This window comes from Taudactylus pleione, unplaced genomic scaffold (genome assembly GCF_031769625.1).
Source record: "Taudactylus pleione unplaced genomic scaffold, aTauple2 ptg000201l, whole genome shotgun sequence".
Classification (NCBI taxonomy): Eukaryota; Metazoa; Chordata; class Amphibia; order Anura; family Myobatrachidae; genus Taudactylus; species Taudactylus pleione.
Window position 1 is genome coordinate 25,749,100 of NW_028284603.1, and position 72,089 is coordinate 25,821,188.

At 39.9% G+C, this 72,089-nt stretch overlaps 1 protein-coding gene across 1 annotated transcript; it reads right to left on the reverse strand.

The window, feature by feature from the left end:
• Positions 1 to 2,782: 2,782 nt before the first annotated feature.
• Positions 2,783 to 57,776, reverse strand: PKDCC (protein kinase domain containing, cytoplasmic). The gene is made up of 7 exons (XM_088477290.1): positions 56,598 to 57,776; positions 29,416 to 29,538; positions 27,085 to 27,356; positions 24,774 to 24,853; positions 23,108 to 23,215; positions 10,747 to 10,920; positions 2,783 to 5,845 (listed from the first exon to the last, which is right to left on the reverse strand). The coding sequence occupies exons 1-7, from the start codon at positions 57,381 to 57,383 to the stop codon at positions 5,760 to 5,762; spliced, it is 1,629 nt and encodes a 542-aa protein (XP_088333416.1). The 5' UTR covers positions 57,384 to 57,776; the 3' UTR covers positions 2,783 to 5,759.
• Positions 57,777 to 72,089: the final 14,313 nt, after the last annotated feature.

Sequence of the window (72,089 nt, forward strand, 5' to 3'; positions counted from 1 at the left end):
TAAAAACGATAGTCCGCGGGAGATATCTTCAATATTGCCTATCTCCGATGTTCCCTGTACATAGATTCAGGGAATACTTAATATTTGTAGGATATCCGCAAATATGAATTGAAAAATTGACCCCTGTGTCTCAGCAGCCCCTATCCATGAAGTTTTGAAGTTTATCTGCGAGCTAGCGCCATTGTAGAATTCACCCCCAATATAAACAAGAATGGTTTATCTGGAAAAGAGGAGTCACTTTGGCGAGAACTTCTCCCATCTGCCGCCAGGTGATTTCACTAAGGTATCAAAAATATAACAATATGGAAGGTCACGCTACGCTTTTTCTCATAAATTTCTTCAGGCATGTAAAGGTTTATAGCAGAGTTTCCCAAACTTTGTCATTACAGTCCAGGTTTTAAGGATATCCATACTGGATTCCAGATGGTTAAATGAAATTGACTGAGGTATAATTAAGTCACCAGTGCTCAAGCATGGGTATCCTTAAAACCTGGACTGTAATGGTGGAGTTTAGGAAACTCTGGCCTATAGTATAATAGTATAGGTCTGTAGTATAGTATAATATTGATTTATATCACATAATTTAGTATTAGAGATGTGCGCTAACCCCCGTTTTTTGGATCTGGTTTTGGATCTGGATTAACTTTCGTGTTTTGGTTCTGGATTTGCAAAACCACCCTCAACGTGTTTTGGATCTGTATTTTCTTTTTGTTTTAATCACAACAGCTAAAATCACATAATGCGGGCCTGTTTTTGTTCCTACACGATTATTTACCTCAATAACATTCATTTCCAGTCATTTTTGACCTCCTCACAATATTGTTTTCATCCAGTTTAGGCCAAATGGTTGCTCCAAGCTAGCTGGTTGACTAAGCTAATAGAAAGCAGTAGGCAGCACAAATACGTGGCAGCTCAACTACAAACACAGCACATCCAGGAAACAGAGTGGCACTGCAGTGACAAACAGGATGACTTTTTAATATAAACTATATAATGCTATAGAATGTTTTAATTAATCAATAAGTAGATCAGAGGCCCGAGGGCAGTGCAGGAAAATGGAGGTGGAGTATGTAGTGAAAGTGAGATTGATTGATTGATTAATTAATCAATATTTTATTACTACTATTAAAAAAACAAATTTGAGAAGTGAAAAATGCTATTAATAAACAAGCACCTAAAATGTATTATAGTGGTGTATTAATGGAATCATTGAGTAATTAATTATAATTGATCAATTGATTGATTTAGTAAGAAAATAAAATTTAAGGCCACAAAAAAAACAATGTTAATACTAGCCAAGAAATAAAGGCCAAGGCCTGAGCCTTTCTTTGCTACTAAGTGTGGTGAATGTCATTTTGACAATTTTATGTTTTTCTGCAGTGAACTTTCCCTTTATTAAAGGTGTTTATATTTTCTTTAACAATGTTAAATATTGTTTTCATTTCAGATGCCCTGACTTAAACCCTCTATGCCCTTGAGGACTGGCTTTAGTAGATGATGTTGAAGGACTAGTATCATACTCATGACAGGTGGCAGCAGCTGCAGCACTAGTACTTGGTTGCTGCTCCTGCTGTTCTATTGATTGATCTTCCTGATCCATATTGACACACTCTGCAGATATTATTAACACGGTGACCATGAAGCTGCTGTGCATTAGTCTTGTATCATGGGCCTGCCTGGCATTCACTTGTCTGAAATACACAAATTATTTTAAACAAGAAAAATATGATTTGATTTTTTATAACGTCACACAAACCTGTCTGTGACACACTGTGCAGATAACACAGTAACCCTGAGCTACTGTGCATTAGTCTTGTATTACGGGCCTGCCTAACATCCACTAGTCTGTAAGACACAAATTAATTACAAGAAAAATATGATTTGAATTATTATAACTCTGCACAAACTGTCTGCAATACAGTACAGTTTTTGGAAAACTGAACCCACTCATCTCTAAATAGTACAGGTAATATGTAAAGATACATTTCCAGGTAAAGTGTAGTTTTACAGGTGCTATGCATATACATTTTACAGAAGTGGAACTTAAAGTAATATTCGTATGGCAGTTATTGGTGAGTAAATCTTGCCACCCCTTTCCCAAAACTGCAAAATACCTTTAATGTTCTCCAACTAACTTTAGTTTAGGGAGTGTGCCTTTTATCTGATCATAAGATGCAATGCAAAACATATCAATCTGTATCTGTGAAAGAGTAGCTGGAACAGGATAATGCTGAGGATCTATAGTACTATATGTCCTATTAGGATACCTTGAGTGGAGCATAATCACAGCCACAAACGTGTATTTGGAATTGGTTTTTGTAAAATAAAATAAATGTATAGAAGCTGGGTCTAACCCTCTTACCTTGTCAAATTAAATATTTACATTTGATAAACAACTTTTTAACAATGTTTTTCAAATAAACGATAGCAATCAAATGACAGGGTATCAGAGGGCCAGTAATCTAAAAATATGCTCTGTGCAGCAAACAAATGCAAAAAATATTTTCTAACTTTGGATAATGAAACTTTTCAGCACAAATAAAAAGATGGAATATCTTATCTGGAAAATAAAAAGAATAATGGGGGTGATTCAAACTTCATACCAGTGATATGGTACAATATATACATCACTCCATCAAATGAGTCATATATCCTATGAACAGATTATAATGGGGTCAGTTACCTTAGTATATCTCACTTTCTGATCTTTTTGAGTACTAAATGATATGCTTTAGGCACATAAATACATCGCAATGTAAAAGCAAGACCAAATAACCATAAATGATTTTGACGCTTTATTTTTTAGAAAAATAAACATTTTTAGAAACAGAAGTACAAAAACAATCTGTTCGTACAAATTACAAAATAGTGTAGCAATTTTCAGTGGCAGCTTTCACTGAAAGCAAATAAATTAGATACCATCTGTACCTTTTAAATATTACTATTTTGAGCACCAGTAACGACTGAGTAGTTTTAGTTAAATAAGTCTGATAATTAAAATTTGGTTTTATTTAATGATGTATAAAATTAAATATAATTGACCACTGTAATGAAAATGACAGTAGTTTGTATCTAGTGATTTGCTATAATGCATTTCCTGTTGATATCTATAAAGGTTAATTAGACACAGACTTTATTTACTAAGTGTCGGGTTGTAAAACCTAAGACTTCTGTTCATGTACATGCCCGATAGCAAGACACAGCTAGTGAAAGCACTGCCCTTTTAAATATCGGGCATGAACACGAACAGAAGAGTTGGATTTTACACACTAATACCCCTTTGCCACTGATGATGTCATCTCCAAGTGCCGTCACTGCACCCATGTGCAGTGTGAACGGTGCCGTTCCGGGAATAACCCAGATCGGGACCGCGGTGCAAAAGGGGTCTGTCCCGGGTCTGACCCAGTTTGGAGCCATGTTCCAAATCCCGGGTCAGACCAGGGACTTTGGTGGAAATTCAGTATTAGTAAAGAAACTCCTGAATCTCGACAGCAGTTGCCACCGTGATACCTATAGGTAATAAATCAGAATAACCAAAATGCTAAAAAGATTGGCAACAAAACAATATATATAATAAATCACACATCAATGTAATTTGTAAACTAAATAATTTACGGAATTCAATTATAGTTAATTTTAAACAACATACTAAGAACATACTATTTTCACGGCATCTTTCTTTTGAACTACTTGATCATATTGTAACACAGAAATATTTCATTGTGGGGTTGACAATATTATTATTTTTTCTTTCTACATGAAATAGGTAGCAATCAAATAAGTTATTTACACAGGGTAGCTAAAGCATTCAGATTAACACATGCCTATCACACATAAGTAACCCACTATTTCTGCTGAAACAATACTTAGCCTATCAAGTCACTAGTAAGTAGTAAAAACTGAGGCATCACTGAGGCATGAGGCAGAGATATTAATTCAGTTCATACAGGTACTATCTTTCTCGCCCTATGGTATGTAGGCGACTGGCATAATTTAAAGCCTCAAACCTCTTCCAGATTGCAAATATTAAATAGAAAATCTCACTGTAAACCTATCCTGGAGAGTTATCTGTCAGGTAATAGCCTTGGCAAGATGCAAAGAGAAGCCATTTGTCTAGTTTTCAAGGACTGTTAAATAAGATTCAGCAGTAGGACAAGTGTACTGTATCTTGACCACCAGTATGAATCAAATACATGGTTTGGGTACACAGGGGGAGATGTACTAAAGCCGCATATCCACTACACGATGAATGAACGATTGAACGATAACGACATAGTTATCGTTCAATCGTTCATTGTACTGTGCAGTGGATTTTGTGGTCACACCGAACGATATGTCGTTCAGTGCAGGCACCCTCCCTCATCCCCAAACATGCACGTTCAATTGTCCATTTATATTGTGTAGTGGATATGCGCCTTAAGCCTTGGAGAGCGATAAAGTGGAAATAAAGTACCATTCAATCAGCTCCTAACTGCCATTTTTCAAAACCAGCCTGTAAAGTGACAGGAGCTGATTGGTTGGTACTTTATCTCTCTCCACCTTACCTCTCTCCAAGGTAAATCCCCCCTCAGCATTGAATAAAATTTTAAAGCATATTTTTGATGTATGATTTTCTATTGATTTGTTGGGTGTTGAATGATGACAAACACATTTATGGAAGTACATATCCCTGTAAATGCTGTCAGTGTATTTTATATGAAGTCTAATAACTCTTAATCTAAGTAACAACAGTTAGAAGGCCAACATTTGCAGATTCCTCACACAAGTGTGAGATATTTAGTTACACATGATTTTTGGTTTTTGAGCAGGTAGAAAAACAGTTACTTTTGATAAAACTTGCACCTAAAAGAGGGTGGAAAATATTTGGTTTAATATAGCGCTTTGTGGGAAATATTTATGGTTCAAAGCACCATACAATATAATACATCTGTTAAAAAATAAAAACGTGAACGATGTAAACACACAGTTGCACAAGAATTCACATGTACAAAAGACTGGTACATACACCCCCAATTGTGCCTTGGTAAATATGGTAATTATATTTTCTACTTCTTTTGAGCTCATATTTTGCAAAAAAAATCATGAGACGTATATTCTACTTTCTGTCTTTGGCAATTCTGATGTCTCATTGTACAGTGGCCATGGATTTGCAACTGTCATGATATTTGCACTAATGGGTCATTTCTGTCTCTTGATTCTTCCTATACATTTTACCTGGTTTAAGAACTGTGTACAGCTCTTCGAGTTAACTGAGGTTTGACATTGGTTTGCTAGCATCACCCTGGATCAACATCTTGGTTAAGATGTTTTATAGTTAAAATCTTATAATTTACGATAACAAATATTTATAACATAACACATTACCACTTTCTTCCTCATCCCTGTAAAAATGAAACACTGGATAAAAACCGCCAGTGCATCAGTCCTTGCGATTGTAAAGGCGGCAGTCGACTGACATTGGTATGCTTGAACCAATCCAAGAGTCATTCATCTAAACTGCAGAGCTAGCTCGAAATACAATTTAAAGATAATCACCATATATTCATTATATTAATTTCTAACAGTGTATCACATTATCTTTGTTTTTTCTTCCTTTTAAATCACATTAATTGTTGATTTATTGCACATCCACCCTGGTAATTCAGGTAAATACAAATACCACTCTAGAAATTAGAATGAATATTAGTGCATTTTTTTCCCCAAATAATTCCATGCCGCATCTGAACGACGTTGTCTTATTGTAAATAAAAAAGTCTCCGTCAATCTGTCATTTTCAGATATGTTATTTTATTTTGATCGGACACAAGATTTTTGGAGCTAGCTTTGAAGAGGACGAGCTGTCGACCTAAAGACAAACGAAACAAACAAAAAATAACTAAACGTTACACAAAAAGAGTTACACAAAAATGCAAGATTATTATTGATTATTGAATATGTCAATAATTTAATTTTTTTATTTTGAAAATAACCACAAATTTACCAGTGTTTTGAAATACACATAAGGAAACACACAGAACTGTAATGATAAACTCCTTTGCCAATTAATAAATAATTTGTAGCATGGCACTCACTACTTAAGAAAGCAATATGAGCAGGAAGTGAAAAGGGCGGGACTTCACTGAAAAGTGGGAGGGACTTAGCAGGAGAAACAGCACAAATATTTTTGACAAAAATTAAAATGCAAATACAACAAAAAGACTCCAGCAGAGAACCATCTGAGGAAAATGTATTTAAAATGGTGACCACAATTTTTATAAATGCAGGGTATTTTTGATCAGTAACTTTAGTCTGTTTCTGCATTTTAAAAATTCTTCCTCGTCAACCCGAATGCTTATTGCTATGTTTACTGCATGTAATAGTAACACAGATTGTATATGATGTATGGTATTCATCAATCCAGCCTCTGTTCTACAATGTATACCATATATAATTACTTTCTTGTATTAAGGTGCTGAGAATGGCTGGCTGTCTGCTTAGTTTCAATTACACAATCAGTCCTTCCTCACATCCACATTCATTTCAACCTATCTTTCACTAAAGTCTTGTATGTTTTTCTTCCCCAGATACTTCTGTCTGATCTAAGGACTGTTGAACTGGGCACCGGCTTCATATGCAGGATCCAAGTGAGTGACTTATGTAGTGACATGTAGGAATTCTCACCTTTATTCTGCAGATGCTGTGTTTTTTATGTAAAATAGTTTTCATTTTCCACAGCAAATCTGTAATATTCTAGAGCATGAATGCTCAAGAGTAATAAAATATACTTCAGAGGGGAAGGTGGGCATCTGTATTTTTTCTGCTATACCAAATTATTAGAATTATAACTATCTTTGATAAATCAAATTAACAGAATTAAATATATAAAGGTGAACTTTGGGGTGTGGTATGAAAAGTCAATAATCGGGATCTCGACATTCAAATTATCAACACCAGCATACCGACATGGCCTGAATGTCAACATAGACAGGGAGGATGACTTGTCAAGCGTTGACATTCACAATGTTGACTTTGACATTATTATTAACATTTATGTATATAGCAAATACATATTCTGTTATATATATAGCGCATACATATTCTGTTATTTATATAGCGCATACATATTCTGTTATATATATAGCGAATACATATTCTGTTATTTATATAGCGCATACAATTTCTGTAATTTATATAGTGCATACATATTCTGTTATATATATAGCGCATACATATTCTTTTATTTATATAGCACATACATATTGTTTTACAGTATATCTCGAAAGTATTCACAACGCTTCACTTTTTCCACATTTTGTTATGTTACAGCCTTATTCCCTAATGGAATAAATTAATTTTTCTCCTCAAAATTCTACACACAATACCCCATAATGACAACGTGTATAAAGTTTTTTTGAGATTTTTGCAAATTTAATAAAAAAACCCACTAAGAAATCACATGTACATAAGTATTCACGGCCTTTACCATGAAGCTCAAAATTGAGCTCAGGTGCATCCTGTTTCCACTGATCATACTTGAGATGTTCCTACAGCTTAATTGGAGTCCACCTGTGGTAAATTCAGTTGAACGGACATGATTTTGAAAGGCATACACCTGTCTATATAAGGACCCACACTTGACAGTGCATGTCAGAGCACAAACCAAGCATGAAGTCCAAGGAATTGTCTGTAGACCTCCGAGACAAGATTGTCTCGAGGCACAAATCTGGGGAAGGGTACAGAAAAATATCTGCTGCTTTGAAGGTCCCAATGAGCACAGTGGCTTCCTCATTTATAAATGGAAGAAGTTCGGAACCACCAGGACTCTTCCTAGAGTTGGCCGGCCGTCTAAACTGAGCGATCCTGGGAGAAGGGCCTTAGGGAGGTGACCAAGAACCCGATGGTCACTCTGTCAGAACTACAGCATTCCTATGTGGACAGAGGAGAACCTTCCAGAAGGACAACCATCTCTGCAGCAATCTATCAATCAGGCCTGTATTTTAGAGTGGCCAGACGGAAGCCATTTAGTAAAAAGCACATGGCAACCCACCTGGAGTTTGCCAAATGCACCTGAAGGACTCTCTGGTCTGATGAGACAAAGATTGAACTCTTTGGCGTGAATGCCAGGCGTTATGTTTGGAGGAAACCAGCACCGCTCATCACCAGGCCAATACTATCCCTACAGTGAAGCATGCTGATAGCAGCATCATGCTATGGGGATGTTTTTCAGCAGCAGGAACTGGGAGACTAGTCAAGATAGAGGGAAAGATGAATGCAGAAATGTACAGAGACATCCTGGATGAAAACCGCTCCAGAGCACTCGACCTCAGACTGGTGGCGACGGTTCATCTTTCAGCAGGACAACGAACCTAAGCACACAGCCAAGATATCAAAGTAGTGGCTTCAGGACAACTCTGTGAATGTCCTTGAGTGGCCCAGCCAGAGCCCAGACTTGAATCCGATTGAACATCTCTGGAGATCTGAAAATGGCTGTGCACCCACATGATGGAGCTTGAGAGGTGCTGTAAAGAGGAATGGGCGAAACTGCCCAAAGATAGGTGTGCCAAGCTTGTGGCATCATATTCAAAAAGATTTGAGGCTGTAATTGCTGCCAAAGGTGCATCAACAAAGTATTGAGCAAAGGCTGTGAATACTTATGTACATGTGATTTCTTAGCTTTTTTTTTTTTTTTTAATTAAATTTGCAAAAATCTCAAAAAAACTTTTTACACCTTGTCATTAATGTGGTATTGTGTGTAAAATTTTGAGGACAAAAATTAATTTATTCCATTTTGGAATAAGGCTGTAACATAACAAAATGTGGAAAAAGTGAAGCGATGTGAATACTTTCCGGATGCACTGTATAGCGCATACATAATCTGTTATTTATATAGCGCATACATATTCTGTTAATTATATAGTGCATACATATTGTGTTATTTATATAGCGCATACATATTGTGATATTTATATAGCGCATTCATATTGTGTTATTTATAGAGCGCATACATATTGTGTTATTTATATAGTATATGCATATTCTGTTATTTATATAGCGCATACATATTGTGTTATTTATAGAGCGCATACATATTGTGTTATTTATATAGTATATGCATATTCTGTTATTTATATAGCGCATACATATTGTGTTAATTAAATAGCACATACGTATTCTGTTATTTATATAGCGTATACCTATTCTTTTTAGAGATGTGCAGGTTCGGTTTTATTCGGTTCTTTTCGCCAAAATTATCGCAAGTTCGGATTTATTTTATTGGCTATCCAAAACACGTGATAACCGATAGCCAATAAGATGCCGTTTTTGAGATCCGAACATATCAGAGTAAAACCGAGTAAAACTGAACCCGCACATCTATTGCTTTTATTTATATAGCGCATACATATTCTGTTACTTATATAGCACATACATATTCTGTTACTTATATAGCACATACATATTCTGTTACTTATATAGCACATACATATTCTGTTACTTATATAGCGCATACATATTCTGTTATATATATAGTGCATACATATTCTGTTACTTATATAGCGCATACATATTCTATTACTTATATAGCACATACATATTCTGTTACTTATATAGCGCATACATATTCTGTTACTTATATAGCGCATACATATTCTGTTACTTATATTGCGCATACATATTCTGTTACTTATATAGCGCATACATATTCTGTTACTTATATAGTGCATACATATTCTGTTACTTATATAGCGCATACATATTCTATTACTTATATAGCACATACATATTCTGTTACTTATATAGCGCATACATATTCTGTTACTTATATAGCACATACATATTCTGTTACTTATATAGCGCATACATATTCTGTTACTTATATTGCGCATACATATTCTGTTACTTATATAGCGCATACATATTTTTAAATTATATTGCGCATACATATTCTGTTACTTATATAGCGCATACATATTTTTTTTATTTATATAGCGCATACATATTCTGTTACTTATATAGCGCATACATATTCTTTTTATTTATATAGCGCATACATATTCTGTTACTTATATAGCGCATACATATTTTTAAATTTATATAGTGCATACATATTCTGCTACTTATATAGCGCATACATATTCTGTTACTTATATAGCGCATACATATTTTTTTTATTTATATAGCGCATACATATTCTCTTACTTATATAGCGCATATTCTCTTACTTATATAGCGCATACATATTTTTTATTTATATAGCACATACATATTCTGCTAATTACATAGCACATTCAGACCATGCCGATCTTCATATACCAAACTTTGAGTTCAGAAACTTCTGTTGTATAGGCAAATTGGATTACTACCCTATCCAATGCACATACTGTACCTGATCTTATCTATTGTTGTATATAAGTATAATGAAGATTAATAATTCAGCATTTTTACTTTTAACAGGGATTACTGAATGTGGAATCCCAGTTAAAAGTAAATTAGTTGTAAAAAGGGTCACAAATCATACTTAGAAGAACTGTGATTTACATTCCTACACCATGAGAAATTGTGGGCACCGGCAGGGGAGGGATATTGCCCTGTGCATGGGCACATGGTAACCCCATGCTGGAAATTATGGGTCCTGTCGGTAGATCTTGTTCTGCAACACGGCAGAAGGAGTCATGGCCATAACAATTTTAGTACCTAGTTTTACTGCGTTGGCAGCCCCATTACTCTATACTGTGCCCACTTCAAGAATAACTTCATAAAATGAATTACCTGTCCAGGTTGTCTGATTACTCCAAACAAAAGCCTTGCACTGTGAATGGTTTTCACAAACTTCTATTGCTTCATTTATATCAAACACTGAGAGGAGGCACCCGTCATGATGGTAAGATGGCCAACATCTGTAGTCTTCATCGACTATGGAGACATCTTTCTCTTGCCTGTAGTCTGGAGACAAAATTAAACCATGTTATAAATGGTATTTACTTGATTGTATCTACATCTGACATGTCCTCAGCGATATATCACACCACTCCCAATGATGTCAGACCTTCCACTGTCACTAGGATACACTCACAAGATGTTCTACTGTGGGGGGATTGTTGCAAGTGAATAAGATTCAGAGGATAATTATGAGAGATTACAAAATTATGCGCTGGGGAAAAACAAAACTCTGCAATCTCATATCACCATACACAAGACGATCTATTAGATTTAGGATAACATCTTTACAAAGGGTTAGAACATATCTGCAGCATTAATATTTATATACATTGAAGTCTACATATTAGACAAATATAAAGGGAATGCAAAAATAGGATTCAAAACACTGAACATATACTAAGACACGATATACAGTATTAATAATGAAACATTTTATAGTTAGCACCATTGAATTACATCAACCGATGTTTACAGTGAATAATTCCACTGCAACACTAACAGTAAGCTGTGTAATTACCAGTGTGAATGTCGACAAAGGCTAACGGGGTGCGGTTGTCTCATAGAAGCCAAAGAATCACTATGAGTAACGATCACATTTATTTATAAAACCACCATCATATTTGCAATTCACTATACAAAAAAAATTATTATTATTATTATTATTATTATTATTATTATTATTGTAGGTGTTTCATTGTGTTATCCAGGAATCTATATTACAACAAACTGAGAATTATATTTTTTAAAAACCCCAGATTATTTGTGAGATTTTGTTTGTAAAATGATCACTCTAGTCACCACCATTCCATATAAACTGGCTGGTGGTCAGAAGTTCGCCCTCTGTCTGAGACCTAATAATGCCTTAGACATGCATAACAAATTAACACATGCTGCAAATTAGCCGGCGTGCTGACATTTGCTCCAGATATCCTAAAGCTTGATAAAACAGCCCATGGGCAAGTAATGTTGCCGTTTGTTTTCACTAGTCAATAAGTATATTCCCTGCAACACTTGATAAAAGGAGAATGAATGAATGAATGAAGCAGCCCCCGCATGAATTGATCGTAAGGTCTATGATGCCCTTTCCATCAAACAATCCGTCTTCATTTTTGCTGTAAGGGGGGAGAATTCAACAGGCTTCTTAATGAGCTGAAACATCCTAGCACTCTTTTTAATAGATCAGGAGAAAGTACATGGAATATCTCACATTATTTTCTCACCCATTTCTGTACTGATTAATATATTACCAAGCTGCCTTGGCTGCCGTTCAGTCTCAGATGGTTTTAAAAGCCACCCTCTTGTTCACTGTTCACAGCTACACCAAGCTCCCTGGCCATCACTGAGCTCCCTTTATGGTTGAAATCATCAGTGAATTAATCACTTTTAAATATTACAACTTAGCCTATTTATAAACACACCGTTTAGATGTAATAACTCAGCAGATTCACATTTCGCCGTTACATGTAACACGCGAGATGTAAACCACATTGCGATGCTTGTACTAAGCCTAAGTAAACAATTATATCTTCAAGCTATGCTGCGCTTATGTTTGTAAAGGGCAAAACGTAAATCCAGTAAATGGTATCACTCTCTCAGACCATTTTAATGAGGGTATAGTGGCTCTAGAAACTACTACAAGTTTCCAGGGCAACATTTCGTTTTGCAACCCGCAATAAAATACTTATCTGTACCCAACTTTTCATAAATGTCAAAGTTTGTGGTGGAGAGATAACGTGAAGTATTTTTTTATGTCACATCCTTTACAAGCTTTGCATTGAATAGATTGGTCTTACAGTTTGTCAAAAATACCTCACTGAATATTTACATTGACCTTACTCTACGTCTTCTATTCTGTAATTAAGAATTTTTATGTGGTCCTATAATGCTTTAACAATCTAAAAGTGTAACTAGCTGGTTTGTTAGGTCAATGAAAAAAAAAAATCTGTTGCCGTCTTTGACTTCCTCACCTGTTCAGTCTGTCTTAAGGATGGCCATCTACAATCAATGATTAGCAAACATTGATGGTTTGCCACTAATGGTCAATGGCTTTGTCATCAATGGTGGAGGTCCGATGGTTCTGCGTCATCAATGGCAGAGAGTGCATCAATGTTTTTCTTCCTGGGACACACAACGTAAGGCGCATACCTCCGCCCACTGACATGCCCCTTAGCAGTTGCATCCCCTTCCCTGACTGCGGGCCATGCCTAACAAGCAGTGATGGTCATCAATGATGTAAACCATCAATAACTTCCCGTCAATGGCTTATTGCCATCATTGTACAGCACTGATGGTAGCATGATTAGCATTAATGCTGAACCATTCGATAGCCACCTCTAGCCTGTTTGTAAGTACTCTCAAACATTCTTATTTGCTAACAGAATAATAACAGCACAGTTAAAAGCAACACAGTATATACAGAGATAGACAGCCCCCTACACTTCAGGGACCCCATGGGTGGCCCTCTGACCTTCAGAAGGGCCACACATTACTGATATTCTCAGTAATAAGTTAAAATAGTTAATTTAATGAAGAAAAGGCATCTGTCTGTAGAAACATATCAGCTGGCATTTTAACATGCTATAAAAAACTATTTTAACAATAAAAGAGGAAGCAGAGTTGGGTTCGCAGGTGAAGGCTCGGAAGGCAACATGAAACCCCAGGGTCGTCTGTTGTCCATCACTGCAAATAATGTATAGTAGAATAATGTAAACCAAAACACATCTACCTATAATAATAATTGCATGAAACAACCCGTTCCAAAATGGCTCGATAGAGAAAAGTCTGTACATCATTGGTTCTTCTTGTTCTTATTCCTTTCATCATTTGTAATATTGTAGATCAGTTTAACAATTAAATGTTGTGCTTCTACATGAACTAATTATAGTAGTAAAACACCAGAGGATACAATTATTTGGCAAGCTCCACAAAACGATGGCTCTGGATCAAGGTTCACTGCTACCTTTATTTCTGCCTTAAATAGTGAACCTGTGGGATGTCTGTTTCTGCTTCTTATGTTCTGGAAGCGGAGCTGCATCTAGGAAATGGCTGTAGATTAGAACAATATTTACCTTTAAATTTTGCCCGAAGGCTTTCCAAATACCGTATAATTGTTTGATGCCAATTGAAAACTAATTGAAAACAAAAGTCGACCTATGAGTTTAAGCATCATTTGCATGCAAGTTTGACTTATATTCTTGTCTATAATATATACAGTATATACTGTATATATATTTTTTTCTTAATGTCTCCAGATATTTTATATTATTATGAATAATAAAATATTTGACAGGTTCACTGAAATATTTAAAAATGTTAAGATTTACAACTTTATACTCTAAGGGGCTGCTTTAGAATTGGCTGCATGCCCATTCGCGAAGCGTACAGTATCTTACGTGAGTTTGCACTACATATGCTCATAAAATGAGTGTACACATATATGATAATGCAGAGACAAGTACACTCTGATTACATCTACACTAATGACCAGCATAGAGAGGCAGTACGGGGGTATGAAAGGGTGTTCTTGCGTAGACAATGTTCAGTAAGGGATAATTCTTTGCATGCAGACCAGTACGTACGCATATATATGCCTGTTACAAGGCGTACCTATTGCACCTAGTCAGGCTAACTATACGCTGGGGGTGATAGCTTGTAGTAAATCAGGCGCATCTTGAGATATGTACAGCAGCTCTACATATATGATGGAAATATGCAATTTTTCTGTACACTTTACAGTAATGTACTTTTAGTTTACTTCCAATTCTGCATCTGCCCCTAAATCTCTGGATCATTAATCCTTGATGAGTTTTCATAGCAAATGCAGGAAGAATAATGGATGCAGTCTGCAATGTTTTATTGTGTCCATGGTCCACATTGCGTTCACTATGAATGCCATGTGCAGCACCAGGTTATAAAACATGAGCACTCACATACTAAATGCCTCCACACCACAAATGGCCAACTATAGTTAGCTACAAAATACAAGGGGTACCAGCCCAGAATATTTTGAAAAAACTGTGTCAGGGGTCCCCAACAGTTACTCAACTTGAAACTTCAAAAAATATTAATCCAGCTCTACAGTGGTCCCATTTGTCACATGGATCAATGATTTTCATTATTAGGTATCTCCTAAGAGCGACACATCTGAAGCTTCAAGAGTATTTTGTCTAGTTACTTCAGCTGTATATTCTTGTGTGGAACTATATAAAGCTGGGCAGTATGGTTGGCATAATGCTTAGCATTATATCCTCACAACACTGAGGTCCTGAGTTCAATTCCCGGTCATGGTTTACAGTATCTGTGTAGAGCTTGTATGTGTGGGTTTCCTCAGGGTACTTTGGTTTCCTCCCACACTCCAAAAACATAGTGATAGGGTTATTTCGTTACTGACAAAAAAAATAATCCTTGTGTGTGTGTCCATATGATAGGGAATATAGATTAAGAACTCTACTGGGGCAGGGACTGATGTAAATGATTGAAATATTCTCTGTAAAGTGCTGAGTAATGTGTGCGCAACCGTATATAAATAAAAATAATAATTCTAATAATAGTTTAGGTAAGTGGAATGTTTATTTTATTTATTTATTACCAGTTATTTATATAGTGAACACATATTCCGCAGCACTTTACAGAGAATATATGGCCATTCACATCTGTCCCTGCCCCAGTGGAGCTTACAATCTATATTCCCTACCACATGCTCACACACATACACACTATGGTCAATTTTGTGGGAACCCAATTAACCTACCAGTATATTTTTGGAGTGTGGGAGGAAATCGGAGTACCCGGAGGAAACCCACGCAAGCACAGGGAGAATATACAAACTCCACACAGTTAGGGCCGTAGTGGGAATTGAATGTTAGAGAGTTATCTTATTTTTGTTGAAACACATACAAATGCAACACTATATAGTCTGACAATCTAAACTAGCTGTTTGCAGCCCACTGGAAAAATACATACATATTTATATTTAGTATATTTGTAGTATATTTGTAGTATTTTTTTATATGAATAACTCAGTACATTTAAATTTAATTTTAACTGCCAAGAACTGTTTAATAAACACGTTTAAGGTTTGTTTGTTTTTTTACATACAGTACCTCATGTTGTCAAAAACATATTTTCTCATAAACTAATTGCACACAAGGTTCAATTTAACAAAATACCCTTACTTTCTGGCTTACACCAAACCCCACACTATCTTACTAGTAATGATCAAGGAGGCTTCAGCTCTCAAGAAAGGAAGCTTATTTAAATGAAGTCAATGGAATTTGAAGTCTCTCAGCAGTAAATCACATCATCAAAAGGTCAAAGTTCTGGTCAATTTCCAGACTAATGATGTTTAAAACAAATAAATACTTGCCTAATACAAGAAACGCAGTCATAAATTTAAAATTGGCATGCATCACACTGAGAGGAGCATTGAACTGGCAAAGAAAAACAATATGGTGAAAATTGAGATTTGAATATTCTTAAACCTAATTTATGTCAGAACATTAAAGTAGAGTAATGAAGAAGAAACTTAGAGACAATTTTTTTTCAGATCAGATGTGCAGATGCAGCAGCAATGATTTGTATAAGGAGAGCGACTGAGCACCTGTCACGCGGCGAGTGATCACCATCTTCACCTATGACCATTCCACACATAAACAGTATTACTATAGGGCGCCTGGGGCTAGTATGAAGTCTCCAGGTATGTCACCCACAGCATGGATGTGTCCAGGGTCGGACTGGCCCACCAGGGTACAAGGGAAACCCCCGGTGGGTCCCACTGCCTGAGGGCCCACCCCCTCCTCTATGGATCAGGTTCCAGACTATCCACTGGATGTGTCCAATTGTGCTGTTTATGCAAACTAATCATCCTACATCCCAATTGTAAAGCGCAACGCACTATGCGGGTTGGTGCTTTACATGTAAATATTGACATGTGACATGAACGGGTAAAGTCGGCATGAGATATGAGTATGAGTGCATTGATTTGTAGCTCATACCTACTTTTTCTCCCGGGAGATCATGAGGAGTAGGTTCAGAGAGGAGGGCAAGTGGTGTTGTGACGATAATTGCAACATCGTCACCCCATCCCCCGTGACATAATACTGTACAGAAGTAGTTGAAGTGTTCCGGGAGGATTGACTACTCTCTTGAGATCTGGCAGAATCCACCCAAAGGGCGGTATTCAATTGGCAGCGAAAACGGACATTTTTTTCGCCATTGGCGAAAATGGCCATTTTTCAGAAAAAAAACGGTGACATTTTCGACAAAAAAACAGGCAAAAATGGCAACAGGCAAAGAAAAAACTGGAGAAAAGTTTTCTCCAACCCAGACTAGGAGAAAAAAATGCAAAATCCCTATTTTTGGCAAAAAATGTGGGGATTTCTTTGACAACCCTTTGGACACCCTCCCCCTAATGATACAAGGAGGTGAATTACAATTGCATGTAAGCGTCCATACAAATATGCAAGACAAATATGACTGTTTAGGCAGAGCCGTAACTAGACTTTTTGGTGCCCTGTGCCAGAGAGAGCATTGGTGCCCCCACCTTCCCCTCCATTTTTTAAATAGGGACATAAGATAGTGCACCTGAAAAAGGGCCATGGCCTCATGGGGAAGGGCCAGTGAAGAGATAGGTTTACTCCTGGGGCAGCCAGGAGATGCTGGGGATAAAAGAAGAGGAAGCTACAAGTAAGACTGATAATAAACAGGAAAAGTGACAGGTCCAAACAGCGTCCCCTGCCCTGTGGTGCCCTGTGCCATAGCACAGGTCGCACTACCCTAGTAACGGCCCTGTGTTTAGATGCATTTTACTCTAAAAGCAAAAAGCAACCGAAATGCAAGATAAGTACTTGTAAAGTGCAGAACTTAAGCCGCGTATCCACTATGCGATGTTACTGAGCAATTGCATGATTACAACATTGTAATCGCACAATCGCTAAGTAATCGTGTACAAATTGGCCATTATTATGTCGGAACAGCCAGCGATGCGCGCTCCTGCTGGTCGTTGCCGACATCAATTATCTACTGAACATACTGGTCAATCTGCTGATAACGACAGATTGCCCATGTTCAGAGATGATCAATCGTTCAGTGTAGGCACTGCAAGGGGAAGGGGAACGACGGTACGATTACGATGTCGTACGATTACGGTATCTGCTAGTGGATATGCGGCTTTACAGCTACTTTGTGTAAGCTCCAAAAATACACCTACAAAACACACATTTCAGATGAACCTCTATGTGCTCAGTGTTACTGGAAGTTGTACAACAATTTTTATGTAACATGCAAATGCACTTGTGTCCAAATATCAATCAAGTCCTAAATGTTTACTGGGTGTTTCTCTAGTTTATGTATAAAGCTGTTTATTTATACTGTACTTCCTTTGAGTACTAACCCATTACATATTGGATTTGAACCATTGTTCTTCAGACACCATTTAACAATTTTTTAGTAAAACTACTTTAACAGGTCTTCGCTTTCTTTATTTCTCTTTTTCTTGGTTGGAATACAGCATTTTCTCTAATAAGGATTTGTCTCTCGACAAAAAAGCCTTGTGACCAGATTTTCATTGTTTTAAATAGCTGGAATTGCCTTCAATCTGATTTTAATCACTCTTAATGACCAGTTATTTCAGCCTCTGCAAACCTGACTGCATTTACTACCAACTTTAGCTACCAAATGAAAACATGGCCAAGCTATAACCTGCCAGTACATTCTGGGTCTGAGCCCCCAAAGCCACACTGTTTACCTTTAATAAACCTTTCAAATATATAAGAAAGAAAACAGCTCCTATTGCTCTAACATATATCTTTAATTAGGTATTAGAATTTTAAATCTGTGGCACAGAATTATTTATATAGCTGATGTCTGATGATCACCACTTATACCCCTTTTACACCAGAGCTAAAACCCGGGTTATTGCAGGGTTAACCCGGGTAGCTCCTTGGTGTAAAAGGGGACAGGGTTGGATTCCTAGGTCGAGTGACCCAGCAATCCAACCCAGGTAACTAGCAGGATTTAATATGGGAATAACCCGTGAAACCATGCAGTGTAAACGGCACGATCCGGATCACAGTTACCTGGATCGCGCCGCATGGCTGCCGATTGGCCGGCCTCAGTGGCGCTTGGAGATGACATCATCTTCAAGCGTCCACTTCCACGCCGGAAAAGCCGGGTCTATGCAGACCCGGCTCCGGTGTGAACGGCGCCGGCTCGGGAAAATCGTCGGTCTGGGTCTGATCCGGATAGGAAAACTGTTCCAACCTCCGGGTCAGACCCGGAATTTTGGTGTAAAAGTGGTATTATTCATCATCACAATACAACTAGAGTGTAGGAGTGGATCACTAAAAAATGGAACGAAGATGTTTTACTGATATTATATTCATTTTGATCAAACAATGAAAATAAAAAGTGCTCTGTGTCAATAATAAATGAGCTCTAATGAACTACATTCAGGTAACTAATGTTTGATATTTGATATCCACTATGCTGCTTAACCACACAAGGTGGGGACAGACACTTATTGTAAATTGGCAGTAGACTAATACACAGTCTCTGCATCACTGCTTTATTATACTGTACATATTAAAACAATGTTCCTGCCTGGTCCTGAAAAGGCTATTGGTGATTGAACACTAAGAGGGGAGTTTACTCCGCAGCTAATTCAACGCGCTACCAAATTTAATTAACTGCGGGGAAATCCATAGATTTTAGCACTTTGCGTGGAATCTAGGGATTAGCGCGCATTAACCCATGGTTTACTGAACGGGGAAAATGCAATTCTTTGAATAGCTCCAGGGCGTGAAATCCAGAGCTATTCCCCATGCAGCAAACCCCAGGCCTAATTGAATTCGCCCTAGGGGACTAAAGCAGGGTTAGTCGCAAAAAAATGGCAGCACAGACGGTGTAATGGTTAGCGTTACTGCCTCACAAAACTGAGGTCGTGGGTTTGATTCCCACCATGGCCCTAACTGTATGGAGTTTGTATATTCTCCCTGTGCTTGCGTGGGTTTCCTTCGGGTGTTCCGGTTTCCTCCCACACTCCAAAAATATGCTGGTAGGTTAATTGGCTCCTACCAAAAATTAACCTTAGTGTGTATGTGTGTGCGTGTGCAATGTGGTAGGGAATATAGATTGTAAGCTCCACTGGGGCACTGATGTAAATGGCCAAATATTCTTCTCTGTAAAGCGCTGCGGAATATGTGTGCGCTATATAAATAACTGGTAATAAATAAATAAATAAAATAATTACTTTTAAAACACACTGAAACACAGTATATTTTCTAGAGATGAGCGGGTTCAGATTAGTTCGGATTTCCACGCCAAATTCGGATTTTTCCAGCCAAAAATAGGGACTCAGAAAGAGGCAAAATGTAATTTTTCATGGACAAACATCATCATTCCTGCACTTTGGTCTAGGAATGATAATGTTTAGCAATGAAAGATGACGTTTTGCCTCTTTCTGAGTCCCGATTTTTTTGCAGCAAAAATCCGAAATTGGTGTGGAAATCCGAACTAATCCGAACCCGCTCATCTCTAATATATTCACACATATGCAGCAGAGAAATACACATTGCAAGATGCGGTAGCAAATTCGCCTGGTTTATCATAGCGATTCTGTGTCTGTGCCTCTTAACATGGTCTGCATCAGACGCATTGGCCTCTACCCTTCCCCGTTCTGTCTCTACAGTCATATGGATGCACATAATGACAGATACGTGCAAGTTTGCACTGTCGGTTATGTGTGTGATTTCTGTGTTTGGTGCAAATTTGAGCAATTTATGCTACGCAAAGAATTACTGAGACCTTGGATGGGGAGGGGGTGGCGGCATCTTTTTGTGTACATATCCAAGGTGGGATATATACATAAAAGGTGGGATGACTCCATGACCCTTATAATGACCCAGGGTAAATTGGCGCTTCAGATTACCCAAGCATCATAAGTTCAATTCAGCATCAGGCTCTAGGTTCCCATTCCCCAATTTACTAAACAATTTATACAATTTCTCTATCAGTGAACCACCAACGCATCAGCTGCTGCCTAGAAAATATCGCCCTGTATTAAGGGTGCATACATACAGTAAGTCCTCCTCTTATAGTAGAGGTTTGCTGCCCACACTTCCAGAGGCTTGGAGCTTATGGGCTTTTGCATAGTTCTCTTTCTGTCCTAGTCATTTTATTGAAATAGATACATACATATTTCTCATTTTCCCCAAAATTGCGATGTCACATGCAAGCGTAAAGCTATTTATTGAATTCTAAATGATTGTGCAATGTGACATGCCACAAGAAAACAAACACTGATTCTCTGAATATCAAACAAAGAGACGTTAGCTGTTCTTGGCAATAAAATGTCTACATTACAAAGGAAAATGTCTAGTTAGTTACCCATAACAATAACCGTCCAAATCCTGCCCTGGTCGTTCCTATCTCAGTTCCACACAGGAATAGCTTTCAAAGTCTCTCTGTACAGTGTGCCCGGTTTGCAGAAACAACGTTAGGAGTACATTATAATTTAAAGCACTATAAATGTTTTACAGCTCTAACATTTTTAAAGCTTAAGACCTACATTTTTTTGTAACCTGATCAGGGTTCACCTTGTTAAACCTTGTTTTATGGGAACGTTGGGCTTCACATGCTGTTTCACTGGATTTTCAGAGTAATTGTTAATATCACTTTTCACACTTGGTGTTGTTCAAAGGAATGGTTTTTCCTCTATCGAAAACAGTGGGGTGACGTGTGAAAGGGCAACTGCTCCATATGTTACAACGCTCGCTGTCTTTTTTTCCTCTTGGTATAACAAGCATTTTATTAAGGATTTGAAACACCGGAGGGAGGATAAATCAGCAAATTAAAGGCATGTGCTCTGCTTTGCTGCTACAAACACTTTCATTTCCTAGTTTTACAATTATTGCGTAACATTGATACATTGTGATTTATATACAGTTATTTACAGTAAATGATTTCCTCTTCCTGTTGTAACCAAAACTTTCTCTTGGCATGAAAATTTCTAGTACGGACTGAAAAGAAACATACTGTACACTGACAGCAGTAGAAAATATCTTGAATTTATAAACAGATTGAGTTTTTCATTTTTAAAGGAAATAAAATAATTTATAATTTTAACAAATCAATGCTTTTCATCGCTAATACAAGTATGATGGGTAAAGATGAACTCCACCCAAAACCTAAAATTTTATTTGAGTAGAGCCAAATAAGTTATGATGTAATGCATTGGGGTGGGGCGTTACATTTATCTGGACAGTGTGGTTGCACAGTCGTTACCACTGCAGCCTTTCCCATTACACCATCTTGGCCAACAAAATAGCTTCTTTACTGTGTGTATGAGTATGAAATACCGGCAGTCGGGATCCTGGAGGTCAGAATCCCAACGCCAGGATCCAGAGAGGGTTAACATACCGACACTTGTTGGTCGGTATGCTAACCCTCCCCCTATCTCTACCCTAACCCTCCCTGCTTAGTGCCTAACCCTAACCTCCCCCTCCCCTCCCCCTAAGCCTGACCCTCCCCTCTTAGTGCCTAACCCTAAAATTTCCCCTAGTGCCTAACCCTAAACCTAACCCTCTCCCCAACCCTGTTACTTACCTTCGGCATCCCGGCGGCCAGAATGCCGGCGCCGGGAATCTGACCGGCGTCGGAATTCTGGCGCCGGTAATGTAAGTGTCTGCATCCCAACCGACCGGGATACCAAACACATACCGTATAGGAAAGTGTTCTTTAATACAGTTCACATGGACAGCCTTGTAATAATTCACTGCAAGCATTAACACTAATATATTCATGACTGAAATATTATTATATTTGCAAATTACAAAATGATGACTGATGGTTTTTCAAAGTTTGTACAATACAACAAAATGTTTACATGACATTTGTGTGATCTTATGTGAAAGTGGTTTTGCTATGACAAGACAGGACCAAAGTTCTGATAGAGATGAGTGGATTCCAGTTTTAGAATGTTTTGTTGTTAGTTTTACTATTTAACATTCCTTTATTGAAAGTTCCAAAGAAAGGGCCTGTAACAGTGTGTGTTTGTGCTTCTGGCCAGTACTATCTTCACTCTCAACAATGCAATGTTTGTATTATTTATTGCCATCTAAGACCTAATTAGACTGTGATGACAGTTATCACTCAACAGACAATGAAATGAGTATCAGTTAAAGTGAATGCTTACCAGCTTTAGGTACATGTGTAGCATTTGACAGGTACGAACCACTCTTGTATAAGTAAAGGACCTTCTCAAATTGCGCGGCTGTTTCCTCAATACTCCAACGCAGTTCACCTGAACAATAAAATATGTTTATAAAGTGTATAAATCAAAATAGCCATTCCTGGTTTATTACAATACAAAATAGCCATTTTAAGTTAAATGCTAATAAAAGATCTTCATTATTTTTTGAGCTGTGCTAAAATGACAAAGTTACATAATTTACAGTATTTTCCAGATTAAGCTGTATAAAGAGGCCAATGCTTCTCTTTAAAGAGCTCCCCCACCACGCCACTGAATAGCATTGCTACTCAAAGCCAGGTAGGAATTGTAGCCAAAGGCCCTCATTCAGAGCCGTACGCTCTGAGCAGAGCGCACGCTCTGAATGAGGGCCGGGCTCCATTTTCATGGAGCGTCCTCCTGGACGCTCGTATAGCTGTGGGTCACCACCCACAGGCTATACGAGCGTGCTTTTTGATGGCCGCGATGGTCGAGACCATCGCGACCATCGAAATTGCGAGCCGGAGCCTGCGGTTGATGTTTTCAACCGCAAGCTCCGGAGTGATTTTGGCTCTATCAGAGCCAAAATCACTCCCACTGACATCACTAGTGATGTCAGTGGGCCGGCTTCTGACGGGAGGCGTTCCCGTGGGAACGCCCCCGTCAGGGAGGCACGCCCCCGGCACGCCCACCAAAGGGGGCGTGCTGTCAATCAACATTGACAGCACGCCCCCTTTGATCGGACACAACGAGCGAAGGACTTTCCTTCGCTCGTCGCGTCTGGCGCATGCGCACAACGGAGCTCCCTCCGTCGTGCGCATGCTCAGTGCATAACATCGACCCACTTGCGAGCGGACAGCCGCTCGCGAGTGGGTCTGAATCAGGCCCAAAGTCTTCTTAGTACCATGTCATTGAGAATGTAAATACTACAATACTTCCAGAGATCATTCATAGATTTATGGTGGGGCTATGGACAGATTGAGCCCAATAATCCCATGAGCCATGGTGCAAGATTATCTCTACACCTTTCCTCAGCACCTGATCACTGTTCACTTCTCGTGCTGGAGTCGGTAAGAGATGTCTGAAGTCCACTGACGTATCTTGCAGAGAGCACTGATTAGACAGCAGCTCCATCATCCATTCAAATCACACAATAAAGCTCTGAGTCTCAACAAACTTACATTTTCCCATCTCCTGCTTCTTCTAGGAAGTGTGACATTCTCATCTGTTCCAGACCCCAAATTCAAAATAAATCTATCTATCTATCTATCTATCTATCTATCTATCTATCTATCTATCTATCAATCAATCTATCTATCTATCTCATATCTATCTATCTATCTCATATCTATCTATCTATCTTTAAATATTTATTTATTTTTACAGGTAGTACTGAAAGCCCTAGCAAGGTTTCCAGTTCCAATGTGCATGTATGAGTCGACCAGCTGGATCACAAATGTGTGCATCTACTCTTAAAGCTCTCAGCCAGTATTGCAGAGTGGCAGAGTTATACTCTGCAGCACCACTGATATTTTATTAGTAAATCATGGCGATAATTACTTTTTTAATAAATAACTCCATAGTTATTTTTGTTAAAGTGTTGTATTTTTTTATTATTATTTTTGGTACATACCTGTGGCATTCACTATGGCATCCAGCAGTGGTCTAAGGGAATGCGGTGCACTGTGAGGCAGGAGGTACGTAAAAAAGAACCTACAGAAAAATAGAAACCCATTTTTAACAAATAATTTTATTTTTTTAAAGTGCATTTGTGGGTAAAACTAGACTATATAAAATAATATTCCAGTGAGTAATATAATTACTACACCACTCAGGAAATATAGCCATATATCCTGATAAAAATGTCATAAATGACCCAACCCCAACTGTCTGGTTACCAAAAACAAGGCTCGTTAGACACAAGGCTGCCTTGTAATCACCTGTAAATGCTCCATTAACACAGCAGCTTGCTCTGGAGCTTAGCAGATTGTGGCTATTTGTAAGGATGTCTGGTACTTGGGTAAACTGAACGTCTATAACCAATGGAAGAACTTTATAAATTTGGGTGTGTTCCATCAGTAATTTAGGCTGATAGCACCAGAGAGTAAGCAAAGGTACATGGAAATTATAAGAAACAAGTTAAACTGTAAAAGCAAGAGTGATAAATCTAAGTGTGATAAAACTGCTTTCTCCATAAATTTCATACAACTTTGGTTTCTTCTTTTTTCAAGTTAATTTGCAGTAAAATAAAATGCTAAAAGCTGTAACCCACAGCAACCAATCAAAGAATGAATGCAAATATCTGACTGGTTTCTATGGGTAACAATATTAGCTGTTATTTGAGGAAAATATACAGTAAGGACTTGTTTCTTCTCCCTTTTTATGTAAATATTCCCTAAAATATATAGCCATAAATGTTGTATTATTATTATTATTTCATTAATCTTATGGTGCGTACACACGGTGCGATTTAAATGAACGATATGAACGATAACAATATCGTTTATCGTTAAATCATTCATATCGTTCATTTTTATGCTGCCAACAATCTACCAATGATGGACGATAACAAAATCGTTAATCGTCCATGCATGCAGGCCAATGGTCGTTGGTCCGGAGTGATATTGTTGGTGTGTGCTTGAATGATATAATTCAACCAACACACCGGGAATTTCAAGGGAGATCGTTCAGCGATTTCAATCGCTGAACAGATCGTCCCGTGTGTACGCACTATTACACCAGTATATTTAAATCAGATATTCATAATTCATAATGAAAGGAGTGGATGTCTGCATAACTTAGATGCCACCAGTTACTGTAGTGTCACTAGTATTAATTTATTATTATATTATATTATTATTATAAGCTAAGAGTTTGCTTACTTATGTGAGGTAAATTACATTATAACCATAAATCTAAATGTAATATAATGTAATAATATTCCTTGTTGCTTAATTGTCAGAAAAAAAATCTGTTTGTAATTTGCACTAGTAGGAACACTTGTGCAGGGATAAATGTACAAACGATTTCCTGTTACCTTCTTGCAGAGTTTAGATAAATGAATCCTTATATCTGATTGGTTGCTGTTGATTACGGAACCATTCGTGCATAGTTTTGTATGCAAAAAATATTTTTACTATGAGAATTTCTAATTTGCTAGAATATTATTATTATTATTATTATTATTATTATTATTATTATTATTATTATTATATTATATTATTTCCTGAAGTCCTCTTTTTCTTTCAAACAGCTTTATCTGTTGGCCAGACGTTTTGATATGCCATGACTTGCCAAGTACCCCTATAATCTATTTACTAGTGGTTGGGTTGAGATGAATAGAGTTTCCACAAGACGTCCATTCGCTGCAGTTCATTTTCATCAGGGCCTTTTAGTTTGTTGAAATCATCAACCTTTGGCTTAATGCGAAGTGTCATAAATCAGCACACGCTCACTGTCCGCTGAAAGGAAGAAAGCGTATTCTCCCCTACAACACTCTGCTGGTGTGCCTTTGTGAAACACAGATTTAAGGCAACAAGGAAAGCTTCTGTTAGTTCAAAGGGGATTAGGAAACCAAGGCAGATTAAGAGGACAAGAAAAGTTCATTAGGTCGTGTGTAAATCATGAGGCAAAAAAAATACACAAGGTCAACAACGGATTTCTAAAGGGACACAAAATCGAAATAAAAGCTGATTAAAAAAATCAAAAAGAGTCTTGTATAATTGACAAATATACGTGTAAATGTTCTAATACATGACAATGGTTGTGACATTCTGTGTACTATAACGCTAAAGCTATACTGTAACTAAAAACTACTACCCAAAACACTATATATATATATATATATATATATATTCATAAATTACATAAAAAAAAAATAATAATTAATATCACTTTCTGAAATACCCATTCATTCTGTTGGGACTCCAGGAAGTCTGTTATACCTGTATGCATTGTAGAGGTTCCTCTTCTCATTCATGTTTTGACATCTACCTTCAACAGAGCATGGGAGTGTAAAATTTCTTGCTGGAAATTCCATGAAGCAATTATCATTGGCAGTACAAGGTGTCTCCTCCATGCTTGCATCATCTAAATCAGTTACTTTCAGTTCACCATCAACGATTACAAACTGCCGAGGACGAAAATCCAGGAGGGTTATGGAGCCGAGAGGGGAATGGGCCAAGTAATGCAGCAGTCGTACTAGGCTGAGGCAGATCTGCAATGTATAGAATAGAATTATAATTAGCTTTTTTTGTTTTGTATCTTATTTCAATTCATTTGCTCGTAAAAATCAAAAGATGTACAGATTATATGATCAAATCTGATTTTAGTCACCCATCCTCATGTTATTCATCTTTTGGCGGGGTGGAAATATAGAAGGGGCATGTGTTGTGGCTGCAACAGGTCTTTACTCTCTTCTGAGTATGCACCGGACCACAAGCCCCTACTCAAATTTTGATATGAGGCCCTGGGATGCACCATTCCTCCCTTGGCCTCATGTCTGAATTGAGAGGCTGAATTTTGCTTCTTTTACATTGTACAGGAGGCAAATATTCTAAGGGGTTAATGTGCCCTTGCCCATTGATTCCACGTAAAGTGCGGAATCAGTGGGATTCTCAGCGCATTAAAATGCAGGATCTGATTTTTTCCTCATAGTTCACGAGGCGGGATATGATCTGCGGGGATTCCGGCGCTCAGACTGCCAGTGCCGGAATACCGACACTTGTCAGAATCCCAGCACCGGCATCCCGAAGGTAAGTAGTGAGGTTGGGGGTAGGGTTAGTGTTAGGCACTAGGGGGAGGGTTAGGGTTAGCAGGGCCACCATCAGGGGAGGAATGCCGGGACTGGAGTCCCGGGCCCGGCCTCTGTCTGAACGTGGGAGGGGCCCCGCCCGCTACTACCACCTCTGCAGATCCTGCAGCCTGCTGAACTACCCCCTTGTAGAGAGGAAAGGGGGCCGGGCCGCCGCTGCTGCCGCCCGCCGACCTGGTCCCCGCGGCAGCCTTTAGTAAATCATAGAGCTGGAGGAGGCAGCCAGGGCCCGCTCGGGCCGCTCCTCCATCAGCTTATACTAGTGACAGCCTGATGGAGTCAGCGCACTTGACGTAATGACGTCACGGCGCCACTGTAGGGCGAGGTCGACGTTGGAGATGCCGCGGGTTAAGAGGAGCGCGTCTGCAGTGCTGACCTGGTGGACCATGGAGGAAGTAGCCACCGCATAAGGTAAGTGGGGAAATGGCTGGTCAGCAGGGGAAGGAGGACAGATAAAAATGCACAGCCTGGATCAGGCTGCACAGACTACATTCAATAACGGGGGGGGGCGGGGTGAGGTAATAAAAATGCAGGGCCTGGCTGCACAGACTACATTCAATAACAGGGGGGGGGGGGTGAGATAATAAAAATGCAGAGCCTGGCTGCACAGACTCCATTCAATAACGGGGATTGAGGGGAGTGAAGTAATAAAATTGCAGGGCGTGGCTGCACAGACTACATTCAATAACGGGGGGGGGTAATAAAAATGCAGGGCCTGGCTGCACAGACTACATTCAATAACGGGGGGGGGGCAGGATGAGGTAATAAAAATGCAGGGCCTGGCTGCACAGACTACATTCAATAGCGTGGGGTGGGGGTAATAAAAATGCAGGGCCCGGCTGCACAGACTACATTCAATAACGGGGGGGGGGTAATAAAAATGCAGGGCCTTGCTGCATAGACTACATTCAATAATGGACCGGGGGGGGGGATGGGGGACCTGCCTATTCTGTCAGTCCCAGGCCCCACAATTTCTGATGGCAGCACTGAGGGTTAGGCACTAGGGGGATGGTTAGGGTTAGGCACTAGGGGGAAGGTTAGTGTTAGGCACTAGGGAGGAGGGTTAGGTTTAGGCACCAGGAAGGGAGGGTTAGGATAGGGAAGGGGAGGGTTAGGATACAGACCGACAGGTGTTGGTATCCTAACCCGTCAGGATGCCGACATCGGGATTCTGACTGCCGGCATCCCGTACCCAACCCCAAAAGGCTGCGAGGAAAATTCCTGCCTCTTCTAATTAGTGCGGTGGGTTTCCACAGCTGATTGAATCTGGCAGCGCAATCAATTAGCTAAGGGGTAAACCCAGCGGTTAATTGAATTCCCCCTTAAGGTCCAATCAAGAAAAAACTTAAACCAAATTAATATGAAATAGCTGTTATTTAACATTCACAAATTATATGCAAACATTTCAGAAGCATATTATACCTAAAGATAGTTGCCAAAATGACATAAAATGATCGCTTACTCGAAATCTGTCCTCCCAAGATGACTGTAGGAGCTGGATCATCTCTAGTGGGGATCCCAGTTCAGTGATAGTTGTCAGGGTGTCAGATATGTCATTACTGTCTTGGTAACAGTAGCCATGCAACTGAAACGAGAGGACACAGACAGGTGAGATCAATCCGTAGGACATTTAAATCCATTGTTACATTAAAAATAAACAGTTAAAGACTTGGAACAATAGCTGCAGAAATGTTACGGTTGAATCCAATATTCAGCTTAACACTTTGTGCCTCGTACCTCAGCAACGTCACTAGTTCCTAGACTGGCGCCATTCATTCAAAATGGACATTTCCACTGTGCTTAGGTGACATAAAAGTTAAAGAAAAATATCAACAAACACATACAGCAATAGCTGAGATGATCTACAAATAACACTGTCTGCCATGGTCATTATGTATAACCCACTATTGATGACAGGGTAAAGCATTTACAAGTTATGTTAAAACAATTTATTTTCAGAAAATTATTCACCTTTATGTCACTATAAGTCAAGGTTTTACTACAACCGTAAATGACAGCTAGACAAATAAAAATCTAAATAATATGGATAAATATGGAGCATGATGGCAATAAACGACCAAATGTGTACCCACCAAACTGTTCATGGTATTGTTTCTGACTGTTGGCATTGTGTGTGCCAGGATCGAGTACCCAACCTCTATCATCAAGAAAAAATGCTACTGTAGTTAGTCTTTAAGGTTTAGGGGGTCTGTTTACTAAAAACTATGCAATAAGGTTTTTCTATCATGGCCCAATTTATTAATAAAATATAATCGGGATAGCTGGGCATTAATAGTCTGCCTCAGCAATACTGGCCCTGAGCATTACAGATTTACCACTTCACCAGGTCAGTGTCAGGGAATCTGTGCATGTGTGACCTAGCTGGCCATTCATGCATGCACAGTTCCACTTTATAAACATATATACAGTATGTATACACACGGAATCGGTAATGCTGGCGACTGAATAGCCGCCCGATCAAATACCCACAGCGGAAGACCTAACCCTACCCTAACCCTCCCTTAGTGGTGATTAACCCTAATCTCCCCCCTTAGTGCCTAACAGCCCGTTGGTGCTTAAAGCTAACCCCCCTTCCCACACCCTAAACCTAACCCTCCTGGGGGAATGCCTAACCCTATCCTCACCCCCGGGGTGCCTAACCCTAACTCCCCTTTCCCTAGCCTAACCTTAACTCTCCCAGGGGGGTGCCTAACCCTAAGTACCCACGGGGGTTCCTAAAGATAACCTTCCCACCTCAGCGGCTAGAACCTAAGACACCCGCCTTACCTTCTTGAGGTATGCCGAGTGTCAGGATTTTGTCGTGGGGCGAATGATAGGTTTCGGGATTTCGACGCCAATCTTTAGTCCCGTGTCGGGCTTTTAATATTGGGATTTCCTGACTACAACCCAGACACACATACTATTGCCCTATTATTGCCACCCTGAGATGAGGAGGAGGACCGCAATGATAATTGTACCTTGATAAACAGGCATGAACAATTTATCACTGGCGATACCCTTATCTCATCTTATCGCTGGCGGGTGTTACCCCTAGATCTATTGGGAGGATCCCTATGTCTGGCAAAAACACCTATTTTAAACATAATTAGAAATAGATTACACAAGTGCTTTATTTTTTTAAGCTTTAGTGACTTTCTAGTAACCACTGTTATTTTGTTTTTATTATACATCTGTTTTGAGTGCTGGAAAGTGTTACTAAAACAGATGCGTGGCCAGTTCACACTTTTCTTTGGCCTACACGGGCAGAATAATTGGTTTAAATGTATTTTGTGATGGAACAATAATGGCTGTGTAGTGGTTACACAGAGAGAAAACCAGAAAGCTTACTGAGATGTTTCCAACATGGTCCTTCCTCATTGGCAAATATTGATATATTTTTTTACTTTTAATATGTAATGTGCATAGCAACGCCTTCCCAGGAGTGACTTTCTTGGAATTTCTGTTGATGTGATAATCTGGCACTAGTTTACAAATGTGCGCAAAATGGCCATTCAGTGTCAGATTTTATATTTTAATTTTCACTATTTCCGTGCCCAATGAAGCTTACAATCTAGTTCCCGGTACCTGAGACAATGAGACCCATTTATTTAAGTTTTATCATATGTAACGAGTTTTAAAATTCGTTGAGTTTGACAATGGTGCTCCAGCCAATCAGCTCACAACTGTCATCTGTTGGAAAAATGACAGTTGGGAGCCCATTTGCTGGAGCACCATTTGTCATACGCAAAGAATTTTAAAACTCGTTGCATGTGATAAAACTTGTTGATAAATGGGCTCCAATGTGACAGAGTGTCAATGTCCTTAACCACCTATTTTGTAAAAAAAAATTTTATATTGAAGTATGCAATAAATGCCATGTACAACAATATATACAGCAACTACAAATGGTGTAATGATGGCATCAATAGCAGTTATTTAGTTAGTAAGACATCACAATATAATGCAATAAATTACAAACAACAAAACTTCAGAACATCAAAACACGTGGCACGAGGAGGCCGGGGTAACGTTCATAGAGTGACAAAATACACGGGTCCCATAACAAAGGGTAGAGTGAAAACAACGCCAAATACTTTTTCTAATAGGGGTGAACTGTACATCATTGAAGCTTCCCAAACCGAAAAAAAAACTGTTGGGTGTGTTTCTCTTTTTGAAGAGAAGCTTCAATCTAACTAATCCATTCTCATGAGAAACAAACTATTTTTCTTGAAACAAATCTAGAGAGGGAGGGACCGTTTGGATCCACATCTGGCCACAAGTAATTTTCTTGTTATCACGTATTACTAATCTTAAATGTTTCTCCAACCAATCAGCTCCTGTCATGACAGTTAGGAGCTGATTGGTTGGAGCACCATTTAAGATTAGTAACGAGTGATAACAAGAATATCATTCATTGATAAATCTGGGCCCAAGTATCTTATGATAAGTCACAAAGAACACTTTCATGTGGATACAGATCAAAGGCTTCCACAATGTGATGTTGAGCATTTGCACATAATCATAGGTGTGCACAGATAGGGTCCAGGGTGTGCCCAGACACACCCTAATGTCGGACGCCATCTTTGTGACACTGGCATTCTGATGAGATGACAGTGTCAGTGAGAGAGTCACTCAATGTCTCACAATACATAGCAGCACAGTGATACCCTTCTCTTCCCATCCTAATGTGCTCATAAGTAAGTGAGGTAATGGCATTGGGGAGTTTGATGAGACATACAGTGATATGTGGGGAGACTGCGTGGACATGATGATGAAAGGTGGGATTGATGACATGAAAATAGTACATAGGCCCTCGGTGGCGCAAGTCATGCTGCAGTACAGTGTAGCCTTCTCTGGATTTCCCTGGGTGCACACCCTAATGTAATGTGCATAATGGTTGAAGAACCATGTGGCTTTAACTGGAATGCTGGGTGTGGGCAAGTCAGTTGTCCATATGGCAACCAGCAGACACTATTACCAGCTATAGAGGCAATACATACCGAGTAGGCTGAATGGCAGCATGTCCCTCCTCTGCTGTCAGTCACTGCTGCTACATAAAATGATATGGAAGGCGATGTGGCATGGTCGTATGGGTGTATCTAAAATGGGTGCAGGGTGTGCTATGCACACGGGCCGCTGGGTCCAAGGGGGTCCACGCCTCACACCCTGCACCATTCATTGAATACTTACCTCTCCGGAGTCCCCATGTCGGCGGTACAAGTGCTGTAGAAATCACAAGCAATATGGCGCTGCAGCCATTTTCCCGGTGTTTTGCACATGCACAGTAGGGAGATCGCCAGGAAAATGGTTGCCGTGCCATTTCCCTGGTGACCTGCGCATGTACAGTAGACTCTGGCACAGCACTGGAGTCTACTAGTGCCTGGAGTCTACTGCTGTGCTGAGTGCGCTGCTAACCACCAGGTAGAGAGGAGGGGCCCTGGCCTGAAACTGCACACGGGCCCCTGCTCTCTTAATACACCCCTGCGTGGTCACTATGCATCATCACTGTGCATGTGCTCACCAGCCGCTTGATACTAGTTTTGGCTGCTAGTCAGGACTGGTAGAGACTACAGCAGTAGTGGGAGAGATAAGGTGGAAGTCTACAGAAATGCATCTAAATCATTATAAAATAATAAATATAATGGATTTAAAGATCGTATCCCTAAAGCTGTCCCACGATGAAATACGATTTAATGGAAAAGTATCTAACCTATTAATATATAAATATAAGGGGTCTATTTACTAAGCAGTGTTAGGACAGAGTGAAAAGTGATAAGAAATTGACAAGGTGCCAGCCAATCAGCTCCCAACTGTCATCTCACAGGCTGTATTTGAAAAATGACAGTTGGGAGCTGATTGGCTGGCACCTTATCACTTTCTTATAACTTTTCAATCTGTCTCCTAACACTGCTTACTAGTAAATAGACCCCTAAGTAACTGTTCAGCGCATTTTGCTGGATCTCCTGTCACTTTAGACGGGAGATGCGGGCCGCGAAAACAATTGAATTCCAGTCTGAAAAATGGCAGTTAGACGGTGATTGGTTGGTTCTTTTAGTGGAGATTTATCAGAGTTTGGAGAGAGTTAAAGTCGAGAGATATATGGGCCTCATTTACTAACGAGTTTTACCACCAAAATGAGTGATAAATGTCACTCTGTATGATAAATGGTGCTCCAGCCAATCAGCTCCCAACTGTCAACTGTTAGTAAAATAACAGTTGGGAGCTTATTGGCTGGAGCACCCTTTATCATACGCAGTGAAATTTAGCACTCGTTTTGGTGATTCAACTCGGTAGTAAATGGGGGCCATAAAGTGCCAACCAATTAGCTTCTAACTGTCATTTTACAGGCTGTGTTTGAAATATAACAGTTAAGGTGGGTACACACATGACAGATATATCTGCAGATCGAGTGATCTGCAGATATATCTGCATATGATGGTCATTCATACACACTGAACGGCCATCGTCTGCTTGTGCCCACGGGTCCCGGCGGCCAAAGGGGCGGGATCCCGGCAGCCGGTCGGGGGCGTGTCCCACCCCCCTCCTCGCGGCTGCCACTATGTGTGTAAGGGTGGTCTGCAGACATATCTGTCCATTGGCTGTGCATATCACGGGCACACACTGGCTTACGGGCAGCAGATATATTGGACGATCAATTGATCGGCCAATGTATCTGTCAGTGTGTACCCAGCATTAGAAGCTGATTGGTTGGTACTTTATCTCTATCCACTTTATCTATCTCCAAGGTTTGATACATCTCCCACAGGAAGCATGTCTAGCACTATTTTTTATGGCATCAATCCCCCTCTCATGATAATTTCTTCCCTTTTACCCCTATATCATAAGAAATCCAATCCCCTCTCACATTGTAATGTCCTCCTATCAAACCCACCTCACAACCCCCCACCTCACTTACCTATGACCTGACCAGCCAGATCCAGCTCTCTTCTCTTGCATCCGCTGTGAACGCTCTGCAACTTCCTTCTGAGGGTAGAAGGGAATATCGCACTCCGGGGGTCATTCAGACCCGCTCGCGAGCGCAGGATGCTCACAAGCGGGTCGATGTTGCCCCACTGCGCATGCGCACGATGGAGGGAGCTCCTTCGTGCGCATGCGCGAGACCCGGATAGTGACGGGCTCTCCATCGCTCCGGGTCTCGCACCAAAGGGGGCGTGCTGTCGATGTTGATTGACAGCACGTCCCCTTTGGTGGGCGTGCCGGGGGCGTGGCTGCCAGACGGAGGCGTTCCCATGGGAATGCCTACCGTTTGAAGCCGGCCCCACTGACATCACTAGTGATCACTAGTGATGTCAGTGGGAGTGATTTTGGCTCTGATAGAGCTAAAATCACTCCTGGGCTTGCGGCGGCGAGACCCTACCGCAGGGTCTCCGTCGCAAGCCTGATGGTCGCGATGGTCTTGACCATCGCGACCATCATCATGGATGCTCGCATAAGCTGTGGGTGGTCACCCACAGCTATGCGAGCATCCAGGAGGACGCTCCATTTTCATGGAGGAGGGCACTGATTCAGAGCGAGCGCTCTGGTCAGAGCGTTCGGCTCTGAATCAGGCCCTCCATTCTCCTCTGAGCAGATTTGAATTTTGGAACCTTATAATATGCTACACAGTAGTGTCCCCAATTCATATTATGCAAAACAGGTGTGCTGACCATTTTGCTGACAAGTACGGAGATGGCGTCCAACATTAGGGTGTGTCGTACTGAAGTCACGTGGCTCTACTTGGAAATGCCTCAAGCTGTTGCGTTCCTTCTAAAGGAGTGTTTAAACAAATGTGGAGACCAAGATATAAAAGTTCAACGTTCTACTAGATATTTACAGCATAGGAAACCTATTGTGTGAGAGCTTTTATCAGTTCCACTTATCACAGCATCTGTCTATAAAACACTAAATGGCAACATATAAAGATTGCAAACTCAGAAGTAGATACAGATCTTGTAAAATAGCATATATAATATATATTTTTATGTGTATGTGTATACAGATTTTGCTGTACAGGACACTGCAACAAAAATATAGTATTTTATGGGGCATATTCAATTAGCCGTAATAACTCACAATTCAACTAACACATTTTTTCCTAGTCAATTAGCCGGGCAAATTTTCAATAGATTTAACACGCCTTTTTTCACGCAGTCCCTAAGCAGGTGAAAAGTTTCTGAAATTCCCTATTTCAAGGTAAGCACTTAGAGGTTTTTAAGTAGCTTAATTTGGCCAATTATTACAAGTAATTTTTCAGGTGTTATTCTGCAATGTGCAAAATAATGGGTTAAAAAATGTGGGACAGGTATATGGGTTGTTGTATTGATGGGAGAGGTGTTTCTAACCTTGCAGGTGGGAGTTACAGATGTTTTTCACAAATTTTTATAAGTGGCTTCCAATTAAGCAAAAATCAATTTACAGGCATTTTTATACACCCCAAATTAAACTTGGGAATTTATTTGCTTGAAAAATCTTGTTTTCTATAATTTTTTTCCTGTTTATTAAAATATGCAAAAAATAAGCCATTTGAAGCATTTTAAGAGACTAAAATATTTTTCTTTTGTCTACTAAAAGACATTTAAACTATTATCCAACATTGTTTTGCACTTGTTTGGGGTACAGGGTGATTTCACCATTTTTCCCTATACATAATGGGGCTTTTAACAGCCAAAATTAGCATGCGAGTGCTATTTTAGACTGTATCACATATATTGTTCGCTTTATCATAAGAATCGTTGCATTCCCTTTTCACATTCACATCAGTTTCATCTTCAGCTCCAACTTCAGTATGTTTACTAATAGTATTATTACACTATTTTATTTGCATTTTTTTATATTTCTTTTAAGTAATTGTAGAAATTTCCCACAATTGCTAACCTGAACTTTAGACACTATTTTTAGGTTAAATACAAGCTATACTATATACTATATGAAAATATTAAATAATATGGTTATGTCAATCAGGCATTAACCAGCCCAATAGACCGTTATGCAAAGTATGAAATAGACCTATATAAGAAAACAAGACTGATATGAAAACTGCCCCTTCCCCCTGCACCCACTCTGCTACCCTGGGTGCATCTAAACCACTACAAATACTCAGGAGAAAGGCAGCAAGCTGGTGAGTGACGCTTCCTGTAATCTATAAATAAGATAACAATGTTGGTGTCACGATTTCACAAAGGGTTGAAGTCAGGGTGAGGCAATACTTTAAACATTAAGGGGGGGATGTACTAAGGGGCCTATGTATCAAATCTGAGAGCAAAATTGGAACAAATAAATCGCCAACCAATCAGCTCCTAACTATCATTTTTTAAACACAGCCTGCAAAATGTAAATTGGAAGCTGATTGGTTAATACTTTTTCTCTCACAATATTCTCTCTCATCAAGCTTTGATACATAGGCCCCTAAGTGGAGAGTGATAAAATACCAACCAATCAGCTCCTGTCACTTTACAGGCTGTGTTTGAAAAATGCCAGTTAGGAGCTGAATGGTTGGTACTTTGTCACTCTCCACTTTATCAATCTTCAAGGCTTAGCACATCTCCCCCTAAGAATATTGATTGGGGTTAGGAACGGAATACAGTTTTGGTTAGTTTAGACTTTCCAAATCTAACTCAAATAATGTTAAATAATAGAATGATCTTATCTAAAAATGACAGAACTCTTTGCTAGACAGCACACTGCGCATCTCCTAGTGTTTGAGAAAGAATATGTGGATCCCAGGGAGCAGGAATTTGGATGTGTGACACTCTGGGTGCCAGTTTCCATTTAATGTCCATGACTTCATAGAATACGTGTACTTGATATTTTGTCTAAAATAGTCCAGGGGGCTGCATTTTGCAACTAATTTAATGTATATCATAGTTATGTATATGATCTGAGCACGCAAATCAAAAGGAGCTTTCAAATATTTTTATTTACCCATCTAGACCTTCCGAAGTTTAGTAAATTAAAACCGCAGAGAATACTGTATTATACAGCAGAGTTTTGAAAACCATTACACGAAGGTTAAGGACTGTGTGGTGTACTGTCTCATGTTACACATTATACCCCAGCACAGCCAAAGCAGTGATTAATAACGCTCTAGTCCAATATATTATCCATAACTATTTTAGACTGTATGGTCTCTTGCGGCATTTTCTTAATATCTATTATTCCAGTCTAGTTTATTTTTATTTTTTGCGTACCCCATATTTATTATGGATTATTTTGCTGTAATGAAAATGAAACATAATAATAACATGAAAGGGTATAAAAATGAGATATTATAGCAATGGAGCATTAGAGAATTACAAGGTCTGCACAACCTCAGGCAGCAGCTATCAAGTGAAGTGCTGTCTACGTAGATTGTACAATTTCTTTGCCAGTGTCTGCAGTATCTGACCGTGTTACCATTGCCTGAAAGCATCTTCAGACACCACATCTTAATCTATATTCCAAAGGCAGCATTTTGCCGGTGACAAATAACACAAATGAGCTATCTGCCCCAGGACGGGATGCACGATCATCAAAAATATGGGCAAACCTCCGAAAATTAAGTTTTCGGAGGTTTGTCCGCATTCCAAAACTCCCTGGAGCTTGGTCTCGATAGGCAATGACATCTGTAGACGTGGTTACCTAATAGAAGCCTATGGGCTTCCTATCGAATCCCTCCCAGGGGCCCCTGCGGCTCGCTCATGCTCTGGCAGATGGAGGGACTCCTGGGTCATAAACCTCACAATGCAAAGGACAGCTCTTATCAGGAGAGCTGCCTTTGCTTAAATACCCACGCAAGCATGCAATGATTGGTGGGATACCTCTCATCCTAAATGCTCCCTCAATGCTATAGTCTACAGGTTGTCCTGCCATAACTCTTCCAGCCCACAAAACCAGCCATTTAAGGTCGGACTGCACACGACGGCCTACAAGCCTCTCGAACAAAACACAAAATAGACTACATTATTAAGCTGTCAATGGTCTGTAAGTATATGCAAACGACATAATCCCTCCTTGCACTATTGCAGAGTTACAAAAAGGATTTGCAGACTCAATATCTAATATTTACTTAGCACCACAACACTATAATGTATGCAGTAGTAACAAAAATGATGGTTTGGATTTGTGACTGGATAAAAACCCAAGGAGAGCTAACCCTATTTAATCATAAAATCTCAGCTGTTTACATACTGTAGAAATGTGTACACAGCACGTCCGTCAGCTATGGACAATAGTATAAGAAGTAAGGACAGTCTAAGAGGAAAAATGAAGGTCATTGTTTGAATTACGTATCTTCATAACTAATTGAAGTGACAAAAATAACAGTTTATAGTTTACACAATAAGAAACCTTCAAAAGTAGGAATAACAATGTAACACAGCGGTTAGAAATCTATTAATATTTTCGGTCTATTAATATATCCAGTCTGACAGGACTTTAAAGGCTTAGAAAGAACACAGTTTCTTATTAATACAGCGAGTTAACAATATGGAGCAGTTGTAAAATGCAGTATATTTCATTATTATAGGGAAGAGTAGATATCAAATACCGTAACAAAACACTTGAGGGTGGATTTCCCAAAACCAAACCACGGCGGTCCGCACACATCTCTATTCATTATTCATATTTGCCACCATTTTACTCAGCACTGTAATGACATGAATGTGAAGGTGGTCCTGACCTAATAAGTTTACAATGTAAGGGGCATATGTATCAAAGCTTGATGTGAGATAGAATTGTGAAACATATATCACCAACCAATCAGCTCCTAACTATCATTCCTTAAACACAGCCTGCAAAATGTAAGTTAGAAGCTGATTGGTTAGTGATGTATATCTCACAATTTTATCTCACATCAAGCTTTGATACATATGCCCACAGTCTACTTAACCTTGTTTACTTGGGTAAAGTGAAGCACTGACAACATTTTTGTGAAAATACAAGTTCAAGGACAACTAAACGTAGAATAATAAATAAATCTCTATTAATAACATTCACAAAAACTGTAAATATGGCATAAGTGAACAATTCATAACAGATAAATCTTCTTTTAGTCTAATGCTGTGAGAAAACATCTAGGGTTCAAGTTTAGCTAATGAAGAAAAGTGTATATGTTAATGGAACGCATTTACTGACCTTATACCAATGTTTATGTATGAAACCAAACAAGTGTTACTAGGCATGACTTTTAGCATGTTTTACTAACCTCCCTCAAAACTCAGAAATGTTTTCAGAAAATGAATTTGTAACTCTCTGACAATTAATATTTAATATACTGATTTAAGCCCCTTGCAAAATAACCGAAAACGCAAACTTTCATTTTCAGTCAACACATTTTAGTTATCTGCAAGTCAATGTAGCACATAAAGCACTATACATGTAGAAATGGACATGTTTCTTTCAGGCTGAATATACAGAATAATAACATATATTCATGCACTGTAGTGAAATATGTAATACTTCAGCCGTGTTGAAAATATATGTGCTAACTTTTTGATATATTTCAGTGGAAATGGATAATTAAAAAAAAAAATCACGAGGACACATAATACATTTTAATTTCATTACAGAGTTTATCAGAAGCTAATTGATAACTGAAAAAGAAACATGTTGAAATATTCTAATGTAAATGAAAGAGATATTATATAATAAAAAATATCTGAAGGAATGCTCTAATAGAGAAGAGAAGAAAAATCTGCAAAATATAGGTATAAACAATCATTTAAAGCTATTTACTAAACTCACTCAGTACACTAACTTGTCCATAGCAATTGTCCCTTCATGTAAGGTAAAACTAATAAAAGCAAGTGTCTGGTTGCTGTGAGTGTATCTCGTCATCATCTGCATCAATCTTAGTAAATAATTCCCAATATATGTAACAAAATAATGTTTTGCAACCTTTATATTGTCAAAATATGAGGAAATGGAGACTGTTAACGGCATTCAATATTTTACAAGTTATCTCATAAATATTAACACAAAGGAATTATAGAAGGAAGAGCAAAAAAAGTGCAAGAGTAACGTAAAATGTGCAAACACAAAAATGGCCAAACAGTAAATGTTTTTTTATACCTATATGTTGAGCTAAAAAACGTCATAAAAGTATAATCTTACCAATGCAATAAAAATGTCCATATACACATAAAATCTGATGAAACAGGATAAAAAAACATGTATTCTAGAATGTGATGTGGCACTAAAACATTATGAAAGAGTTTAGTGTGGCTTCTGCCTCGACACACAAGGTCTTCCGAAGAGTTTGCCCTTTCATCAATTTGTCTGTATTTTGCAGAAATGAAACAAAATGTTACAGAACTAAATTTAAACACTGATATGGACTTATCTCAGTGTCCATATTCTGTTATCTCTATCCATTTCTGACCTCCGATTGTTCGGTCCTAGTATATGAGTCCTCTTTATCCCATTCACATCCTCATTCCTGGCTCCTGACTCTATAGCCTGGACTCTTCCTTCCTTGACATGTGTATCTGTCCTGTATTATCTGAGATCACAGACACCACTCTTTTACACTATACAGGCTTTGACATCCAATGCCGACCTCCCAGTGCCAAATATTTCCTTGTCGTGCCAATTGCCAGAGACTCTATTGCTGCCAACTCCTAAATGCCAACGAGAAGCAGCCCGCGTGTTTCTATTTCTGGAATCACTGCATCTGACAGGGGTCTTCTTGACCTTCGTTGCATAGAAGAATTTATTACATATCACTGTTATAAAATAGCACAGACTCACAAACAAATATACAAATTATTCTCTATAAAGTGAAGGTGTTGAGGACAAGCTGATTGGTTGATATTAGTAGCTTAGAAAGTTTGATACATCTGAAAAATCCCTAACTTTTCTGTATTATGATTATGAGGCAATTCTATTTTTCAGCAGATATATACACTGTATTAATTGTACCTTCTGCATACCTCCCAACAGTGCCTATTTTGTAGGGACTGTCCCAATTCATGGGCCTCAAAAGAGCATATCATTGTAATTGTGGGATGAGGGACTTATCAAAACTGGGACAGTCCCAAGCAAAACTAGGACAGTTGGCTACCCTAGCATACCCACAATTTTGGGTGTGAGTATTGTATGGTTTGGGAATAGTTAGGTGCTGTTTGGGCAGATCCATTTCAGTATTCTCACCAATTTGAGCAGAGTAAATAGGTAGTCTATTATTCATGTACATACACACATTACATGGTTAAAAAACATACAATACACACTAATTTGTAGTATAATATTGTTAGTGCAGATAGGAAAAGTTTTTCGGCGCTGTACAGTGTACATAAGAAAATGAATAAAAATAAATAATCATAATAAGCTTAAAGAAGACTACAGTAGTATACTGTATTTATGTAAAATGTTGTATAATATTGGAGAAGGAAACAAAAAAACAGCGAATTAAAATACATATGATAGTCATGTACTAGCAGGGCCGTAACTAGGGTGGTGCAGCCGGTGCCACCGCACAGAGCGCAACAGCCCTGAGGGCGAAACACCGGCTGCCCAGTACAATTTCTCCTCTGGGCACCCGCTACTTGCAGTAGGATGCGCGGCGCCCAGCTCTGAAATGACAGGACAGCAGCAGGCAGCTTCACCCCTCTAAGTGGCTCCGCCTCCCGGCAACTTCAATTCCCGCATGGTCTTTTGGGACAGGAGAGACATCATTACTTCATGATGTCTCACCTTCCAAGGCTACCACGGACAGTTAGCGTGAGGAGCTGTTGGGTGAATCTGGTGTGGCGTGATGTTGGCCTCTTGTTCAGCAGTACCTGGCCGCACTGCACTGACTGCAGGTCCGGACCAGCGAGCGAAAGTGGCAGCGATGGGCCAGCGGCAACCAGAAGCAGCAGGTACTGGCCAATGCTACTCCCAGTAAGTGAGTGACTGACAGGTTACTACCCTCATTAGACAGGTGCTACTAGTGCAAGTGCAGAGATAAGGAGTCCCATGAGAGAGAGGAAAGAAGGAAAGGTGCCATGGTTGAGAGTAGGGGACCAGGACTGAGGGGCCTATTCCTCAACACTAAAATAACATTTTTAAGGACATTTTCCTTAAATAACATTATTTTAGTATTCATGAAGAGACTTAACACAGTGATATCTCCTGGCTAATTCCCCCTGCGTTAATTTCCACACTCCCCATACATTAGTATGGGAATATGGAAAATATGGTATTCATCAAATTCCAAAAATTATATAATTTCGGAATGTGATGGAGGTACTATCCGCCACTGTGAGGTGGCGAATAGCAGGTAAAACTTACCTGTGTCAGTGTGGGCAGGTCCCCCGCCATCTCCCTCCAGTGCTCTGGTCCGTCCTCTGGCTCCGGTGGCTGCTCTGACACGTGTTCTCCCAGCAGAACACAATAAAGTTTAGAAAAAAAAAGTTTATTTTTTTTTCTAAACTGTACTATGGTCTGCTGGGAGAACACGTGTCAGAGCAGCCACCGGAGCCGGAGGAGCTGCAGCGGGCAGGTAAGTGCGGGGACGGGGGGGAAGGTATGCGGAGGGGGGAGAGGGGGTGAGGGGGACACAAAATTACCGCAGCTGTAGGCAGTGCTGCACATGCGCTGGTTTTACAGATGTAATAGGCGCATACGCAGCACAGATTCCAGCTGCGGTAAGGTAGTGTAGATTGGGAAAACTATCTATTTCCCGAAAAGCTGTCATCGCAAAAAATGACAGCTTTTTGAAATAGATAGTTATGGGGAGGAGGAATGATGAATTCCTCCGGTAATTAGGTAGAACTCCATGCGAGTTCTAAACCTAATAACCTCCAGCGATTTTTTTAGGTATGATGAATAGGCCCCTGAGAGAGAAGACAAGGAGCCATGGCAGAGAGGACAGCGGAGACAAGGTGTAAGAGGAGAGAGAGAGAGGAATGGGGATAAGGTGGCACGAGAGAGAGAAGGGTTCCTGAGAGAGAGAGGAGAGAGGGGACAAGGTGCTAGGTCTCTGAGAACTAAAGGCATCCCAGAAGAAAAAAAGGGCAGCATGATCTGAGAGAGGCGCGGGGGGGGGGGGGCAGCACTGGATACTCTCTCCCGCACGGGGCACTAAAATGTCTAGCTGCGCCTCTATTTACAGGGCAGCATGGATGGTGTAGTGGTTAGCATTACTGCTTCACAGTACTGAGGTCGTTGGTTCAATTCCCACCACGGCACTAACTGTGTGGAGTTTGTATATTCTCCCCGTGCTTGTGCAGGTTTCCTCTGGGTGCTCTGGTTTCCTCCCACAATCCACAAATAAACTGGTAGTTTAATTGGCTCCTAACAAAAAACAAAAACCCCTAGTGTGAGCATGTGGTGGAGAATATAGGGCCTGATTCAGACCCGCTCACGAGCGCTGAGCGCTCGCAAGCGGGTCGATGTTGCCCAAGTGCGCATGCGCACGACGGAGGCGGCTCCGTCGTGCGCATGCGCGAGAACCGAATAACGACAGCCAAGCCGTCGTTATGGGTCTCGCACCAAAGGGGGCGTGCTGTCGATGGTGAGTGACAGCACGCCCCCTTTGGTGGGCGTGCTGGGGGCGTGGCTGCCCAGACGGAGGCGTTCCCATGAGAATGCCTACCGTCTGGGTGGTGGCCCCACTGACATCACTAGTGAGCCAAAAGCACTCCAGGGCTTGCAGCAGCGAGACCCTACCGCAGGGTCTCGTCGCAAGCCCGATGGTCGCGATGGTCTTGACCATCGCGACCATCATTTTGGCCGCTCGCTATAGCTGTGGGTGGTCACAGGAGGCCGATCCAAAAAGGTGAAGGGACGGCCCTGATTCAGAGCGAGCGCTCTGTCAGAGCGTCCGGCTCTGAATCAGGGCCATAGATTGCAAGCTCCACTGGGGCAGAGACTGATGTGAATAGTCAAATATTCTCTAAAGTGCTGCGGAATATAGAAATAGCTGGTATTAAATAAATAATATTGTAAGTGTTATTTTACTACATTAGCTATTTGACGCATGCGCCTTGTGGTTTAGGAAAGGCAATATCTCAAAATCGCAAAGGATTGCAATTGCAAAGCTGCACGCAGGCAGTTTTGCAATTGTGATCCTTGCTATCATGCAAATGCAGTAGGAGGTGTATGACACCCCCTGCTGCATTTGTGATCCCAGCACTGAGATGGAGGTTGCAGGCTGGGATCACCATCGCGACCATCGGTGGTCGATGGTGGACAGTGCCGGACCGCCAGCCAGCTGAGAAAGCCCAGGACACTGGGCTTGCCACTCCCGGAAAATGGGTGGGACACACTCCCGTTTCCAGAACTGCCGGCCACCCCCGCCTCCACACCGCTCCTTAAATGCCTCTGCCTGTAAATCATGCAAAGGCACAGAAGGGTCTACGTGCGACTACGTAGGACCCATTCTGTGAGTGTGCAGATTCCCGGTAATTGGGAATCTGCAATCAGAAGTGAACTTGCTTGCACTGCTGAATCTGGCCCTCAGTACGCTATGATGTGACAGAATACGCCATGATGCATCCAAACCCAACGTTTTAGTCACAGCAAGTCTACTGTGTTACAGGTAGGTGAATTTATAAAAAAAAATGGGATTTCACAATTATGTAAATGACACATCAGCACTGGACAATGTAACACGAGCCAATGAACTAGGTTCCACTGCAATGAATTACACTCTGCTATTAGATACATCTACTTTCAGAGGTAATAGGGCCTGATTCACTACGGATCGCTATTGCGATCGCAGCTGCGATTACACACACAGCCCAGCTGCGAAAATATGCTAATGAATGCTATCGTAATGGCGTCGCACAGCCAGTATAGAGCCGAACACTGCCGCCCACTACCGCTATCTCACATCCGTAATACCTTGCAGTCCTGTGTATACAACAGTAACATCGAGTAACATCGGCCCCTCATGCAGAATTACATCAGATCTGACCTTACTCAGAGATTGCTAACCTCGTTGTACGCAGTGAGTATTTGAGCTGGGTATGGCGTCACAGTAAATAAATTATGCACGCCCATGCAGCAATGTTGAAACGCCTGTCAATCACTCTGCGATGGCTCTCCATGGCCTGCGTGATCGCAGATCCTCCAACATGACCCGTTCCATTAGGTACAAAATGCTCTGCTCCTGGAGTCACTTCCATCTTAATTTATGATTGAAGAAGTCTGTGTCTTGAAACACCTTTCCTATGAATTACTTAATTGAATACAGGTCACTGTAATCATACATTAGGTGGGAAGTCCAGGAGCAGAGCATTTTGTACCTAATGCATAACCTCCAACATGACCCGTTCCATTAGGTACAAATTGCTCTGCTCCTGGACTTCCCACCTAATTTATGATTGCAGCCACCTGTGCTGAAACACCTGTCTCATCAATTACCTAGCTCAACACAGGTGACTGTAATCATACATTAGGTGGGAAGTCCAGGTGCAGAGCATTTTGTACCTAATGCATAACCTCCAACATGACCCTTTCCATTAGGTACAAAATGCTCTGCACCTGGACTTCCCACCTAATGTATGATTACAGTCACCTGTGTTGAACTAGGTAATTGATGAGACAGGTGTTTCAGCACAGGTGTCTGCAATCATAAATTAGGTGGGAAGTCCAGGAGCAGAGCAATTTATACCTAATGGAACAGGTCATGTTGGAGGTTAGGCGATTGCAGTGAGGTCTTCGCGCACGTGCATTGCTATGCATACGCATGCGCAGTCCGCAACAATCGGCCGTTTGCGTGTGCTTTAGCAGTTGCGATCCATGCTGGATCAGGCCCATAGTCATGTATCTACTGGCAAAATACTTAAACTATGTGCTAAAATATAAATTATATATTGGTCTCTAAACAACTTGCTCCCTGCATATCACTACAGTATTGCCTGGCTCCATTACTAATGTGCTTAGCAGCCAGACCCTCTGGCATCTGTGTGGTTGAACTGAACAGAATGATATATACAGTATATATATTTTATTTGTCATTATACAATTTGAAAGGAGGATGAAGGGCAATCTATTTCAAGGCTGAAATTATGGCATTAGCAGCCCTCAGAAGACCTAAATGCCAAATACGATTACAGTAAATAACAAAGTGATCATATTAGACTCGGTCAGACTATTGTATTACTTCATCCTTAACCCCTTTATTCCACAGGAGACTGTACTCCTAAAACCTGCATTAAGCTGAAGCCGGCAGACCTAGGCTGGAGAGGGACTAATATGTAACGGATGAAGGATCGTTTCACTAACAAAATCATTGCAGATCTGAATGTGGGAACGCTCAGTTTTATGAGCCTGTCATAACATTTGATGGACAATTACTGCAAAACACTAACACACACTTTACAGGAGATGTCTAATTCCTTTTGCTTGTACACAGGTCAAAGACAAGGTGCAGTGAACACACCAAGGTGGTTTACGTGAAAAGGGGGCGCTTCAGGTGTCCAAACTTTACAGCTTGTATGCAAGGCTCTGTCCTACATAAACCAATTACCTGCATCTGCCAGACAAAAGGTCCCAGGTGTAGCACATTAGGAGAAATGAGAAACAAACACACTCTGGGAACATTGTCCTGGCTGTCTGTTATAGCTCATAAAGAAGAGTACTAGGCTGCAGTACGCTATCACTCTTTATATGATTCTCGAAGTTCTAGTATATGGCTTGTAATCTTATTACATTGTGCACCCACTGCTGCTGTACTGTGACCTATTTGCTGGGCTCATTACTGCTATGATTATGTTATGGTGAAACAAAACAGCAGATATATTAAGACGTGTTGAAAAGTCCAATGCTCTGAAGTGTAGTCTTTCCCATAACGCTCTAGCATCCGAATGAAAGATGTCAATTACTGCACAAAGCAGACATTTGTATTCTGAAATAGGGGAGTGTAGTATTTATGAAATGGCCAGACAGACATGTGTTCTACTCCAAGACACCTAGCGAAAATGACGACGGATTATTCTCCTTTCTAAGATGGCGGGTTTGATATTTAGGGGTATATGTACTAAAGGTCGATTTTAATCGATTTAAAATCGTTCAAAATCGATTAACATCGATGTTGTGTTTCTGAAGCTAAATCACACATTTACTAATACTTAATAAACTAAATAAAAAAAATTGTCTGTTAGTAAATGTGTGATTAAGTCCCAGAAACTCAACATCGATTTTAATCGGTTTTGATCGATTTTAAATTGATTAAAATCGACCTTTAGTAAATATACCCCTTAGTGTATTTCATTATTTCATGCTGCCTTTGTTACGTCAGGGTCCCGAAAGGATTAGTTTATTTTAGACCAGTAAAATACGATAAAATATTTCTGGCGGCAATGTCACCATGCCATAAAGTTACCGTGTTGAAGGAGACACTCTATAAGCTCCATATTTTATGTAAAAAATTATTTAAAAGATCTTTGAAATGTATGGTTGTAAAATATAAGGGACTAATGCAACAACATAATTATTATTTTACTTTTTTTTAATATCCCATCAAAAAGGACCAAACAGGGTGCAGGTAAAGAAAACCATTAATTGACATAGTGACATCATTTTGAAGAGAAAATGTTAATGATGGTGAAATAAACCGAGTAAACAAGAAAATGGACAAACTACCATAGCTTAACATTATTTCAGTTAATAAAGGAAGTTCATTAATTACATAAATGTGAGTTTGCTTTTCCTTTCAGGATCATTTTAACAGATGATTATGTTTTTTAAATGGATAAAACCAGCTTTAAATATTATCATTATACAGAATACACCTGCCATTGATGATAATCCAGGTTATAAATAGAGCAGGAGCGATACATACATTTAGACGACATGCTGTCGACAGACAGAATATCAATAGCATCATGCCGACAGGACTGTGTCCGCGTTATAACGTTAAACATGATAGTAAAGAATCATGTTTAAAGTTCTAATGCCGACACGGTTAACATGGTTTAATAAACTTACTATCATGTCGACACTGTGTTGTCTTCATGTTGACTTTTGACAATTTAACTGCATCTTGCTCAAAATATCTCTGCATTTATATGAAGGATATGAAGGCAATCTGCAGCTCTACATCTGTTGTAGAACTACAAGATCCAGTAGAGGTTCACATGGTATACTACGGGCTAAATTTACTATGCAGCGCTTTTCATCTTCAGTAGTTTTGACTACCAGATTCAATGGGGTAGTTAATTATATTTAATACAAAATATGCTTGGTTTTGTACTGAATTTGAATGTCCCTTTAAATCCACTAATAAGGTTGCTTACTATAATTTGGAATATGATGTTCCTTGTGGCCTCACGCTCTTATATGGTCATAGAACTCCAAAGTGATTTCCAATCATACTGGCCAATATTTAATTTCTCCCCTCTCAGGGAACACAGCAAAGGTGAATAGCTGATGCCGGATCCACCTGCTGCTCAAAGCAGCAGTCTGTACCATTAGGTAGAGGATTAAAATGGCTACAGCAAATTACTCCATGAAGCACCCAATTTGGAAGGCTGCTCTGTGATCTTGGGAATACAGGAGAGCACCCCAAATTTCAGAAATCTCCTGGTCATTCTAGGCGAGTAGGCAAGTGTGCATTTGATATCTGTAATAATTTTTAGTAAAGGGTGCATTATTAGTAGAGATGTGCGCCGACCCCCGTGTTTTGGTTTTGGATCTGGATTCACCTATTTTGGTCTTGTTTCTTGTTTTGCAAAACCACCTTCACGTGTTTTGGTTTTAGTTTTGTATTTGTATTTTTTTTTAAATAGAAAAAACAGCTAAAATTACTTAATTTTCAGTTGACCTGTTAGCATGTAATCCAAAACCCGAGTTCGGTTTTTAAATCCAAGTTCCAAACTGCGGGAAGATCCAAACCGGGACTCAGTTCGACTCGGTACCACAAAATGATTCCAAACTCAGGACTCGGTTCGACTCGGAACCCCTAAGTTCAATTGTTGTTGATTCCCTGAGAACTGGACTCGCACATCTCTAGTTATTAGTACTTTTTTTATAAAAAATGTACACACAAACAACAAACACACGTGTTTGTCACTCTCTGTGCAGCGGCAGTATTTATTCTGGACTTGTCACTGACACTGTCACCCTACGGGAGGCTCAACAGCTTCCCCGATCAGTGAGGTGCTCAGAAACAATGGCGGAATAGAGATGCACACAACTGGTCACGTCATCAACAGCATCAGCTCCCAGTGTACACAAACCAACTGGGACCCATGTCAGGATTATTTATCATCAGGTTCTGATGTTGGAACATTTCCACAAATATAATTCAATGGACCCCTGACCAGTGATATGCATTGTACATAAAATATTATTGGATAATAATCATAAACATGAACCCACATTACACCAAATTGCGTCATTTTAGGCGCTATCTACTCTTTGATGTCTCTTGACAAACAAGGTCTTTATTCTCGGATGTAAAATTTATAATATAGCACAGAGGGTTCCACTTATACTCATGAAAAACTATGTCTGTTTCTGATTTTCTCTGCTACTGTTTAAATGGCTTATTAGCATGATTTCAGCTTAAATATAGTACTAAACACTGCAGTGATTTTTTTTCTCTTACTCTAAGATGGTACCGTTATTTATCGCTTTATCGGAAATGTTTAAGAGGATTCTCTCCCAGACACAACACATCAATGAGTAGAAGATTTACTCTGCAGAGCACCTCAGCTCATACAGAGTAATAACCCTAGTAAATCAACCGTATGTGTGATCCATGGCTACTGCACAGTACAGCTGTCCAGTCTTTGGGACATCCCCGCTCTTTAACAGAAGATTTATAAAAGTCTAAAAGAGATATAACAGATGTATAAATATAAAACGATCAAAGCACTAACATGAAATATTTAGTGTTGTATTATTTATCTACAAAAACATCTGTGACTTGAAATTAGCCTCTAATTATATGTTCCCACATAGGTTACTCCTTACAGCATACTGTATATATAAACATTTTTTTTAAATAATTCTCAATGTTTTCGTTTTACACATTGGAAACGACATTTATTTATAGCAATAGTTAAAGACATATCAAATGCTTGCATTGTTCAGGCCGTAGGGAAAAACATCAGCTCAGCCACCAGGGCCAATGATAGATCATATATGATACAGTAATTATCCATTATTTTGGATAACTATCTACTATATATTTAGGACTAAAATTAACTAATTAAGATGTAATTAAAAACATCTTTAGTTTACATTTTAAATACGGAAATGATTGAGTAAATTATGGACAAAGCTTTATCGTTATCTAAGGGGATCCAAAAATGTAAAAGAAATTTTATACTTGGATGTTTTTGTCCTGAAAAAAGTTTTAATTTGGGAGCTTTTTCTCTCTTTCTAGCTAAGATTAACAAACATTACCACTAAAAGTCAACTATACACATTCTAATAATGAATAAGGGGCAGTGAGATAAGATCATGCACATTATGTGTATTTCAGAGACTTAATTAATGTATACAGTATATCTACTGTCTATTATATGAATAAGTGGTACAGCCTTGGATAGCTTATAGGTCAGTCAACTATAAGATAAAAGACAAGGAGTTTTTTTTCTATTTTTTTTTCTTTAGTTTTTTCTTACTAGAAACATGAGCATGGAAAGGACCGGCTAACTTTCAAGTTGAGAAACAAAAGTTCTCCCTGGCATAGACAACCATCAAGACTATTTGATACATAGCAACTGGGAGGCAATTAGTGCACTGCTAAACCTTGTGTTAAGTAAATCAGTGACCCAAATCCTTATCTTTCCAAATGCCCCTCATTATTGAATCTGCTTTAATGAACAACCCTCCAGACCAAATACATTTCCATTTTAATGGGAGCGCACCTGCCCATCACAATAACGTTTTACAAAGGAATTGAAGAAACTTAAGCAATTCCTAAATGCTGTCATTAAAATGGACAAAGAAGCCAGTAAAATAGGTTTGAAGGTATTTAAATTTTCATCTGAAAATTAATTACAAACAAATCTGCCAGGAGACTTCTCATTGCCTCTGCAGACCACAAAACTTATGTATGCGTGTCCTGCGATGTCCAGTTTTACAGCCGTAATCTGTATTACTGTATTTACTGTATTTCACTACGTAGAAGTGAAGCAGATTATATGTTAATCAATTCTTATTTATGTATTTATTTATTTTATTTATTAACAGTTCTTGTATAGCGCAGTATATTCCGTTGCGCTTTACAATTTGAATCAACATTAACAGAACAAGACTGGGTTGTAAAAGACAGACATAAGGGTAAGAGGGCCCTGTTCGCAAGCTTACAATCTATAGGGAATTAGGTGTTGCTACACAAGGATAGGTGCTACATATTGCAAATTGGTCCAGCCCGATTGCAGAGGTTCTTGGTGAGCTGTATGATCCAGTCACACCAGAAAATTCTTATCCATTATATTTTTGGAAACAGTATGTATGCAATATTCTGCTATATCTTAAATAATAAGCAATAAATGTACCGCTTTCCACACTACACTATGCTATCTAGTAAGTCATATACAAAAAGAAAGCAATCTTTCAAAGTCTTCACAAAGTAAATGTACAGACACTTTGCGTAGCTAACAGGCTAACTTTGTAACTATAAAAAAAAAAAATCACTTCTGTAACCCTTTATGCGCCGACACAGATGGTAGTTTCATCGTCTCTCTCAAATGGACACGTATACACTTGGTGGCATTCCAAAAATTCATACATAACATAGACCTGCAGTGAGTGCTTACCATCTACTACCAATGGCGCACAAAAGGTTAATGGTTTCATCACAGGGAGAAACGCAAGTTTCCTACAGATTAGGGACAAGCGATAGTTTGACAAAATATTACGCCAATCAAATTTCACAGCAAAGGTCCAAAAATTCCAGCGATCCAGTTACAATTTTGCCTGGCCAGAATACCCACTCCGCACTGTATTTGTGAATTCCGTAATTCCATATTTATCTATAGGCTATAAATAGACTTGGGACGAGGATGGTGTCAATTTATTCTGCTATATGGAAGTGTAGGACTGAAACTGGATGGAACAATAATAACGGGGAATTTCCTGCGGAACAGAGTGCGCAATTTTAAGCCCGAGTGCACAATGAGTTAATATTTCTCTGAAGATTTGAAAATTTAGCTCACATGTACTTGATTGTAAGGGTTTTATTTGACATTTTAAGTAAAAACAAATGAAATTTAAATATCAAATTAGGGTGAATTGTCCAAGTGAATGAATGTTTAAAGGCCTATACATCAGCCTAAACAAAATGTGAAGTTCTGCATACACCTGGCCACGGAGATATATGACCATTTACATAGACTATTGAATACTATGTTATTCAATAGTAACAAAGTAAAGCTAAAAGTGATATAACTAAGTTCATTATATTGAAGTGGTTAATATAGGAATTATGAATGGTGGCTATGTCATATTTTGTTCAGTTTTTTACATAGAAGTGCATTACATTGAATTAAATATTCATACAGTATATAGTTATTGACATGCATTTATAAGCAAGGCTTTAATATGTTCTTTTTTGAAGAGCATGCACTCTAAAAGCAATGGGGGGATCATTATTATGGTTTAATTTAATTTTTAATAAAAATACGATTAAGTAACATAAAACTGAGTGTGATACAGTTTGAGAGGGATCATTTATATTACAGCGAGAGGTCTCACTATGTAGGTCTAAGAATGTAATATATACTGTAAGTACTATAGAGAAAATGTTACATTTTCTATGCAGCTATCTGAAGCCAACTAACAGAAATCTGATGAAAATACAAATTTATTCCAAGCCTTATTTATGGGTTCTGTGTTTGCATATGTTGCCTTTGATAAGTGTCTCATGCAGCCACATCACCTGTGCATGGAGACAAGTTGTGATTTGCGACTGCTAATTGATGACATAATTTCTGTGTACTGAGTGCATGAACCATAATCTGTTTCTAATGAACCTCTTCTTCCTCCATTGGCTGGGAGCAAGACTGCAGCCTAGAAGATTAAATGTATTGCTTCTGCTAAATCATGTTTTTCAGTGCTGGGCTGGAGATAACTATCATGAAAGCCTGTATATTTGTCTGTTTCCTGTTAGTGTGTTGGTGCCTCTCACCAATGACATATTAACAAGCCTGTTTGAGGATCCTAGATGGTAGTAATATGCTCTGTTATAATGTTATTCTTTGCCTGCCTGAATGGAAACCCTCAACGTATCTTAATCATTACAATCTGCTGTACTCTGTTATCAGCCTGTGAACTGAGATCAAATCACTTTGTCACAATTAATATACTTGTAGAGTGCCCGACATCTCAAACTTTAGACCAAATACAAGGTTTTTAAAATAATAAATGAAATAAATAAATACACGATTACAGAGCACTGGAAAAAATAAGTCATAGGACATTGTTGCCGTCTTAATTAGGTCTGATAGTGTTAATGATAATGATGAAAGGTAATGAACATTATAATCATATAATGTATCACATGTCAGGCTTTGATCCTTAGAAGGTTGGCAGTACATCTAATCTCCTCTGTGACAACTGAATTACATTTGTGTGGTTAATGCTAAATTAAGAATACCATGCTATATTTAGTTTGTCTAAACTACAGTATTATACAATGCAACCTGGGTATGTATGTATATTTATTATCTAAACTAGAGTATTATACAATACAACCTGGGTATGTACCTAGATTATCTAAACTAGATTATTATACAAAACAACCTGGGTATGTGTAGATTATCTAAACTAGAGTATTATCACAATACAACCAGGCAATGTATAGATAATACAGTTTATTATACAATACAACCTAATTATATATATATTGGCTAATTTAGAGTATTATATAATACAACCAGGCTATGTATAGATTATCTAAACTAGAGTATTATCACAATACCACCTGGTTATGTATAGATTATCTAAACTAGAGTATTATCACAATACAACCAGGATATGTATAGATTATCTAAACTAGAGTAGTATCACAATACAACCAGGCTATTGTGTCTACTCAAATATCACAATACAACTACACTATGTGTGGATTAGGTGAATTATAGTAAAATCACAATGCAACCAGTTATGCATCTAAAACTACACTAGCACCACAATACAACAGAGCTATGATTAGATTATTTGAACAACAGCATCATCACAATACAACAAGTCTAGGAGGTATAGATTATCCAAACAACACTAATCTCACAATACAGCTAGGCTACAGTAGGTATAAATTATCCAGACTACACACTCACCACAACACGCTACATATAGATCAGATAAACCTCAGCTAAAATAACTCAAAATCACTTTGTACCGTTTAAGCACATAAAGGCCAGCAAATATCTTTAGTCAATGACTTGGGGAAAATCACACTTCTGCCAGGCTGTCATCAGCATGTAACAGTATTTACACATAAATATGTCAACATTATAGTAGATAAACTACAACAGCTGCCCTTTCTAGCTTCAGGGCATTTGAATATATGATGAAATATGAAGTGTATGTAAAATGTGCATTGAAAATAATCTGATGTGATTTCTGATTAAAACATTGTCAGACCTATTCTGCGAGACTAGATTAACAATGACACACTTGTTTCTGGCTAGAGAAACTGTTCCACACAATATTTTTATAATTATCAATAGTGCTAAAGATTCTACGGTGGCTTGGTGTTGTCTGGGCACACAGATAGCCTTGTTTTCCCTCTTGAAAGACTGAGCCTGATTTACACTTTTACTGCTTTGAGTAAATGAGCTGAGACACAAACTTCTTAGTGCATATAATAGGCCTCTCGGATTGGCTTCTTGTTACGGTTCTGGGGGTAAAGATCCCTGTTAAAGCACCGAGAATGTCTTCCTAAAGAGGGTTTTAAGATAATTCATTCATAAAGGAATGTGCAAACATTTACCCTCTAAGTAAATAAACATGGTAAAGTTAGTCCATGTGAAAATCCCACTCCGTTCTTGCCACTACTACATTGTGGCATTAATTAAACTCACACAACCGAGAAGGATATATTTTTCTCTTAACATGTATCCCAAAGGTAGACTGCATACAGAGCTGCTTGGTGTATGCATTTCTTTATATTTCTTAAACTCGTCTCCAGAACACATAAGTCACCAGAGAGAATGTGTTTCATATCCCGAGCTCTACAGAGCTCATCTGGAAAATGCAATCCAAATTCATAACTGTAAAATGTAGGATGATTTATATCATAGCAGCAAAGGAAACTTTGGAGTCCTGCGATACAGTCAGAGGGGGGAGTCTGCTTGCAAACAAGGCTGTCTGGGATTACAGAGGTTTTGCAGGAAGCAGAGCATCTCAGTGTGTGAATGAGACAAGGACATCTCAAAAACTTTTAGTGCAATTTGGAAGGACCACTAGCAAATGCATGCAGATATTTGTAGTGATCGCTTGCGATTATTATGTGTTTCACAAGTTTTTATATATTTCTATATCTTTCGAAGTTTTGGAATGCTGAGAATCTGCAAGAATTAACCGATTTTAATTAAAAAAAGGTCTAGCCATAAGATGCTGAAAGGGAATCGCTGAAATGCAATAGCTTAATTTTCCAAAAAAAGACCCAAAATGGTTAAAATCTAGATTGTAAGATTGAATAGTGTACTGATTTTGTAGAAAATTACTGAAAAATAACAATTATCAATGCTTATGAAATTGCTATAGGATGATGCTTACCTGCAGAATATTTGGGTGCTGAAGTCTTTGCAGTAAAATCATTTCTTTAACAATCTTGAAAGAGGCCAACCGGTAGCAATCTTCCAACGTCCTGTAATGTTTAACACAATTCTGTATGTCGTGCCCTCCAAAGTCAACAGATTTCAGTGCCACCGACACACTGTCATTCAAGACCAATCTATAAACAGCCTTTGTATAGCCAGAACCCAAATAACGTACATCGGTTCCTTTACTAATGTCCTGGCAACCTAACAAAGGTGGATGTAGAGACAGATCTATTTTGGAACTGGGATGTAACCGAGATAGTATGTCCTGATCAAACCTGGATCTCTTCAGACTTTCCCATTTCTGGTGCTGTTCAGATGAAGATTGTTGGGCTAGGTCCATAAGCCTCCTCTCTAAGGGTCTCAGCAGCCTTTCCGTGGCAGAGACTGGAGCTTGGTGCTCTCTGTAGCGGATCACCTCCTGGTACCTCTCTTGGAGCTGCCTCAACAAGTCCAGAGAAGCCCCCTTCACTTGCCATGATGCACTAAGTGGTTCAGGGGTTCCCCTGTCCTGTAACTGATGATTATGGTCAAACCCAGGCACGCATAGTAAATTCAACAAAGTGCCAAGGAAAAAGGTCAGGCAGAACCCGACTGCAACTGCTATTTTCCTGCGTCTCATTCTCAGGCTGTCTCCGGGTCTCCAGCCTTCCGCCCTTCTGTTCAGATCTAAGGATGAGAGTCGAAAAAGTCCTCCTTTACATTGTATTCCTAAATCCTCGCAATGTTGGACATCACCCATATAAGGAGGGCTTGTCTGACACTTGCCTCTGCAGCGTTAAAGGGAATGTATCACCTACTTGTAAAAAGAAAAATGATATATTCCTTCTTTACCTTTCAATGCAACCTCTTTCTCTGTGTTACAGTAAGTAGGTGCTTCCACTTCTCTCTGCAGAGTCTTATCCCACTCAGAATAGATGTTAGCTGCAGGACTGTCAGAGAAGGAATGAGGGGAAGGCGTGTTTCCAAACGGTTCTCTTAAGCCCGGCCTCTTGCTGAGTGACAGCATCAGTCATTCATAGTGGGATAAATCACTTCCCTTTCTCCTGTATTGCAGAGAGGCATGCACTTGCACCAAGACATGTGGCTCATTGTGTTTTTCACTGTCTCAAAATCTGCAAACTTGAGGATGAGCGGAGATTGTGCTACTGCCTCTTTTTTTTTCCTTCTCCTAATCCCTTATGAGGAGAGGAAACAAGCTGCAAAACATAAGACATGATTTACAGATCCACGGCTGCCCCCAGCAGTTTAACTCCTAGTAAAGCAGTCAGGATTTCACACAGCAATGCTCAGTCCATATACATATATTTACAAGCAAGGTGCCTGGGTGCCACGAGAGCGACCAGCACTCTGCAGACTGAATCTGTTGCCACATTACCCTGGAAAATGTCAGATTTCCTGGCTATTTCTCACATCCTCTGTATTCTCTATTGCACAGCGGCACTATGTTATTTTACACAGAAAACAGAGCAGATCAACAATTATCTTCTATACTCCAGGATTAATTTACCTATCTTGTGTCTGTGTATAGCAGATAACTACATCTGAACCATTACCTCTGTCTCTGCAGAAAGTTAACTATATAGCTGCTGGGGACAGAGCAGGAACTGTAGAGGGAGAGCAGAAGGAGCCAGGCAAGGAGAGATTTAGAATGTAGGCAAGGATGCCATTGCTTTGGAACAGTCACAATGATGTGTGTGAATCAAATAAAAATGGAGAGGCAAGAACGTGTTTGAAGTTAGAAATTATTTACAGGAACAGAGCCCCTATGAAAATATTTAAACCCAGTTACTTTTTTTCTGGCATGTCAGTATGAGAGAGTTAGAAAATGCGTAGGACAAAATAAGAGACATGCTCCACAAAAATAAAATAAAAATTATATAATCTATCTGGATTGTAAAAATTAAGCAAAATTAATTATGAATGGTATCTCTCTCCAGTCATACATGCAAGAATCCTTCAATCTCTGTTTTATTATGGGATAAGTCTCTGTAAAGTGTTGCGGAATATGTGCGCACTATATAAATAACTGGTAAAAATAATAATAAGTGCCATAATTTTAGACATAGAATAAAACGTATGTAAAAGTCAATTGTGTCAATATTAATATGCACAGGGGAAAACAAGATACATATAAAAAAAGGCTTAAAAAAATAGGAAAGCAAAAGGCCCCCCCCAAAAAAAACACAAACAAAACCCTCGCACAATTTTGCAACATACATAGTATATAAATAACTGTAAATAATGATATTCTTTGTTAAGGCCCCACTAACCCCTTGCTCCACCAGACTGAAAGCTTCTGCAGCCAGGGTTGTCTTACCGTAACGCTTTCCAGTGTCCATTCCTGTTTAGTGGATATAATTCCCCACCTTTGTCATGCAGTGCGAAGATCTGTAAAATACATTGGTGTTTTATGAGTGACTGATAAAAAAATCACTTGGCACTTCTATTTATATCTTTTAACTTGATAGGCATCTGTAACGCAGAAATATCTGTCTGCACTAACGCAGTCATAGAGGAGGGAGTGAGTCTGTATTAGTAGCCCCAGGCAGCATTTGCTGGGTTTTGAGATTACAGTGTACAACAGCACATTAAAACAGAAACTGCGACATTTATGCTCTTCCTGTGATGTATATCACAAAACTATAATGTTTAATAATATTTCTATTCATTAGTCATTTATTTGTGGCTAGTGCAATATTTGCAGATTGGAAAATACTCTTCTGTCTTCACAAAATGAGGACAAATATCCTGTTTAACTCCATTGCGCATAATAACTGTTTAGGTGTCTGATTTGTCCTAACATATAAAGTGACATATAAACATATAAAAGGAGAGAGGTAAGGGATCCCAGCATATAGATAGTTCATTGAAACCATTTCCTTGGTTCTTGTGAATTAGTTATATATAAGCAATATTTTGGCCTCTTTGCAGAAATTTAATGTACACTAGTAACACAAATAAATACCATAGTACAGTATAAAAAGGTAATCATTTCTATCACATCCTAAATAAATAATTAGAAAAATAAACAATAGTGATTGGCTTATTGCTAAACTAGCACAAATAAATAGAGTTGATGTGTATAATTAGTTATTCAGGGTACTTTGTATTTGTCTAGTTGTTGAATAAACAAGGCGGACAGTGATTTGTGTTTAAACAAGATTATCTGACCTTGGGGGGAAGGGGGGTGGGGATGGCATTAAATTAACAATTTATTTACATTTTATGTGTTTTTAGATGCATCAGCTACAGACATAGACGTACAAGATAATACTCACTTGATGAAACCCACGACCCCTACATGTAAAAGGCATTACAGAGACAGTGCAGCTTCAGACACCAACAGAGATCACTACGCCAGACGCGCAAATATGCGTCATTGCTCATATTTATCAATACACACAAATTAAATGGCAGCACAAAAAGTGATTATCCACTTGTTTGGAAAAACAAGTTTCAAAATACAGTCTGCAAGGAATGCTGAGACTTGTGGTGGCACATTACCTGGACAACAAGCACTGGCTGCATGAGCCTAAAAAACAATAGATATAATAAAACATGAAACGTAGCAGAAATAAATAATAAAAAAAGAGAAATGTCAGATTATTGCACGCAGCCAACACGGAGTCCTTGTAATTAACCATGTTATGCTGGAAATGTGAATCATTAGGGGTAGTTCCTTATTGTACAATATATGTGTTCTACACATGCACAGACACTAAACATAATTCTACTTCAGGCATAAAAACGACATCATATCAATCTCTATGGAGAGATGCCTGACTCTTTGGCAATCACTCAGAGTGATCTGGCAGCAGAAGGGTTAAGTGATCTGCACTGTTACATTTTCTTATATTGTAACAGGCGCATTTCTGCCCCAGAGAAACAGTTTGCTGGGCGTTTAGGCAGAATAATGAGACTTCAATGTCTGGAAGGATAAATCTGTCCTCTTTAGACTAAATCTACAAATCATGGACTCAACATGGGGTAACCCTTGCCCTGCTGGAGACGTGAATCGCAGGGGTGAGTGCTAATGACATAGTTATCCATCAAGACCCTATTATACTGCTGTTAGCGACTAATTAAGAAATACAATGGGACCCGGGAGTTCACAAAGAAAAGAGCATCAATACGAGAAAGCAATAAAAAGTTTTAGGAGAATTCCGAAGCTAAAAGTTCACTGTGATGAAAGAAGGTGGCAGTGTCCACTGGTGAGCCGGCCAGGACCCCCACTCTAATACACATTATTAGGACACAGAGCTCTATGGGGAAGCCCAGCCACCGCCACAGGACAAGGCATTACAGCACTAGATAAGTGATGACATCAGGCTCACATATATATATATGTACAGTGATACATAACATATACATACATACATAACATGCACACACTGCTCTTAGTCATTAGTTAATGCCTTGCTGGTGCTGGTTTAGGCAAATGAGAACTAGGAAAACCCTGTCAGTAGATGAGATCTTGGAGGTCAGAATACATTACTACACATTTACTGAATACACATATAGGTCATAAAGCTTCTGCAATACACAGCAAAGATTAATCATATATAGCCTGTGCATCCTGTTGTCAGAGAAGAGGACATAAAATCACTGAGAGTAGTAGTAGTAGAAGAAATAATAATAATAATAATAATACATATGCACTAATACATTTGTACAGTTATTAAAAACATCAATGTTGCTGAAGATTGTAATTTCCATCCCCTCTGCTTTCATCTCTCTCTCTCTCTCTCTCTCTCTCTCTCTCTCTCTCTCTCTCTCTCTCTCTCTCTCTCTCTCTCTCTCTCCATCCTGCTCTCTTTCCCCTTTCTGTCCCCTTTCTGTTCTCTCTTTCCATCTGTCCATATCTCTCTTCTCTTTCTCAACCCCCCCCCCCCCTCTCTCTCTCTTTCTTTCTCTCATGCCTCTTTTATACCAAATCCAGATTAGACCCGCAACTTGTCCCTTTCAGACTACGGCACCAACCCAGGATATTCCCGAATCGGCACCATTCACACCATTCACCCTTGGCCAACCCTGCGAAGTACCCGAGTTGGATCCCTGGGTCCCTGAAACCGGGTGAATCCATTTACACAGACAATAATCTTTTTTTTTCAGGTCAGTGTAAAAGGGGTATCACTCTCCCCTCTCTCTGTCCCCCTCTCTGTCTCTCTCCCTCACCCTCTCTCTCCATCACCTTGTCTCTTTTTTCTCTTTATATCTTTCTTTTCCTCTGTTTCTCTATCCATCTGTTTCTCTCTCTCTCTCTCTCTCTTTCTATAGGGTCTATTTATTAAACAGATGAGAACACAAAGATAGAACTTCTCGCTACCTATCAAGGACACACACTTTCTCCCCACCAACAAACAGCTTGGCCAGTTAGCCAGCTATTTCCAGTGAAAGCTTTTCCACGCAAAGCAATGGTTCTTTTATGTTCTCAGGGTATAATGCCAGGAAAAAAAATACTTTATTATTTAACTAATGTTCTTTTTACTAGGTTAAAAAAAATTATTTTTTGTAAAATATTTTTTTTCTTCCTAAGTGGAAATTAAAGCCCAAGTCTGGGATTGTAGTTCCACTTGTGCATATGTGAACCAATTAGCCACGCATACACATATGACCCAACACTCGCATGTTGAAGTTTTAAGTTCTATTTCACTGCTGCCAGGCACTATAGTCAGCTGCTCTTATTATATATGTTTCAGAAATTGTGGAGATAATAGAGCATTGCTACAATAAGAAGTGCTAGACATATAGTATGCCATCACCGCACATTGGTAAATAATAGTACTCTCCTATGCTATCTCCTCTTGCCCTAAGTATCTCCCTCTATTTTCTCAGAGTAAAAGAACAGATTTATAAAACTACAATTCACATGCATGCATTTTCTTATTGCTAGATAAGAGTCTTAATTGGTTTTATTGCCCTTTATTCATCTATTTTTCACTGTAATATGTCTGTTTTCTCTGCCATACATATAGGACTGCCAGTAAAATGCTCTTATTTTTGCCCTGCAGAGATAAACACATTTGGGGCAGGTTTAATGCTTTAAATTAATCTTATTTTATGACTGGGTAGGCTTAATGAATAGCTATTATTTACTCACCAGTTGTAAAATGTGGAGTAAAACGGGTGGGGGGATTGGTAACTAGGTGTAAAAGTTTGCAGGATTCCATCAGAGGGAAAGAACATACATTCCAGTGTCCTAAACTGAGAACTATGTTATGCATCCATGGTTGGTGTAACTAAGCATAGTCCAATACACATTTTATACATGATTTAATCGTAAACAGGCTAACAATAGATTTGATTGAGTAATGTAGGGGTTTATTTAGTTTAGTTAGTTGACTAAATCATGTAGATTTGATCAATTTAGCTTACTAATAATAATCCTGCTATGTGCAAAGGAGCTCAGAAATTATGTACATAGCTTGTGTGGAAAAAGTTATGTGCTAGGCCCTTTTCTAGGTAACAGGCCTGGACCGGCTTTCTGGAAACTTTGACATTACCCAAAGGGGCTACTTCTCCTAAAAGCTTAAATGGTCTGATATTCCAAACTTTTGTCAAAATGTGCTGCTTTTCCAGGAGTGGAACAATGTTGCGTCGGGCCCCAGAGCTAAAATTAGGTACAGTACCAGCCCTTGCACCCACCACTCAAAAGAGGGGACCACCTTTTTCAGAGCAGAGCTGGATGCCTTGCGGAGTGCTGCAAGAGCCTTTTGTTGACCTTAACAAGCCCCGTAGTGACCACAGTTCCTGCACCCACGGTAGCTATGGCTCTGAGTTGCATCAGTCTATGGGGGAGATGTATCAAACCTTGGAGAGAGATAAAGTGGAGAGAGATAAAGCACCAGCCAATTAGCTCCTAACTGTAATCAGGCAGTATATGAAAAATGACAGTTAGGAGCTGATTGGTTGGTACTTTATCCCTTTCTACTTTCTCTCTCTTCAAGGCTCAGTACATCTCCCCCCTAAATGTTTTGAATAAAATAGCTGCATGGAGCACTCTGCAATGACTTAGTATAGTAAAGAGACCAATGTAGGCTGGCAGTAGGCTGGCATGCTCTGTATGCCAAGGCCATTTTTAGTCCGAGCCCACCCCCTGACTGTCAACTAGGCACTCATTTTAGCAGGGGAAAACATATACAAAGTTTTTCAGTACTTCCATGCTGGATGTGGTCTTCGAATCTATTGTTGCTTCCACCAAACACAGAGTTAAAATTATATGTCATCTTCACCATGTAAATGAATGCAGAAACGCAACCACTGTGTAACGCAGAGTCAATTTGGATAGAATAGCCCTGGATTTTAGTGGGCATTCCTGCTAGGTTAAAAAACAAATACAAGGTGACCTATGTATATATCAGGCGCAAAGTGAACACAATTAAAATATGGTTAATTAACAGCTGTAATGCAGCTCCCACTTAAAGTGCTGGGAACACTTATATAGCTATACAAAACTAGTAAAATACAGAACAAGGGAGCGCATATAGAATAAAACAAATTTTGTTTAATATAACATGAAAAAAAATCTATTAAATAATAACACAATAAAAGAAATAGAAACAATGGCCCTCATTCAGAGCCACTCGCTAGCGGCAGTACGCTCGTTCCGAGCGATGTTCGCACATCTGCGCATGCGTACGGATCGTTATACGCACGCGCGAACCAGTCAGTGCGGCCGAAATTCATGTGCTCGCAAAATAGCGAATGCCTGATAATTTGAGTGACAGGATGAGGCGTATGTGGGTGGTAACAGGGGAAGGTGCTTGAAAACGGGGAGTGGAAATCAGAACGCAGGCGTGCTTAAAGGTCAAAACGGGCGTTTTATGGGTGTGCATATTTAAAACAGCAGCGTCATTGACCACGTCACTGGGTTTTTTTTAAGCCAGAACTGTTCGCAAAATTGTGGTAGCAAAAACCAACCACAAGAATAGCGAGCAGTTCATACGCTGGTCGATGTACTCGATTAATCTAATAAATAGCGGACATGACGTATGGTGCGAGCGGCCAGGGGGTGTTTTTAACAAATAAACGAGCGTATGTTTTACTCGCTCGTTCAGACTTAGAGGTGTGAACAGACTGCAATTTGCGAACGGATCATTTGAATAGCCACCCCTTGTTTTTGAACGAACGACCGCAAATAGCGAACGGCTCTGAATCAGGCCCAATGTCTGTAGACAATAAATGCCACTGATTGGTCTCAAGTTTCCGGCATCGAATTGACACTAATACCTCTTTTCCAACCAAAAACCCAGGTCTGACCTGGGTTTTTGGACATGGTTCCAACCCTGGTCAGACCCAGGTAAGACCCATTTACACTGCACCTTCGATCTGGGTTACTCCCAGGTCAGCCCTGTTCACACTGAACTCAGGTCTGCCCTGCTAAACCTGTGAGGTCAAAAAAAGTGGGAGGTGACTGCTCCACAACCAACAATCAGCTAATTTTAGGCATGACCCAGGTCAGATAACCCGGGTTGCACCGTTTACACTAGACCATTATCCGGGTCCATCCTGGGTCCAACCCTGGTAGCTACCTGGGTTGGATTGCTGGGTCACTTGACCTGGGTTATTTTTCAGGGACCCTTTTACACTGAGCTGCGACCCGGGTAGACCCAGCAATAATCCAGGTTTTTGCTCTGGTGTAAAAGGGGTATTAGATAGTGAGATGTTCCAATTAGTATTATATTGTGGCAAAAATGCCAAATAGTTCACGTGCTCACTCTCCAAGGACTTGATCTCACCACCAATGTTGATGCCCAGCAATGTTTATCACAAAAAAGCTGCGGTGGGAGAATGGCCTCTGTGTATTACACTCCCTGGATGTTGACAAATTGTCCCCGCCTGAATACAATGTAGCAGCGGTCCTGGAAGAAACACATCCACGGTCTAATGTAATGTGGAGGGAGACTCAGCTCATGCTGTGAGCAGATATGCACAGTTCAGCATCCAAGGTATCTCACCAATCACAAGTTAAATGTCCAGCAGCCGGTATTAATGTCCAAAACAGATCTTAATGCATTTCTCCGTTATGTATATCCAACGGTTTCATCAGAAGGTGACAGAGGGTGGCTACCCAGATGCGGGCGTGTTGCAATGAAACAGGAGGCCATGTTGAAATTGCACCTGCCATAGTGCTGGTGCAATCTTTGATATTACAACCGATGGTGTAACGATGGTGCCACAATGAAATGGAGCCGCAGCCAATGGGCACCTCAGTAAGCTGAGAATCGGTTGTTGTATTAGCGTAAAGACACAAATGCGGTTGCAGAGAAAGATACAGCCACTCCTGAATCAGGCCCTATGTACTGTTCTGTTATACCATGAGCTTCTATTCAACATCCAGAGCCAGTATTACTCAGTTAGATCATACAGAAGAAGAAGGGGCTGCATATCTTTGCCCTAGAGCCATAAAAAGCCATGTCATGACAGATGCTAAGAATATTTTCATCGCTCAATATGACTATCGTTTATTAGAACTTTTATCTTTTTTTGCTTAAGGGGGGTATCCACTAGGCGATTCTGACAGGCGATTGCGCAATAATGACATCGCAGATCGCCCGCAAATCGGGCATGTAAATGATAAAAACGACCAGCGATGCACGTACCCGCTGGTCGATTTTGTCATCTATCATCGCCCGTACATGCTGGTCAACCTGACGATAAGCTTGCACGGGGATGATGGATGTGCCTGGACTGAAAGAGTGAATATTCAGTCCTAGCACATCACTAGATATACAAACGACAGCACGATTGCAGTGTCGTAATCGTGCTCTTGTTTGTATATCTATTAGTGGATACGCACCTTAAGAAATATCTTATATTGCTACTAATTATATCCACTCTCAAATATAAATGTTTTAGCCAAGCGCCACCTACTGATAGAAAATAGAAAACTTGAAATCTCATTTATGTTTGTAGTGTACTTGTTTTGGGGGAGAGAATACTACAGACATGTTATATTAGCTGCATATGCCCAATATCTATACTTACAAACACAATCTATGTTTCGGTGGACGATTTAATCATTTAAGGGTTATTTTAATGCATGCCAATGATATTAAATGAGTTGTCTACACAGGAGATGTTTCTACAAGGGCAACTAACCATACAAAAACCAGCAGACATTTGCATAACGTTGCACACGGGCGACCACCAATAGACGCAGCTCTGTGCGCTTCTGCGTGCCACTCAGAATGAGGCCTACAGGGGCAACTAACAATATAAGCTGCAGATGTTATAACAGTATGTAATAGCAGGCACTAGTGTAAAGAAAAATTTGATACTATAAACATGTCTCCTTCTTTACTTGCAAAAGAGGTGCGTGTTTGTGGGTGAGGGACCCTCTGCAGTTCATGAGCTCTCACCCCTGCCTGTGCTCCAGCATTGCTTAGCTTGACTGAAAGTCTATGGGCCTGATTCTGAGGCTAAAATAAAGCACACTCAGCTGCTTCTATTGGCGGTTGCTCTTTTGTGACCTTATGTAAGTGGCCTACAAACTCTATCCCCGGTGTACATCCGAGCGGCCAAATGTGAAAGGCAGAACCGTAACTAGACTTTTTGGTGCCTGTGCCAGAAAGAGCATTGGTGCCCCCCCATTTTTCAAATAGGGACATAACGCACTCAAAAAAGGGGAATGGCCTCAGGAGGAAGGGCCAGGGAAGAGATAGGGGAGGCCATTAGATGCTGGGGATGAAATAAGAGGAAGCTACAAATGAGAATGATAATGAACAGGAAATTGACATACCCAAACAGCACCCCTTGTCCTGCGATGCCCTGTTCTATGGCACAGGTCGCACTACCCTAGTAACGGCCCTGGTGAAAGGACTGAGATGCCCACTTTCATCATCTGAGATGCCCACTCTGTAATACCGATTGGTGCATCCTTATATGTCACCATCGGTCGCACCATCAGAACTTGCTCCAGCCCAATGGCATGTGCAGTGTCTCTGACTATGGCCCCCTAAGCCTGCGGCTGTGTGGCTGTGAATGCAGCTGATTGCACTGACACGCCTGTGACACTCCTATAATACGCCTACTAAACGGACCATTTTTGCCTGCACTACTAGCCACCCCCCAGTCACCGGCCAGGAACGCCCATCACTTTCCTGTCACATTTCTGGTATTGTCTGACCAGATCACAGCAACACCTTTGTGCATAGTCATATACTGTGTGTAACGCATGCGTTGTAGAGTATTGTTGTAGAGTATTTTAGCAATTTGCAAATTATCGTTCAGCTACGTGAACATCGGCATTGTGTGCGGCACTGAATTAGGCCCCATTTGTCACCCCTATTGGAAAGTTATCAGCGGTAACATCAGTGTTTGGAGCACTGACACCAAATTGTTGTCCCTTATATGTAATTGATATTGTAGAAAAATCAGTCTGGGTGGACAATCTACTTTAAAGCCAGTCACAAACATATATATAAACTTTCTCTTACTTTAACAATATGTGAGATATTTGAAATTGTATTTAATCTATTTAAAGCAGCAATGTCACATACATATGTATCCTCATACATGTAGCCTGAATACGACATGTAACGCAAGATGGCTGGCGCAAGTGAGTCGCCAAGTCCTGTGCGACTCTGCTGGTACTTTGTGCCATTTTTCGGGTATTTTTCACTCGAAAATGCTAATTAGTCACAATGCTATGTACTTGTATGTTTTTTTCTTTAAATTGCAAGTTAGTACATTTTAAGCATGCACCTGATAGTGAATCTTCTTAGCTGTTCTAACTCAAACCAATATCTCTTTGTAATAACTTGCTGGAGGGAAAACAAATATGGCTGCCAGCAGGGCCGTAACTATGATTATTGTCACCTGGGGCAAGGCAGTAATTTGGCGACCCCCGTCCCCCCAAAAAAACACAAACAAAAAAGAAAACATATAAAACAAAGAGGGTGTTCTTTGGCAAGCACACTCCCGAAAAGGGATTGCGGTTTCACCACACAGTTAAGCCCTTTATACATATGCCACACAGTAATGCCAATTGCTATAACACATGTCCACAGTAATGCCCCATACACATTATGCCACACAGTCTCTTCCCTCAATAGATACTTGATCCAATATTTAGAAATACTACTTACCACCAATCTGTCCTTGGTCTCTATTAGTTGGACAACTTGTACAGTCATGCTAGCCAGAGTACAGAGTAAGAGAAGAGCTAGAGCCATGCAGATTTCTGCAGGTCTGCTGGAAACTATAGTGTGCTGTGCTGATACGGACAATTCAGCTTATTTTGATGTAGAAATGGTGGGAACAGGGTACATGTTCTTAAAGGTATAGGTACCTGTAATCTGAGTAATAAACTCATGTACTGTATAGTGACACTGGGCCTGATTCAGAGGTGGAGGCTAATGCATACGCAGCAGCAATTTATTTTTTGATATGCAGCTGTGATAATATGTAAATGCTAATATCAGCCTTCCCAATGTGTACTTGTGAGCGCTGGACATTGCAAGCCCTGAGACGCCCACTTTCAATGTCCATGGTCAGAGCAAATCCTTTGGTGGACACAAACACTCCACCATGGGCGCACCATACCGATCACCATCGACACTTTACGACACCCCACGGCTGGCGCAATGTCTCCTTCTGAACTTTGTCTAAACATGGCCTCTGTGGCGGCGGCTCTGCATTTGAGAACACTACCGCGTTCACTGGCACGCCCTTAACATTCCCAAAATGCCCATGAAACAGGCTTTTTTGCAATCGATTTGATGCCTCCCAATCAGCTCTCAGGAATGCCCGTGGCTTTCTGCCCCAGCTCACATGCATTAGCGGCCTCTGCATCATCCTCATGCAGCTGCAGCATCGGGGTTTCCAGGACTTTTTGCGCGCTCAACTGCGCAAACATTAACACTTCGTCCTTCTCTAAATCAGGCCCACTGACAGTGACTGACTGACATAGGGATTGACTTGATGAGGAGAGATCAGGGGAGCTGTTGAGGAGGACAGTGTAAATATTGAGTAACGGCTGATTGGCTGTCACATCTTTATTGCAGAGTGTGCTGGAGGAGTTTGGCCAGTGATGTTACAGAACCAACATTGTTGATACCACACTCGTACACCTGAACTAATTTTCAAACTTGGTTATACAAGGGCTTATTTCACCCACAGAGCCTGGGGCAGATGAAGAGCTGCCATGAAGAAATCTGAGCAAGTTGAATGGGGGCCATCGACTTTGTGGTAGTACAAGCACCCCAAAATGGGAGTTATGTCTTAAACACAGAGCTGTGCATCTATCTCAGTCAGAGCCACGTCTTTGGGGAGTGCCAGGATTGACATCTCAGGAAGAAACCAGACAAGTATGATAATGAACTGTGACAAGGGGAAACTACACCAAGAGGAGTCAGTGGTTACTTTGGCCCCATTGTAGGGGAATCATCAAATGTTACTGACAGATATGTAATTAGTAGGTTAAACATGGGCAACCCGACTACCATTGCATTCTAGTTTTTCAGTCTAATGCCAAATGGCTTTATATGTGTACTTTGTGTGCCTTAATGTCTCAGAGATGCTGTTATTATTCATAATGCATATATACAGTATGTGTAAATGCTCAGGGATGCTGTCATTAGTCAGAAAGTCAAGAAACAATTGCAATGTGTGTGGCATGGAATAATTCAATAATCTGTTGAAAATAGAATAATTATGCTGTAACCCCAAGCAACCCATCTGATTATTGCTTCTGTTCATTCACTAATGAGCCCACACAGACCGATCCTGTGACCTGAGCCACTTGCTTAGCCACACACAGATCTGACATTACAGTGTTCAGACTGAGCTCCAGAATAACATGGGGACTGTTAGATATATTAGCAGGCGACAGTACATACAGTGTTGTCTGCCAATCAGATTTCCAGGTATGTCCAAAAATAATCCAGTCTATTCTCTGGCATGCGATTCGTTTGGAGCAGGGACGTGCAGTCAGGAGTCATACTACTGAGATTTGATATAAAAATTATTAGAATAATATAATAACTTATAAACATCTTCTTTGTTTATTGTAATCATTTTTATAGTTAACACTCACCAGCTTTGTGGAGCTCCCTGGAATTGCAGGGAGAAGAGGGATGAGGCAGCAACAGCTCAGCCTAGCTTCTATATAGTCAGACACTGCTTGCAGAGCTGAGGACAGGGCTACAACATGGGCAGTAAGCTGCACAGAAAGAGAGCTAATAGAGGTATGCCTCTGAGTATGGGGAGCGTGCCTTGAGCACTGAAGGATACCTTGGATGTGTCAGGTGACCAGGAAGTGTACTGCAATGTTTAGAGGAACTCATTAAGCCCCGCTGCTAGAATCGTTCACTTGCACCCTGCGTATGCAAATCCAGCGCATGCCCAGCGAGGCAGGCGATCGCACAGCTAGGCATTAGCACGCCCACTATGTCTTGGTGTGCGATCACTATGTGTATGCAGATGCCCACCAGCCATTCATAAGATGCCCACTTGCACACATCATCTCCTGGAAATGCATGAAACCATTGGTACATTGAGCACAATTGGATGCGATCCCAGCACTTGAAGTTGACTATACCCTGCCGCATGCACTGCAATCACTTCAGTGTGAAATGCAACCAAATGACCAGTACTATGAAGCTGCCTCTTAATTATGCACGCCTATGAAACGGCATTGAGACACTCAGGCACGCCTGCATGCCCCTGTTACCACCCACAAACGGCCTCTCCTGTCACTCATTCAGCTGGGCTGTCTATGCCGGGCGAGCGAACACTTCCTGATCTTTTGCAGTGGTTCGCGTATGCGCATTGCGATGCATACGCATGCGCAGATTGCACATATCGGCCAGCTACGAGCGTTCGCATCCTAGCGAGCGGGTCTGAATCGGCTCCAGAGATCGGAGCTCAGTCAGCAACAGCAAGAGAAGACACAGTGATGCAGGTAGGAGAATCAATGGACACTGAAGCTTAGTGTAGTGAGGGGAGAGTTACAGTGAGTAGGAGGTGAGACAGGCTCCCAGCACTCAGACCCATCTCCATGCGTGCCTCCCCAGCCATTGACCTCACTGCATGGCACTGGTTTGGAGCAACAGTTTCTGATATTAGTACTATTTATTTTATACCAATTCAGAAATCATTGCATGTGTTGTAAACATAGCAGGAACTTAATAAATTACTGATTGATCACTATGTTTTACCTGTTGCACATCTATTCTGTTAGTACAGTATGTACAGGGGTGCTGAGGGGGGGGGATCAGGTACTAATATGTGAGAGAGGGAGGGGGGGCAGGTACTAATAAGTTGAAGATACCCTATACATACTCAGGTCGATTTGCAGGTCGATTTGAAGAGTGATTTATCTCTTCCCAAATCGACTCAAATCGAATGCAGTGAAAACCGCTTTTTCACTGCATTTACTATTATTCGGTTTGTTTTGCGATTTGAAAAACAAATTCGATTTGAGTCGGTTTTGTACAGTGAT

What these genes read in the sequence shown, in the direction of transcription:
- PKDCC (XM_088477290.1), bottom strand. Translation starts at nt 57,383, where the DNA reads ATGGGTGATGTCCAACATTGCGAGGATTTAGGAATACAATGTAAAGGA. An exon ending in AACCTCTACAATGCATACAG is followed by an intron (nt 24,854 to 27,084) that starts GTATAACAGACT and finishes ATTTTTCTGTAG; the next exon opens with GTTCTTTTTTACGTACCTCC. An exon ending in TACACATGTACCTAAAGCTG is followed by an intron (nt 10,921 to 23,107) that starts GTAAGCATTCAC and finishes TTTTGTCTCCAG; the next exon opens with ACTACAGGCAAGAGAAAGAT.